The sequence below is a fragment of the Hypanus sabinus genome, chromosome 12 (genome assembly GCF_030144855.1).
Source record: "Hypanus sabinus isolate sHypSab1 chromosome 12, sHypSab1.hap1, whole genome shotgun sequence".
In the NCBI taxonomy this organism is placed as follows: domain Eukaryota; kingdom Metazoa; phylum Chordata; class Chondrichthyes; order Myliobatiformes; family Dasyatidae; genus Hypanus; species Hypanus sabinus.
The window spans coordinates 30,077,412-30,149,500 of NC_082717.1; the positions used below are offsets into that span (position 1 = coordinate 30,077,412).

The 72,089-nt window shown below is 41.4% G+C and overlaps 1 protein-coding gene across 1 annotated transcript; it reads left to right on the forward strand.

Moving 5' to 3' along the window:
• The first annotated feature begins 24,613 nt into the window (after nucleotides 1-24,613).
• On the forward strand, nucleotides 24,614-31,316 carry calm2b (calmodulin 2b, (phosphorylase kinase, delta)). The gene is made up of 6 exons (XM_059985707.1): nucleotides 24,614-24,745; nucleotides 26,301-26,331; nucleotides 26,857-27,000; nucleotides 27,086-27,192; nucleotides 27,928-28,063; nucleotides 30,669-31,316. The coding sequence occupies exons 1-6, from the start codon at nucleotides 24,743-24,745 to the stop codon at nucleotides 30,695-30,697; spliced, it is 450 nt and encodes a 149-aa protein (XP_059841690.1). The 5' UTR covers nucleotides 24,614-24,742; the 3' UTR covers nucleotides 30,698-31,316.
• The last annotated feature ends 40,773 nt before the right edge of the window (nucleotides 31,317-72,089 follow it).

The window sequence follows — 72,089 nt, forward strand, 5'->3', positions numbered from 1 at the left end:
ATTTACATAACCCCTTTTATAAACTTCAGGACATTTCAAAAAAACTTCACAGCCAGTGAAGCATTTGTGAAGTCTAACTATTGCAACTGATTTATGCACTACAAGCACCCACATTATGAAATGACCAAAATGTTTCCAGGAATAAATGTAGGCCAAGAAATCAATAATAACCCTCCTGATCTCCTTTGAAACAACAATTTTTCTAACAATTTTTAAGATGTCTGATGAGGCAAAACATTGCAAAATACTTGACAGAAATATTTTAAAATAAATATTGACTCCAAACTACATCAGGTGTTGTAAAGGATAAAAAAAGGGAAAAATGCTGGGTTTTAATGAGCTTCTTAAAGAAAGAAGAAGTAAGGGACCAGACATATTTAGGTAGCAGACACTAAAGTGTAAGGGGTGACAGTGTGGTTGCCAGTGAATGAGCAATTAAACTTGGGGATAATAAACTGTCCAGAAATTGGATAGGCATCAACACCTTGGAGATTTATAAGCATGAAAGAACTAAAGAAATATAAAGTGGTAAGGCCATGAGGTAACTTGAAAACAAAAGAGACAATGTTAAAAATCTGAGGTGTTCATGAATAGCAATCAGTGTAATTCTAAAACCACAGTTGAGAGAATGGGCCTGGTACGAGTTGAGATGTAAAGAATGGATTTTTGGACAACTACAAGTTTTTTAGGATAGTGTGTGTTAAGGCATATTCTGGATTTAGAGTATGTAGCAAATATTAATTTCAACAGCAGTTATGCTTCAGATTTGAATGTGGATTGCAGACTGAATTTAAAATTTAGCTCAGAACACTAGGCTTCCTGGAACTGCAGACTGGGGTCAATTGCAAACAAAGACACACTCCACTCAGAGCTCAGGTGCCTGCATATGCACGAATGTGACCTAGAGTCCGTGGGGATTAGTGTTCATTTTGGGTGTCTGGAATGTGGGTGTGAAGAGGGAGGTGTTTGAAAATGATATGTAATTCAAAGGAAGCATTATAGATACATTATAACTATAGAATTGTCTTACTGTTACCTTTGATCTTTAGCCTAAAAAATGTTATGTAATATTGGGTCAGGCTGGCCTCTTCTTCCGAGAGTGTCTTTAATTATGATGCCTGCAGCTCACTTTTGTTAAATAAAAACATCTATATCCATTAGCTTCAGCGCCTCTCCACTGACTTCGTTCGCAAATAAACAGTGTGAAGGAGACCTGTACTGAAATAATCAATTCAGTACACCTTCAACATGGACAGAGACTTCAACACTGAGTCAGCAATGTTTATCGAGGTGGAATCAGACAGCCTGTGATGGCACACATGTGTCATCTGAACCACAGCTTGAGGTCATGATACCAAGATTACAAATAGTCTGGTTCTGGTTTGAACAGATGTCTGAAAGTGGTTTGGAGACATCGGCTAGGGAAGGAAATTTGTAATGAGCATCAGCAACTTTTTCTGACGATAAGGTTAAGTGGGAAGCACCAGGAGAAGGATTTTGAGAGGCTTCAGGATGATTTAGACAGATTGTGAGTGACAGGTGGAATATAATGTGAAATATGTGAGGAACGTTTCATGGTGAAATGTGTTTTTTTATGGTGAGACTGTGAAACATGTTGATTTTAAGATGGACTTGGATGCCCTAGTACACAGTCGGTGAAAGTTAACAGTGAAGTCCTGATGAAGGGTCCTGGTCCAAAATGTCAACTGTTAATTTGCCTCCATAGGCGTCGCCTGATCTACTAAATTCCTCCAGCATTTTGTGTGTGTGTGTGTGTGTGTGTGTGTGTTACTCTGGATTTCCAGTATCCACAGAATCTCTTGTGTTCGTGGAGTCTAACATGCAGATGCAGCATGCTTTTAAGAACACAGAGTGCATTGGCCATTTTTGCATGAGGATCCATGTTCCAAATATCCAAGGCTCTGCTGAGAGTGCTGGTGGAATATTCTATACTTGCTTCATCACTGGTCCAAGAAGAGCAATCTAACTGGCAGCATCACCATCTCAGGATTGAAGTGAGCTGCAGAGAGTCATAAACCTAGTCAGCTCCATCACGAGTATTAACGCCCGTAGTACCCAGAACATCTTCAAGGAGCAATGCCTCAGAAAGGCGGTGTCCATCAACAGTGATCTTCATTACCCAGGTCAGGCCTTGTTCTCATCGCTAGCATCTGGAAGGAGGTACAGAACCCTAAAGGCACTCACTCAACGATTAAGGAACACCTTTATCCCTTCTGCCATCGGATTTCTGAATGGATATTGAACCCATGAATACTATCTCATGACTTTTTCTTTCTCTTTTTTTGCACCTAACTCTAACTCTATTCTAATTCAGATTTTTTCTCTATTAATTTGCGAAGTCAGCAAATTTACAACACATGCAATGATTAGAACATTAGAACACTAGAAAGATTTTGACAAGAACCAGCCATTTGACCCAACAAAGTTTGCCAAATTTCTATTCACAAAGTGTGCTGAAATAACTATTGAGTTTAGATTTGAATCTCTCAGGTACTACTCTCAAATACATAAATAGTTAATTTGTTCCATGTGTCCACAACTCGCTGTGTAAAGAAATGCTTCCTGATGTTAGTCTGAAACCAGTCTCCACCTATGGCCCCATGTCCTCACTGATGGATTAATTTTGAAGTAGCGTCTGGCATCCACCTTACTGGATGACTTTGAACACTCCTACCATGTCTCCACTCATTCTACATCGATTTAATTCTTTCAATCTTTCTTCACGGCTTCATGCAGGCCTGGCATAAGTCTCCTTGCCCTTCTCTGAACTCTCTCGGGTGCCTTTACATCTCCCACAAAATATGGAGACCAAAATTGTATAGACGACTCAAGGTGTGGCCTCACAAGCACGTCATACAGCTTATGGAAAAAGTCTCTTGACTTGAACTCCCCTGAGCGCATCATATAGCCCAAGATTCTATCCAAATTCCTAATTATTTCTGTGCATTGTCCAGATGTTGATAGTGATGAATCGACCAGGATGCCCAAATCCTTCTCATAGAGTGCACTTTCTAACTCAAGACCTCCCATTGTATGCTTATATCTAGTATTTCTACTTCTATGTAATACTTTTCATTTACTTACATTAAATTTCATCTGCCATTTATCTGCCCATGTCGGGATTTTGTTTAGATCTAACTGTATTGATTCTCCTCCCTGAAGGTGATCAGCCTATCCCCTAATTTTGTGTCAGCTGCAAACTTTACTAGTTTATTTGTTATGTACTTATCCAAATCATTAATGTAAATTAAAAACAACAGCGGCCCCAAAACTGATCCCTGTGAACCCCACATTTAGCATCATCTAGGAGTGAATATGGTCCTCTCACCATCATTCATTATTTTCTGTTTTTGAGCCAATTCTGCACCCATTCATACACTTTACCCTGAATTCCTACCTCCTGTGATTTGATTATTAACTTCTTGTGGGGTACTTTGTCAAGAGCCTTCTGGAACTACAAGTAAATTATATCAACTGCTCTATTGTTATCATAAATTTTAGTTACCTCTTCATAAAACTCTACATATTAGTAAAGCATGATTTCCCCTTTCTGAACCCATGCTGTCTTCTGCTAACATGCCTGTTCTTATCAGTTGCCTTTCCACCTCATTCTTTATCAATGTTTCCATTATCTTACCTGTGATACACGTTAAGCTTACTGGTCTATAGTTACCAGTGTCGGTGTGGTCACCCTTCCTATATACTGGAACAATTCCAGTCCTGATTCTCATTCTGATTCTGAAAGATATATTTGCAAAAGTGATGGCAGAGTGTTGGGTCACCAGACTGATTCCTGGGCTTGCTGGTTTTTACATGAGTTTAGCCTACACTTCTGAGTTTAGCAAGTGATCTTGTTGGTGAGTCCCTTTGTAGGTTGGGGTTAATAATGATTGCTGCATCCCAGCTGACAATGTGATACACAAGCTGGGGCAGGACAATACGGAGAGCAAGCTGTTGGCAATACAGCAGGCTCCCCCCTCACCGTGCAGAGATGAACCCAAAGGAACAGTTTGGCATCAGCAATGTCCCAGGAGTTGCCAATGTTGAGCTCAGCGTAGGGCTGCCTTAGGGACTCCAGCTGCAGATTTTTCCTTGGGGTTTACTCCCAGAGCTTTCCTCATTACTGAGTTTTGCAGCAAGGCAGGTTTGAGATCGAAGTTTTCCCTTCTCCTAAGTGAGCTGCCAACCACCAGCTGTCGAGCCCCATCTGCCCAAAGCAACTGGGTTTAAGGCTTCAGTAACCCACCTTTGCCCCTTCTCCTGTTAGTAGACATAGTTCTGCTGGCCTTAGTAGCTAAGCCACACATGAAGCCAGGAGCTGGACTTGATTGCAGAGCCCATTTCAGGTGCATGCAATTAGGAGCATTTAATAGGCAGTGGGAGCTTATCCCCACTACCACACCCAGCTAACAGAACCTTAAGGAAGACATTAAATGAGTTCTCATTGAAACATATAGTATTCTTACATGCTTCATAGGCAGGAAGCAAGGCTGACTTTTCCCCTGGTTGGTGTGTCTGGAATTGGGGGTCATGGTACCAGGACAGTCATAGTCTAAGAGTTCAGCATTGAACTAAAATGCCTTCACGCAGAAGAGGGTAAATAATTGGAATTCTCCACTGAAAAGGCAGTTGTGGGATGGTTGCTCAATATTCTAGATAGAGATTAATAAATGTTTAGATATTAAGGAAATCAAGGCATAAAGGTTTAATGCAAGAAACTGGAACTGATAAAAGACCAGCCATAGTCTTATTTAATGGAGCAGGTATGAGGACAAAGTGGCTTCTGTATTTTTTTAATTTCAAGACAAACACATTGGCAAACACAACAGACAATTGTCACTACGTTTTATAAAATTTCCCGTCCCCTTTCAGGACACGCTTCTGCCAGGAACAGCTGCATTCCTGCCTGCACAATCTTATCCCTTTCTCTCTTGCAGGACAACATTGTGCAGGCAGAAATGCACCAGTGGCAGGCAAATATCTAGTTCTGGTGTGAGAGAATCCTAACCATATAAACATTTATGATCATGATGACCTTGACAACTGGTGGCTAAACATTCACTGCTTTGCTCAGGGTTACAATTATGACTGAAGGTGGTATATTTCATTGCAGACATCACTGAATGCTTCTCACATCTTGTTCCTCGATGATGCTTGGAATGAGAATTGGTTACTGAAGACCTTTTGTGGACATAGTTTCCTATTTAAAGCCCCTTTCTCAACTCTCCCCTCAATATTTGTGCACACATACACACATACCCACCCTTTCTGGGCAGTTTGTTCTGCTTTTCTTTCCCTCCACTCACCTCTTAGGCATGGAGTACTCCAAAGAGAATGAAAAATATTGTACCTACTTTTGTAAACTACTAGCAGATGCAGAATTGCCAGAATCAAAAAAAGTCCTTTAACACTTGCTGTGACATTTCCTGCAGACTCCAACAGTTAAAAAAAAATTCTAGACAGTACACACGCATAGAGAACTGTAGCAGCCGTTTATTTTAATCAGTCACCAGCTGACCTTCAAATAGTTGATGAATGCTTTAATTTGTAATGATGGGGACGTATCCAACTCTGCTGGGTGAAAAGGCAGAGTTACCACAGCAATGAGCTCCAATATGACATCATTTTCAGCATTCTCCACTAATTGCATTTATTTATTTATTTGTTTGTTTGTTTTGCCGGTTATCAGCTTCTCTGAGAATTCTACCATTTATTGACAATTTCCAGTGGACCTCCAAAAGATGCGCTCCCAAAATGCCACTGAAAATGTATTTTCAATATTAAGATAATCTAAATGTAACAAGGACAGGCGAAACAATGAATCTGCTGATGGTGTTCTCCTGCTATCCTTATTGTCAGTGGTGGAAGTCATGGTTCTAGGAGAAGCTGCTAGAGGAGGTAGGCAAGTAACGCTGTGTTTTTTGCAGATGTCACACCCTGTAATAATGACTGTGCAGGGAATGAATACTAGAATAAGATATATGGTGTCAATTAAGTGGGCTACCTTGTTCTAGATTATGGTAAGCTTCTTGAGTATTCTTGAAATAGTATCCATTATTTCATCATACCTCTGATGCTGCTGACGTTTGCTTTGTAGATCATGCTACAGGATACCTTGCTTCTGACGTGCTCTAGCGCCCACCATATTAATGAGATTGCTCAGTCAAGTTTCTCTTTAATAGTGACCTCCAGGATGTTCACAGCAGAGACACAACAATAGTAGTGTCAATGAATGTTAATGGCTAGTGACCACATTCTCTCCTGTTGGACATTATTGGTGCAGGTACCTCTGTGGGGTAAATGTTAGTTATAATATGACATGCATACCAGAGTGTTGCCTAGAATGTGGATTGACCACACTTTTATTCATCTTGCTAATAAGCAGTTAAATTCAAAAGGTCCTTTATTTTTTTGAACAAGACAGTTTGGGGCAGTTTTTGTTATAATGCCAATAAGATTGTGGCATAGAAACATAGAAAACCTACAGCACAATACAGGCCCTTTGGCCCACAAAGCTGTGCCAAACATATCCCTACATCAGAACTACCCAGGCTTTACCCGTAGCCCTCTATTTTTCTAAGCTCCATGTAGCCATCCAGGAGTCTCTTAAAAGACCCTATTGTTTCTGCCTCCACCACAGCCGTTGGCAACCCATTCCATGCACTCACCGCTCTCTGAGTAAAAAACTTACCCCTGACATCTCCTCTGTACCTACTACCCAGCACTTTAAATCTGTGACCTCTTTTGGCAACCATTCCAACCCTGGGGAAGAGCCTCTGACTATCCACACGATCAACGCCTCTCATTATCTTGTACACCTCTATCAGGTCACCTCTCATCCTCTGTCACTCCAAGGAGAAAAGGCCGAGTTCACTCAACCTATTCTCATAAGGCATGCTCCCCAATCCAGGCAACATCCTTGTCGATCTTCTCTGCACCCTTTCTATGGCTTCCACACCTTCCTGTAGTGAGGCGACCAGAACTGAGCACAGTTCTCCAAGTGGAGTCTGACCCGGGCCCTAGATAGCTGTAACATTACTTCTTGGCTCTTAAACTCAATCCCACGGTTGATGAAGGCCAATACACCGTATGCTTTCTTAACCACAGAGTCAATCTGCGTAGCAGCTTTGAGTGTCCTATGAACTCGGACCCCAAGATCCCTCTGATCCTCCACACTGCCAAGAGTCTTACCATTAGTGCTATATTCTGCCATCATATTTCATCTACCAAAAGGTGTAAGAGCAAAGTAACCATTTGGCCCATTGAACTGCATCATCATTCAATCATGGCTGATTGTTTTTTCCAATCTCATTCTCCCAGCTTCTTCCTATACTCTTTACCACTCAAGAACCTAGCAACCCCTGTCTTGAATACATCCGTTGACTTGGCCACAGATAATGTGCAAAATTTAAGTATATCATTTAGGGCACTATACTAGGCCAGTGTTCTCTCAAGTTTAGAAGGATGAGGAAGGACCTCACAGGACTGCACAGAGTTACATTGTCAAGCTACAGGGCAAGGTAACCAGGACCAAAAGGAGGAGAATGCAGAATCTCCACCACCTTCTGTGGCATTCTCCACCATTGGTGGTGGTGAAAGCAAAGTGATTAAGCATATCGTAGTGGACACAGATTTCTCAACAAAAAAGCCATTGTTCCTTTATCATGTATGCCCTATCCTTGTCTGACTTCCCAAAATGCATCACCTCACAGGATAAAATTCCACCTGCCTGTATTCACCCAAGTTTCCATCAAATCTATTTCCTGCCGCAGCTTTAGACAACATCCCTCATAATCTGCAATCCCTTCAATGGTTCTGTCATGCACAGGTTTGCTAATTGTAATCCCTACCTTCATATTAACATCATATATCTCACAAGCAGTGGGATGTATGAATAGTACCTCTGGTGAAGGGGTTAGTTGTGTCTAGTCTGGGGCAGCTCACTTCCCACCGGGCACTGAGCTGTCCCCTGGAGCTCCAAGTAGCTGTTTGCATGTTACGCCAGCCCCACCCCGCTACAACACTTCAACAGGTTGGCTAAACCAGGGAAGGGTCGCTGACGGCCTCATACTCCGGTGAGATAGGGACATGCCTGTCTTAGCATGCAAACTCAGCTCTGGCAGACTGGGCAGATGAGATCTACAGTGGGAAGCAATGGCTAGAAAGGTGATCCTTCAATGGAGAGCGAAGGGCATGACAAGGCACAGAAGATGTCATGATCATTCACTGCAACCCATGAAGACCTCAATTTGTGACGCTTGTTCGTACCACTGGATCGGGACTTCTGAGGACGAGAGAGTGAAACTCTCCCACACAGGATTCCTGTCATTGTTGGACATGATGTACGACCACCATCACTAACAGCAGTATACCACTAATAGCCTTCCAATATTATAGAAACATAGAAAACCTACAGCACAATACAGGCCCTTCGGCCCACAAAGTTGTGCCGAACATCTCCCTATCTTAGAAAGTACTAGGGTTACCCATAGCCCTCTGTTTTTCTAAGCTCCATGTACCTATCCAAAAGACTCTTAAAAGACCCTATTGTATCCACCTCCACCACCGTTGCCGGCAGCCCATTCCACGCACTCACCACTCTCTGCGTAAAAACCTACCCCAACATCTCCTCTTTACCTATTCCCAAGCACCTTAAACCTGTGCCCTCTTGTGGCAGCAATTTCACACTGGGAAAAAGCCTCTGACTATCCATATGATCAATGCCTCTCATCATCCTATACACCTCTATCAGGTCACCTCTCATCCTCCATCGCTCCAAGGAGAAAAGGCCAAGTTCATTCAATCTGTTTTCATAAGATATGCTCCCCAATCCAGGCAACATCCTTGTAAATCTCCTTTGCATCCTTTCTTCTCTGCCTCCCATCTCCAAGCTACTTTTGGAACCAATTAGCCAGCTCATTTGTATCCCTTGTACACCAGCTACCACATGGGACCTTGTCAAATACGTTACTGTATATAAAATAACTACTGCCCTGCCTCCATCAATATCCTTTGTTACCTTCTCAAATAAAAGGCAACCAAATTTTCCTTGCCAATGGCTTGCTGACTGGACCTGATTAGTTTGGCTTTCCAAATGTGTATAAATCAACTCTCTTACAATTGTTTCCATTGATTTCCCAACCTCTGATGTAAGGCTCATTGGCCTACAAGTATCTGGTTTATCCCCGCTGCCTTTCTTAAATAAAGGAAAATATTATCTGGCCCCATTGGTAGTTAATGAAGATGGAACGATTTCTGTCAGGGGCCCCCAATAATTTCCTCCCTTGATTCCAATAGTATTCTCAGATAGATCTCATCCACCCCAGGGGACTTATCAATCATTACGCGTTCCAAGACATCTAACACTTTCACCTTCTTACCAACGTGCTCCAAACCATCAATGTATCCTTGTCTTAAACTCATTATTTCCATATCATTCTTCTTGGTCAATGCAGATGAGAAGTATTAATTTAGGATCTCGCCACATTCCCTGGCTCTATGCTTATGTTAGCCTTTTAGTTCCCAAGAGGACCTGCTCTTTCCCTAGTTATTCTTTTGTTCCTAATATTCTTGTATAAAATCTTACCTGCCTAGAATAATTCATGGCCTCTTTTTGCCCTTCTACTTTCTTTAATGTAAGCTCCTGCATCCTCTATATTCCTCAATTCACCTGACTATATTTGTCTATACCTGATCAACCATTTAATACCCTTGATAATCCAAGCTTGGCCCTAAACACTTGATCTTTTTTAAAAGACTCAGAATTGTTTAATGTTGTTTTACCCACAAGCATCTGCTTCAAGCCTACTTGTTCCAGTTTCTGGTTTAGCCCAAATCACAACCTTACCAATGAGAACCAATCTTATTCCTTCCCATAACAACCATGAAATTTACAGAATCATGTTCACTGCTTCCAGAGTGAAGCAGTCACCTTACCAAAATTTCCAACATGGGCCCAGATGACAAGGACAAGTACACTCTTCTCTCTGAGCAGTGTATCTAAATTTTCTCTCAATAACTATTTTGAATGCACTTAACAAATTCTGTGTCATCTAATAACATTTCACAAAACAATCCCAGACAATATTGGGAAAATTAAAATCTCCCACTCCTATAACTCTATTGCCTTTACAACTTCCTGCAAAAAAGGGTCCCTTTTTCCCTTGCACTCACTTTCGAATGGTGCATTAAATCTACGTTGTCTCTCTTCATTCCATTTGCCAAGATGCATTATCAAAATTAAATTTGCATTTTAAAAAGGCAAATCTCATCACTTCTTAGTCTCATTTTTACAGGAGTCAGGAGTGAAAGAGGGAACAATAAAAAGGCAAATCTCATTGCTTCTCAGCTTCTTTTTTACAGAGGTTGGAAGCAGGGACGGGAATCTAAAAAGACAAGTCTCATTGCTGCTTAGTTTCATTTTTACAGGAATCAGAAGCGAGTAGAGGGACATTTATAAACACATATCTCTTTGTTGGCTAATTAGAGGGTGTTTTACGCAATAAAGGGAAGGGAAGGTTAAGTGAGGCACTGATTGTGTGAGTGGGCCAGTGTAAGAGTGGGGAGATGAGGCTTTGGTTCAATGGGCACAGATCAGGTTTTATTTTTGTGTTCGTCCTTTGCACACGACTCGGTGTTGGTGGGATGACGGTGGTATGCCACTGCAAGACGTAGCAAGTCAAGCAACGTCATGGTCTCCTTGATGACTACCTACATGGGAAGTGCATCCAGCTGCAACTCCTGACAAACTGGGTCAAGGACTTGGAGCTGGATTTGGAAGTACATGGAATCATCTAGGATACTGAGAGCAACATAGGTGGGACTTTCACTGAGGTGGTCACACCCATGATGCAGGCTTCAGAAAGATGGGTGACCACTAGGAAAAGGGGAATAGGCTAACAATGCCTATAGGTTCACCTATAGCCATTCCCCTCATTGACAAGGCACTGGTGGAGGACTTTGTCAAATGGTGCAAGCTGAATCATCTGCAGCTCAGCATCAGTAAGACAAAGGAGATGGTGATGGACTTTAGGAAGACTGAGCCTGCACTACTCCCTGTTACTATTGGTGGTGAGGATGTGGATGTAGTGAGGACCTACAAGTACCTGGGGGTGCACCTGGATGACAGACTTGAGTGGAGCTCTAACTCAGAGGCCGTGAACAAGAAGGGCCAGAGTCACCTCTACTTCCTGAGGCCTCTCCTCCACACGTCCTACAGTCTGTTATTGCCAGTACAATCTTCTGTGCGGTGGTGTGCTGGGGCAATGGGATCAACATGGGTGATCCTGGCATTTCTGGGCAATGTTTCTCACCCTCTGCATGCCACCTTGACTGAACAGAGGAGCACTTTCAGTAACAGACTAAGACAACAGCACTGCTCCAGAGAGCGCTATACGAAGTCATTCTTACCCTTGGCCATTACGCTCTATAATGAGTCAACCTATAGCCAGGGAAGTGATGACCCCCCTCCTGTTAGACTGTTTGTGCTATCTTGTTTTTTTATTGTTTCTACTTCTCTTCTAGTATTTGTGTCTCTGCCTCAGCACTTGTAATGTGACTGTGACACTGTAATTTCCTTTGGGATCAGTAAAGTATCTATCTATCTCCTTCTTTGAGTACTTTTGGAGGGGGCAGTAGTCAGGTCTCTAGCACTGTGACCAACTCTGAGGTTCAGTGGAAAAGGTTAAAGTCGGATAGGACTCAGAATGAGATACCATAGGAGACTTGATAGTGAGGGAGACAGACAGGAGATTCTGTGGCTGCAGAAGAGACACCAGTATGGTGTGTTACCTCCCAGGTGCCATGGTCAAGGATGTGATCTGGTTGCAGAACTTCTAGAGGGGGAGGACAAACATCTAAAGATCATTGTCCATGTTCTATCATCAATAGAACAAGGGTAAAGGTCCTGCAGAATCAATACAAGGAGTTAGGGAAGATGATAAGAAACAGGACCAAGGTTAGTGATTGCAAGATTTCTCCCAGTGCCACATGGAAAGATAGGGCAGATGAACGTATGGCTGGGGATCTGGTGCAGGGCACAGAGGTTTAGATTATTTTACCATTTGGAACTATTCTAGGATAGAGGTAACCTGTGGAAAAGGGATGGGCTGCATTTGAACCAAAGAAAGACGGATATCCGAGTAGGGAAATTTGTTTTTGCCACCAAAAGTATTTAAACTACAAATGTATATTGGCAGGAGTTGGGAATTTGAGCTGTAGCCAGCAAGAATCAGAATCAGGTTTATTATCTCCGGCATGTGTTGTGGAATTTGTTAACTTAGCAGCAGCAGTTCAATACATGATATGCAATACATGTAATACATGATAATATAGAAAGAAGAAAATAAACAATAAATCAATTACAATAAGTATATATATGTATATTGGATAGAACAGCACAAAAACAAATATACGTTAAAAAAGGAGGTAGTGTACATGGTTTCAATGTCCATTCAGAAATCGGATAGCCAAGGGAAAGGAGCTGTTCCTGAATTGCTGAGAGTATGTCTTTGGGCCTCTGTACCTCCTCCCTGATGGTAACAGTGAGAAGAGGGCATGCCCTGGGTGATGGGGGTCCTTAATAATGGATGTCGCCTTTCTGAGGCACCGTTCCTTGAAGATGGCTTGGGTACTACGGAGACTGGTAGCCAAGATGGAGCTGTCTAGTTTTACAACTTTCTGGGGCTTCTTCTGGTCCTGTGCAGTAGCACGCCACCCCCATACCAGACAGTGATGCAGCCTGTCAGACTGCAAGAGTAAGTTTAGCAATAAGGATAGCCGGTGACACAGTAAAGGGAGGAGATACAGTAAATACTCAGTTAAATTACATTTAACTCATGGCACAAAGCTTAACAGATAAAATGGATGAACACAGAGGATGGATTAGCTCTGGGGACTGGGATGTTGTAGCCATAATAAAAAACATGTGAGAAGGGCAGGACCAGCATTTCAATATTCCAGGATAAGATGCTACAGGGGTGACAGAGTAACAGGTACGGGAGGAGGAGGATGAGCTTTTTGAAAAGGGAGGACTTAGAGTAACGTTCTCGTGGAATTGTACGGAGGACATATGGATAGAATTAGGAAGGGGTGGGTAACTCTAGCAGGATTGTGTTAAAGACACCCTCTCCCTAAGGAGACTTGTGAAGCAAGAGTTTTTAATACACAGAAAGGCGGGAGCCTGGAATGCACCATCAGGGATGGGGGTGAAGGAAAGTACAATAGAAGTGTTTAGGAGATACTTAGATGAATATGCACAGAATGGAGGGATATGGACATTGTGTGAGCAAAAGGATTAATTTAGTTAGGCATTTAATTACCAGTTTAATTAGTTCAACAGAACATTGTGGCCCTAAGAACCTGTTCCTGGGCTATATCGTTCTATGTTCTACATTCAAAGCCAGAGAACTACGTCTGGTTAGCCTGACGTCATTGATGTGGAAGTTACTGGAGGGAATTCTGAGGAACAGAAGCTAACAACATTTGGATAGCACAGTTGGATTAGGAGGAGTCAGCATGGCTTTGCACATGGAAAGTTATCTTTGATTAATCTTTTAGAGGTTTTTTTTGAATATTTAACCAAAAGAGTACACGTGGGTAGGGCACCGTGTGTTGTCTATGTAAACTTCAGCAAGGCATTTGACAAGACTCTGCATGGTAGATTCTTCTGTTTGGTTTTGTCCCATGGAACCAGGAAGAACCCACATGAGCCCCTACGTCTCTAATGACCCTAACATTTCAATCTCTGAGGCAGACATTGAACTAACCTTCAAGAGGGTGAGTCTATGAAAGGCATCTGGTTCAGATGGTTTTACCTGGCTGAGTACTAAAAATCTATGCAGACCTACTGGCTAGAGCATTTACAGGTACATTCAACCTCTTGCTTCTGCAGTCTGATTTTTCTATCAACTTCAAAAAGGTATCTATTGTATCAGTGCCCAAGAAGACCAAGTGACCTGCCTTGACTACCATCCAGAGCTGCTTTATGGCGCAAGTCAACTCCTGCCTCAGATGACCTGGATCTGCTCCAACTTATCTGGCTCTTCACTCTGCTCTGGACCATCTAGGTAATAGGAACTCATATATCAGATTGCTGTACATCGACTATAGCTTTACATTTAACACAATCATCCCATCCAAACTCATCATCAAGCTTCAGGACCTGGGCCTCTGTACCTTCCTCTGCAACTAAATACTCAACTTCATTGGCAGAACCTCAATCAGCCAGCATTGGTAACAACATCTTCTCCTTGCTGATCATTAATGCAGGTGTTCCTCAAGGCTGTGTGCATAGCCCCTGCTCTATTCTCTAAGCACACATGGCTGCGTGGCTAACCACAGCTCCAAAGCCATCTTCAAATTCACTGATGACAGTACTGTTGTTGGACAAATCACAGGTGGCTACGAGTCAGCTTACTGGGCTGAGATGGGACACCTGGTTGGGTGGTACAGCAACAACAGACTCTTACACGTCAGCAAAACCAAAGAGCTGATTGTTGCCTTCTGGAGGGGGAAGAAGTGTGAAGATGCACCATTCTACTACACTGGGAAAACAGACATTCGAGGAGTCAGTTGATTTAAATTCCTGGGCATTGATATATTAGATGACCTGTCCTGGAGCCAGTCATAAGGAAAGTGCACCAGCATCTTTACTTTCTTAGGTTAAGGGGGTTTGGCTTGTCACCAAATACTCTAACAAACCTCTGCAGATGGACTGTTGAAAGTAGCCTGACAGGTTTCGCCATAGGCTGGTATGGCAATTTGAATGCACAAGAATACAACAAGCTGCAGAGGGTAATGCACTCTTCCCAATACATGCAGGCACACTCCTTCCCACCATCAGAATGATCTACACGAGGTGCTGCCTCAAGAAAGCAGCATCTATCTTCAAGTGTTACCACCACCCAGGCAATGCCATCTTTTCTCAGCTACCTTTGGGCAGAAGATTCAGAAGCCTGAATTCACGCACCACCAGTTCCAGAACAGTTACTTCATTTCAAACACCTGATTCTTGAACCAACTGGAAAATCCCTTTGTGCTACAGGTTCACAACACTATGTACTAAAATGGACTTCATCTTGTTCTAATTGTGTTCATTCTTGTAAAAACTGTGTAATGCTCTGTGCCCGTGGAGCTGCTGCAAGTAAGGTTTTTGTTTTATCTATGCATACTGTACATTTGCTAATGTATATGACAATAACTTGACTTGATCTAGTTAGGTTAATTCAAAATTGGCTTGGAAGTAGGAAACAGAAGATGGGGTTTGAAGCTGGTTTCATGGAATAGAGGGTGGTGACTAGTGGTGTGCTGCAGTGGTGGGTGTTGGGATCTTTGTTATTTATTATTTATATAAATTATTTGGATGCAAATGCACAAAGTTTGATCAGTAAATTTGTGAATAGAATGGCATGAAATTGGGAGGTGTTGTTGTTGATACTGAAGAAGATTACAAGAAGATCTTGATCAGTGACGTAGATGACCTGAAGAGTTCAAATGAATTTCAATAGAGATAAGTACAAGCTGCTGCATTTTGGAAAGTCAAACAAACATTATACACTAGGTACCATGGTAGGACACTAGGGAGTGTACTAGAACAGAAAGAATTAAAGAGTACAGGTGCATAGTTTGTGAAGGTGGCATCTCAGGTAGATAGTGTGATGAAAAGTACGTTTGGTGTACTGGCCTTCATGAGTGAGGGCAATGAGTACAATGATTGGGCTGTTATGTTGCACTTGTACAGCTCATTGCTGAGACCACCCTCAGAGTACTGAGTACAATTGTGTTCAATTTTTTTTATAAGAAAAATGTGTTTAAACTGGAGAGAGTGCAGAAAAGATATGAAGATGTTGCTACAGCTAGAAGGTCTGACTTATTGAGAGATGTCTGTCAGACTGGATCTCAATTCCTTGCAACATAGGAGGTTGAGAGGGTATCTTATAGAAGTGTTTAAAATTATGAGAAGCATAGATAAGGTGGATGGCAACTCTTTTATCTAGGATAGGAGAGTCCAACACTAGGGGGCAAAGATTTGGGGTGAGAGGGGGAATATTTGAAGGGTAAATACAAGAGATCCTGCGGATGCTGGAAATCCAGAGCAAAGCACCCAAAATGCTGGAGGAAGTCATGGGGTCAGACAGCGTCTATGGAAATGAATAAGCAGTCGACGTCTTGAGCCCAGACATTTCATCAGGACCCTTCATCAGAGATTCCGCAGATGCTGGAAATCCAGAGCAAGACAAAACAATTTCCCCCCAAACTGACCTGAGCCCTACTCTTCCATGGGTCGCATGAGCACATTTACATGGAGCACCGTCAGCACCCATCATCACAGACCCCACCAGCCAGGCCATCTTCTCTTCTCACTACTACCATCAAGCAGGAAATATAGGAGTCCGAGATCCCACAGCAACAGGTTCAGGAAAAGTTATCATCAGGCTCCAGAACCAGCGTGGATAACTTCACTCACTGCAACTCTGAGCTGATTTCACAACCTACTGACTCACGTTCAAGGACTCTACAACTCATGTTCTCAGTGTACATTATTTCTTACTGTAATGTATAGTATATTTTATGTATTGCATTGTACTACTGCCATTAAACAACATATGTCATAACATATATCAGTGATAATAAACCCATTTCCAATTAATTTCATTCTCAAGTTATACAATTCAGTTGTGCACTTATGAGAGACGAGTTTCTGGGTTCCCAGTTTTGCTAATACAGCACTGCAATGTACACCTATTCTCAAATCCCTCACTCTGACTGTCCAACAGACTCCAGGCCTGTTCTGTTTTCTGTTGCAGATACCTTTAACCCCAAGCTTGCTGCCTACAGTGCTTTCGTACCTAGTTAACCTTTCATTGCAACAAACTTGGAACATGCTGGAATCAGTCAGTAGGACAAGGCAGCATCTGTGGAACACGAAACAAAATTAATATTACAGGAGAAAGGCACTTCCAAACTGTGAAAGAAAGAAAGTTAGCAGAAAACCAACATTGTACGGGACTGGTAAATGTGTTCATTGGGTCATTGGAGCAGTTGGGGAGGGAGAACATAGTTCTTTGCTCGGTAAAGCTCTGAAATGAGAGAAGTTGGAGAGATAACACTCAAAGAGGTATAAGCTGCATAGCCGCAGGAGAGTCCCAGTATGACTGGTTTTGCTAATGGAGAGCGAGCCAGCTTCACAGATGGTTGGCAACAGAATGCAAATGCTGGAATCTGGAGTACTCAGTAGGTCAAATAGCATTTGTGAAGACAAAGGATGGTTAATATTTAAGGCTACCACCCTGCATCAGGACTAGGTGTAGACAGTAGCCAGAATATACATGTGAATGGGAGAGGTGAGACAGTGGCTGGGAAGTGATTGATGGAAACAGAGAAAGTGAATTACCCAAAATTGTAGAATTCGGTATTGGATCTGGAAATGATACCCTGACAGAAGATAAGGTGCTGTTTCTCATTAGAATTGAGGAGACCATAGATAGTCATTTGAGGGGATGGAGAATTAAAGTGGCAGGCAACAGTAAATGCAGTTTTTCTTTTCACAGTTGCTGCCTTCGCTGCTATGTGTTTTCAGCATTGCTTTATTTATTTCCGATTTTCTGCTGTTGCAGTTTCTTCATTTTCAGTATTTATTTATCTGTTTTTCTATTTTTATAAAGATTCCATATATTTCTGCTAGTGCTGCGTTTGTGGTCTTGTTTCTTTCGTTTGCCTTTTTAAATTCGCCTTGTCAAGTTCGGCGCTTTCTTTTTCGTTTTACTGTTTATTCAGTGTTCCTATTTCAGTTTTACGGGGAAAGAGTGGCTACCTTTTCAAATCCTGGTGCCTTTGTCTGTGACACTATTATGGTGCCTTACTTTTAAAATGTCATCTTATCTAGAACTTTAGCCCTTGATCTTCTCCCTGGCGCACATCGACATCTTCAGCCCGATCTCCTTAAAACAGATAAAACCAGTATACTACATCGGGAGTTATATATAGTTCAGGGGCAAGAGGTTTCAATTCGGTTTTCAACCTCCCAAATTTGCGACGGTGCTCTCTCTACTTCCCTCCCGCTCTTAATCTTCATCCACGGAACTCTTCAACTGTTTTCACAGCAGACACTTTCCACTGTCTTTACGCATGCGTAATGTTTCCACCCTGGTTACTGCATTGCACCACTGACTCACGGTAACAAACATCACCCAGCAACTGAACGCAGATGTGAGAAGTTCGTCTCCAGTTCAATAACATATCATAAAACAAGCAGATAAATAATAAATAACTTAGCAACATATTTTGCCATCGTAGTTAACCTTTGGTACCTCTTGCTGGGAAAAATCGGCAAGAAAATACCAGAATTTACAAAGTCATGAGCACACCATTAAACAGGCTCTTCGTTTAACCATTTAAATCATTCTTATAATCAAGGATGTTGAAAGTTATGTAAAATCAACAAGATCCATCGGCCAACGTATGGCATGCGAAAACCAACCATTCTTGTATGCACTCAATTATTAAATCAACATAGTCTAAGAGATAAAACAATTTATAAACATCACATAACCATGAATACTCGATACTTTTTAAAGTGTTTCATATTATTTTTTGCTAGAATGATTCTCGAATTTGTAAACAGTCTAATTATCAGACAATATTGGTGAACCAGAAAGACACACATAATGTCAGAAATTAGGTTTAAGTTAATTTGACATTTGCCTGCATGCATTGTAATCCAATATCGTCATTTCAGCAAATCTATTTGATTGAAGCATTGTGGTTCAGGACTTTGAATAAATCAATGCCTTTTCAGAAAAGGGGAGAAATTTCCTTGATTAGAATGATGGTACAAGATGAATCAGTGAAAAGTGAACTGAATGGTCTATACCTGTTCAAGCATTTATGACATGCTGTATAAATTTGTTTGAGATATAAAATACACTAAAGGAATAAAACATTTGATTATATAACCCTGTGCATTTCATTGAAGATTATTAGGGATAATTACACCCATTAATATGTCTAAGAGTTGCTAAACTATAAACACTTCACGTAAATTGAGCTTCCTTGATATGAAATGCTTATGTACATATCAAATTGAATGTACCCAAATCCAGAAAATGTTAGTACAAACTGGCATCAGACAAGAGATGGGCTCTACCAAATATATTGCTCATACCTAACTGAATAAAATTCGTTAACCTATCAGCTTTGTGTATCCAGTTAAACATCTTGCACAATTTTGTCTCCTTTTTCTTGGCTCCTGGTCAACAATGAAGTTACTACCATTTTGTCCAAAACGATTGGAATCATTGTAAAGCAACTCAGATTCTCCTATTTGGAGGTGATTTGCAAGGTGGATTTTAGAACAAACAGTGATTTTCATGATTAGTTACTGAGTCTCAAACTGGCAGATTTTTTCATACTTAATTTCAGAATTTACCATAAACTTTGACTCCAGTTTGGCTCAGTCATTAAAAGTAACCACAAGGTACTGAGTTGATCTAGATCAGCAGAAGCAACAACTTTTAAGTGACAGATTCACTTCAGATTTTGTCAAAAACTCACAATTATCAGCAAGTCCTGAAGATCTGCTTGAGGTACTAGGCTATCAAGTGTCAATTCACTTAGCTTTATGAGATGCTTACTTCGAAAAAAATTGTTCCTTACTCAAGAAGAGGGTATGACCTTGTGGGTCATTAGACAACTGATAAGCTTAGTCCATTACGAAGAAGCAGTGAGAATAAAGCACCTTTCAAACAGTATAATGATCAAGAACAGCTAAATCAAAATGTGCAAGTGTACTGCCTGTGATATTCGAACAGCAGCAAATGAAAGAGAGCTTTTTGTAAACAGCTACTTCAGCAACTGTTTATCACCACATAACACAGCTTACAAACTAATCAAGGCAGAAACTAATTTCCAAATTCAACTCTTTAAGTAATTCATTCTGAGTTCTTTTATCTAGGTCATAGACAGAAACAGGCCCATCTAGTCGGTGTTGAACCATTTAAGCTGCCTACCCCCAATGGCCTACAGCAGGACCATAGCCCTCTGTAACCCTACCATCCATGTACCTATCCAAACTTCTCTTAGACATGGAAACTGAGCTCGCATTCACCACTTGTGCTGGCAGTAACTTCCACACTCTCATGACTCTGAGTGAAGAAGTTTCCCCTCATGTTCCCCTTAAACTTTTTACTTTTCACCCTTAAACCATGTCCTCTAGTTGTAGTCCTACCCAACCTAAATGGAAAAAGCCTGCTTGAAATTACCCCTCATAATTTTGTATACCCCTATCAAATCTCCTCTCAATCTTCTACATTCCGAGGAACAAAGTCCTGACCTATTCAACCTGTCCCTGTAACTCAGCTCCTCAAGTCCCAGCAACATCCTTGTAAATTTTCTCTATCCTCTTTCAACCTTGTTTACATCGTCCTTCTAGGCAGAGGACCAAAACTGCACACAATTCTCCAAATTAGGCCTCACCAATGTTTTATACAACTTCAACATAACATCCCACCTCCTGTATTCAACACTTAGACAATGTGCCGAAAGCTTTCTATACAACCCTAACAACCCGCGATGACACTTCCAATGAATTATGGACCTGTATTCCCAGATTCCTTTGTTCTACAGCACTCCTCAGCTCCCTAACACTCACAGTGTAAGATCTACCCAGGTTGGTCTTACTGAAGTGCAAGACCTCACACTTGCTGGCATTGAATTCCATTTGCCATTTTTCAGCCCATTTTGCCACTTGGTCTTGCTGACAGAAAGCCATGATAATCTTTCTCACTGTCCACTGCACCCCCAATTTTGGTGTTCTGCAAATTGGCTGATCTAGTTAACCATATTATCATCCAGATCATTGATATAGATGTCAAACAAAGGTTTGCCTTTAGTGAGGACCACTTGTGAAATGTCGCGTTTTCTAGTTGCAGATATTTAAGTCACTTCAAAATGCCATTTCATACAATTAACCTTTTGGACTTTGTTAAAAACTGATCTATAAATAGTAGCCTACTTAGCTTAGTGACCAGACTTGCAAGTACACTAAACCAAATATCTAGAAATAAATTGCAGTGTTGCATCTTCAATGTTATGTTGATGATGTGCAACGGCTTCATCCTGATATAAATGTTCATATTGAGAATTCTATCTATTAGACCTTTCTGCCACTGGTAACATTCAAGCATCACTCATGGTTTTGTTGGTAGTCACTGTGGCGGATTCCACTTTTGGAGACTTGAGCACAAAAATCTAAGCCAACACTTGTAAAATTAAATGAGTAAGAAGTATGTGGCAATAATCCTAAAAATGAGGGGTTTCAGTTATGATGGTAAATTCTGTGCTCGTTCTCCTTTGAACATAGAGGACCTGAAGATCTGACAAAAGTCATGACAGGTTGTGGGAAGGTAAAATGAGGAAAAAATTCAAGAGCCAAAGGTCACATATTTCAAGTGACTTCCAAAAGATCCACAGGTGATATGAGGAAAAATTAAACTCAAAGTAAAATTTAATGTCAGTATTACCATATTCTATCTTAAGATCTGTTTTGTTGCAGGCATTACAGAAAAATAAAAGAAATACAAAAGAATTTACAAAAAAACTATACATAAACAGACTGACAACCAATGTGCAAAAGATGTATTGTGCAAATAAAAAGGTTGTAGAGTCCTTGAAAGCTGTAGGTCTGTAGGTTGTTGAATCTGTTCAGAGTACAATGTTATTACGCAGAAGGTACTTATGATGTAGATCCAAAATCCTGAAAGTGTGGATGGTACAGATTCAATTGTAACTTCAGAACATAAAGTTACATGGTACAACAGGCTCAGTAGCTTAGTGGTTAGCATAATGCTATTTCAGCAGCAGCGATCTGGGTTCAATTCCTGCTGCTATCTGTAGATTTTGTACATTCTTGCTGTGACCACGTGGGTTTCCTCTGGGTGTTTCCTCCCATGTTCCAAAGATGTAAGGGCTACTAAGGGTAAATTGTGGGCATGCTATATTAGCGTTGGAAGTATGGCAACAGTTGCACCCAGCACATATTTGGACTGCTTTGGTCATTGACAAAAACAACACATTTTACTGTATGCTTTAATGTACAGTATGTGACAAATAAATCTAATTATTAAGAACAGTACAGCACAACATCAGCATTTCAGCCCACAATGTCATGCCAAACTAATACTCGAAAAGGAAAATGGATAAATATTACAATGGTGAAAAAATACAGATCTGTGAGCAATTAGTAAAAAATGGGATGAGCTGATTTGGAATTCATGAACCCTTTTTCTCTGTTGTCAAATTTTCTAGTTCTGGGAATCACTATCAATCTTATTTGCTCCTTCCCGTGGAAATGAAAGAAAGTACACTACTACTTCAAAGAACAAGTTTTAACCAAAATGTATCCCTCAAATTAATTTTTAAATATATTGATTCATTATCACAGCACTGTTTGTATGTATAAAAGTGGCTGCCATGTTTCCTACATTGATTTCATACTTCTTTGAGAGATCATGAGTGTTTCTATGTAAATACAAGTCCTTCTTTCTAAGAAGTGTCTACCAAACAAAAAGCTTTAGTCACGTGTTCAGGAATGGTTGAGCACAGCTCCTTTATTACTGAATAGTAAGTTGTTGTCAGTATAACTTGGATCTGTCAATTGCTAAATGACTTGCTATTTCTGGTATTGTCCTGCTTCATAACTCAGATTTGTCAGTTGTGAATACTGCACTTTAACCTCTGTGAACTTTAACACCATGACATACCTTAAAATTTGATACTTTAATAACATTTAATATCAAGAATGTAAAGTTTCATACAACAATGCATATATGCTCCGTTAAAAAAACTCAGGTTTCAGGTAATTCTAATATTCTGTTGCCTGTGAGAAAGTACAACCCAATTCATGGTCAGGAATGGAAGTTATTTTGAAATATACAAGACTAGCAGTTGCTTGCAAAACCATTATTGGCATTAATGGGAGGAAGCTGATTAATGAAAAATCAGACTTTTAATCAGTACTATTATATTAAGTACCTTTTTGTGCACTTTCGAGTATCAACAACTAATCAGGCAACAACTTGGTTACAGAAAGCAAGATGATCTAATCCCTTCCTCTTAAATAATTTGGCATTTTTGTACACTGGGTAAGTGAACAAAAATAGTGGATGGCGAAAGGAAATAATGATGTTAGTGGTAGTCCAAATGATTACCTACCTAAATGTATTTGATTACTAAATATCCACCCAAAATTAATTTTATACATCACTTACTAAGGCCTCAAAATTGAAATGGTTTGCTTTGGCACATTATTAAAAAGGCACCTTATCTGTGACAAACCATTTTTACAAACAGGCCTACAACCTGTAGTAAAGTACATCATAAAAGATGATGAAAAATGTACAGTGCAGAGCTGTTAGACTGAATGGTCCCCTAAATTTTATAAATGTTAATTTTGGAAGTTGAGGTTAGTAAGTATTTCACATTTAACTATTATTTTAGAAATTGAAAACTGAAAACTACTCAGAAACTTGCATCTACAATTTTGCTCGAAGCCAAATAGCAAAAATTTAGAACAACTCGATCCTTTAAAAAAGATTTATATCTGTAAGGAAATGACAAAAGTAATTGCAGTTGTGCAATATTGGAATGTCGCAGAAGTAGAATAACTCAGTTACTACATTCAATACACAAACATTAAAACAGCCCGAAATTACAATCCAATACAGAAATATAAAAGATTTTTACAAAATGTAGCTGTCAAAAACTATTCATAATATAAAAATTTCGTCTGGTGAATATCCATAGCAACAAGAAAGATATACACGTGTTATCTATTACAGGAACCGCGAACATATTATCCCCAAACTCCAGGAAACAATTCAAAACTTTGTTACAAGAATAAAATGAAACCCACAGCAAGTTTCTGCGTTCAATATTCATAATTTGATGTGGATTAAAAACACATCTCGTTCATTATGGAATTAAACGGATGTGTTTTTTTAAAAAAAACACTTGAGAAACAACAAGCTGGTACCAGGAAGATGCAAGGGAACAAGTTGAGTTAATGTGTTAAAACTGCAACGTGCATGTTAAATCAGCATCTGTCCCATCCGTGTTGCTCCTTTTTTATCGCTGTACTACACCAAGCCCTGCACTGCGCCGAACCAGCCCATAGCACGGCACGGCACAGCACCCCGTACTGCGCCAGGCAACCACCCCCTTGGTGCGAACACCAACTGAAAGGCTCCGAATAACGGAGCGCTCCGAAGCCAGCGGACGCCAGGCAGCGACGCTGCCCTGCACTGACGCATTGCAGGTACGGTCCAGCCAATCAGCGGCCGCACTCGAGCCGAAGCTTCGACCGCGCCAGCGTCATGCGGGCTTCGTCTCCTTCCGCGGGCATCAAATAATCCCCAGCCGGGCCCTATGGCCGGCTACGAAACTGGCACAACGGGAATGGAGATTTAGCCGGGGGTTTCACTTGCGGTCCCGCAATGGCGAACCTTTGAGTTGCCCCTGCGGTAGTGTCGGTGGCGGTCGGGAAGGGGTGGGGGGGGTTGACGGGAGATGATCCGCGGAGTGCGTGGTAGGCGGGGCTAGGCGGAAGGATACGGGAGCGGCGAGGAGTTAAGCAGCCGCGGTGAGCGGGGTGTTTATAGTCAGTGGTGGTGAACGTCTGAGGAGTTAAGGCGTTACTGAGCAGCCGGTGGTAGCTTAACGTAGTAAAATGGTGAGTTCCACTTTACATCGGAATTTCTAATTCATTTCCCTCAAAGTCTGCAGCACAGCAGGAAAGCCGGCCGCTCCCAAAGCAGCCGCACGTATTTTGACCGTTTTCTGCTCTCGGCGTCGGGAGCGTGGGCTGGGTGTGTGTGGAGGGGATGCGCCCGCCGCAGAGCCTGCTGCGGCCCGTTTCCATTCGCGTGGACGCCTCGCCGGCGACCGTCCGAGGGCAGACGATGAGCGAGCGGGGAGTAGTTACACATCCGGGATGTGTTTTATTCCCCCCTCCCTCCCTCCCGCCCGCGACCTGTGGCTGCCCGGGGCGTGTCACATTGGGTCGCCGCTTTGTGACCTTACCGAGATTTCCACGCTCTTCTCTGCGGGCAGTGGCGGCTCCGACCGCGGCGCTGCCCCGTCCGCCCTCGCCGCTTCGAACTGCGGCAGCGGTTCGGACCGTTAGCCGAGGGCGAGACAAAGATCAACGGCCGCGGGCGACCCCGGCTCCCGACGTGAAAGCCAGCGCAGCCCACGGTGCGTGCTTTTATTTTCTGCAGACGTGCCGGGGTGTAGGGTTAGGGTCGGGAAGTTATTTAACGTTTTGGATGGCGAAGGCGGGCAGGGTCGCTGGTCTCCGATGACGGGTGATTTTAAATTATCAGCACTTCCGGCTGCAGACGCGCAATGCAGAAATGACGGCAGAGACAACTGCAGAGCATGTGTCTCCATCGTCCGTAGCACCACTGCACGATTCTGGCGAATTACCTTTGACAAAAGAAAAGCAACTTGACGTCTGTGCGCTATTTTTAATGTACAAAGATCTCGACGTTTTTCGAAAAATCCTGAATAGGTTGTACCCTTTTCCACCACGTGGGGTCTGGTGTTCTGTCACTTCGCTCCCCACATCGTTTTCCCATATTTCATGTTTTGGGGTCGGGGAAGGATGCGTGCATTGGTTACTAAGATCGCATTGAAATCTATGATAGTTTGGAATGTGACCATAGGTTTTCCATTGTTTACCTCCCTTGGCATCATATGTACGTCTCTGGGTTTTTGACTTGGTTAAATGTTCGACTTTCTAAACCTTTACTGTTGATGGTATATCTGTAACAATTGGTTTTAAGGAATGTTCCGTTACAGGCTTAATTAGGATACCATTTGCAATCTTGTAGTCATCACTTCTATAGAGAAGCATAGCTTTTAGCTGGACTTTATTTTGATTGGGGGGGGGGTTAATATATTGAAGAAAAGTTTTCTGGAAGCCTGCATCTTCCCAGCGTTCCAGTTGTTGAGTTAATGCCAAATGACCACAACTTCCTCCTCTAATGCCAGGAGGTATAACTGTTGAAATGGGCATTTTTCTCACAAACAGCATGTTTTATCTTGATATTTTAGTGTCTTTAATGCAGTGCAAAATCCAAGATTCCAAGGTTCTTTATCATGAGGTACTGATTGGAGATGTACATCTATCTTGGGATTAAATTACCCTAATTGTGAATTTCTACACATCCAATGCTGTAATCTTGTGTAAGAAAAGTGCATAATTTGCTAATGTCTCTTTTCAGGCTGATCAACTAACAGAAGAGCAGATTGCTGGTAAGTCTGCATAAATTTCCCTATCTGGGGAAAAATAAATGCCTCTGCTTGAGCAAGAAATAAATTTGCTCTTGAATGGCCCAGTACTTGAGTAACCAGGGTGTGGTTTTATGCTCTTGCTGATTTATGGGCCCTGTAGATTATCTCAAAGCATCAGTACTTTATTTGAAATTTATAACATGTAGTTGAGCTTACTGGTATTGCCATTACTAACTTCCAATTCTTAAAAGGGATGTGCCAACTCCATTGAAATGGAGTTCAACTCCATTGAAATTAGTTGAATTACCTTGTGCCTGGTCTTTGCTCTTATCACTGGCTGAGCTAAATAATGGACAATTTCTGTGGCTGTATCTGGTCTAGTCTTGTGGAAGGCTTTTGCATTTGATCAGGTGCTGGCTTGCCAATGATATTTCTGTAATGCACTTTTTCATGAAAGTAAAGGCATCATGAAGTATTGATTAAGCTCTTAATTGAAATCTTGTACCATTATGTCTCTGTACATAGACCTTTTCTGCTTTATTATAGAATTCAAAGAGGCCTTTTCACTCTTTGACAAAGATGGGGATGGTACCATAACAACAAAGGAGCTTGGTACAGTTATGCGATCACTAGGTCAGAACCCAACTGAAGCAGAACTGCAGGATATGATAAATGAAGTGGATGCTGATGGTAAGCAAGAAGAGCAAGAGCATTGAAATTAATCTTGAATTCCATATTTGGTTTTATTAATTTTCTTTTCTTTTGTGATGGGCAGGAAATGGAACAATTGATTTTCCAGAATTTCTGACAATGATGGCAAGAAAAATGAAAGATACAGATAGCGAGGAAGAAATCAGAGAAGCATTCAGAGTGTTTGATAAGGTATTGATCAAATGTTAAAATTATATGCTTAAATCTACATTTGAATTTGTCTGATTTAATACTGTCGAACTGAGCCTAGTTCATCTGTTCTTTGGATTCAAGTTGGACTTGGAGCATGTGTTTTGGGTTGAGCCCTATTTCCTTTTAAAGGAGATTTTTCAATATAGACAAGGCTTTAATTTGGGCCTTTGGGTAGTTTTAGTCTTTCACAGCCTTGACTATCGAAGTACTTGTAAACTAGTTATTTTGTGGTTCCTGTCGGAATGGAATGTGGTAATTGTTCACTATAATGAGATGATAAAATTCAGGTTGAGCTGGGCATCTGGCTGAGCAACCTTGTTCTGAAACAATGACGAAATATTCTGCATCTTTGAGCAGATAGGATCTCAATTTTAAATGCAGTAGACAATTTGTATAAAGCCAATAAAGCCATTGTACTGTTTCCTCCAATGCTCAATTAACATTCAAGTTGTCAGACTGAAGAGGAGTGGGGATTGACTAAATTTTAAAGCGTTCTTTTTTAAAAAAAAAAGTTCCTTGCCATCAATACTCAATATTTTGGAGTAATCATCCATGATATTACAATCAAGAATGCCTTTGGGGTTATTGGCATATAACTGCTTGGTTTTGAACTCTTAACAGTAGGGTATTTAATATGTATCTACCTTGTGCTTGTTGGAAACCTTTCCCCGAAACAAGGTTGGTGAGTAATCTCTATGTAACTTTTGTATCCAGGATGGTAATGGGTATATCAGTGCTGCAGAACTTCGTCATGTAATGACAAACCTTGGAGAAAAATTAACAGATGAAGAAGTTGATGAAATGATCAGAGAAGCAGATATTGATGGTGATGGTCAAGTGAACTATGAAGGTGGGTTTTCAGCTGCTTATTGTATGCAGTGGTGTGTTTCAGGTGTTAACGGCCTCTGACAGAATGCATTTCCAAATTTAGTTTTCCTGAAGCAGGAGAAAGCAATCATAAGAATTGCTAGCAGTGCAAGATGCTGGTGGAACTCAGGCCAAGCAGCATCTATTGGGGGGAGGGGGGCGGTGGGCGGGGAGAAGTATAGTTGATGTTTTGGGCTGAGACGCTTCATCTTGGATTTCCAGCATCTGCAGATTTTCTCTTGTTTGTGATGAGAATTGCAACCTGATATGTTCCTCGAGCACTTTGTGTTGCATATAAGAAAGTTGTCTTTAATTGTCCCAGCAAATCATTGACACTCAGGAAGTCTTTGTAGATAATTTATGCAAATCCACTTTTGTCTGCTCCTTGTGTACATGAAATATTTTCATCAGTGTAGGCAGTTCATTTGGGTTTCTCTAGCAATGGTGTGGAATGCTGATAATTCTAAACATGTATTCCAGCATAGAATTGGGCTATTTGACTCATAGATGTACAGTACATTGGCACATTTCACTGCTTTGTACATGTGACAAATTTAATCTTTAGAATTTGTGCTGATTATCAACTACCCATTAATACTAATCCCACATTCGCCCTTTAATGGTGAGGAAAAAAGTTTTTAATCTCTGAAACAGATTACTAGATTTAAATCATAATGGTTGCTGTAGTATTCCTAGTTGAGCTAGTATGAGGTTATCTGCATTAATCCCCAGAAGTCCCTCAAATCAGAAAATAGTTCGTTCATTGCTCTTTATAATTGTAGTTTCCCACCAGTGCATCATCAAACATTGGGTCATCAATTTAAGTATGCAAGTAGTCTAAGAAATTGACTTTAGGATTTTTGTTTCTAACTAAAAATAAAAAAAATAAGTTTATGTATTGGGGTTTTAAATGAACACTTTTCTAGTGTCAATTCATTGAATTCTGATTAATTTGACCAAGTTAGAAATTAATGTAAGCATTATTACCATGACCATAAGACATGGGAGCAGAAATGGGCCACTCAGCCCACTGAGTCTGTTCCACCATTCCATCATGGTTGATTTAATACCCCTCTCAATCCCATTCTCATGCTTTCTCTTTGTAACTTTTGACACCCTAACTAACCAAGAAGCTATCAACCCCTGCTTTAAATATACTCAGTGACTGGGTCTCCATTGCCATCAGTGGCAATGAATTCCACAGATTCACCATCCTTTGGCTCAAAATTCTTGTCTGTTCTAAATGGGTGTCCCTGTATTCTGAGGCTGTGCCCTCCGGTCCTGGACTCGTACATTATTAGAAACATCTCCACATCCACTCTATCTAGGCTTTTCAATATTCAATGGGTTCCAATACAATCCCCACTTCTAAAGTCCAGCAAATATAGGCCCAGAGCTATCAAGTGCACTTCATACTGTATGTTAACTTATTCCAAGAATGATTCTCAAACCTCTGTGCCCTCTAATGTCAACACACCCTTTCTTGGATAAGGGCCCAAAACTGTTCAATAATCTTTGCAGTCTGACCAATGCCTTACTGAATTTCAGTAACCCATGTTCTTTACTCTAGTCTTGAAATGAATGCTAATATTGCATTTGCTTTCCTTACCATTGACTCAATCTACAAGTTAACCTGTAGGGAATCCTGCACAAGTGTCTGACTTTTTGAATTATTTCCCATTTAGAAAATAGTTTATGCCTTTTATTCCTTCTATCAGAGCATGATCATGTGCTTCCCTATACTGTTCCATATGCCACTTGGCTATTCTCCTTATCCAAGTCCTTCTGCAGACTCTGCTTCATCAACCTGCCCCATCACTCCCACCTTTGTATTGCCTGCAAACAGTCAGAAAGCCACCAATTCTGTCATCCAAATCAACACAGAATGTGAAAAGTGGTCCCGTACCAATTCCTGTGGAACACCACTTGTCTCCAACAGCCAGCTAGGAATTCAATGCTTAGAATGTTTCTTAGAATAGGATGGAAGCCCTTCATGCCATGATGTGGGTTATAGAATGGTCAATTGAGTATTTGACACTTGCATAACACTTGAGCTCTTGTAAAATGAATAAATTAATTGTTATATTTCAGGATTATTAATTGAATCCTTTAACTTATCTGGCTCAACAGTAATGTATCATTAAATAGCTATCTAGTAAAATTGATCATAATGTAGTGAAGCTACATTGCTTTAATGCTTGGACATTTGCTTTTTATTTTATGCAAGTTATTGGACTGTTTTTCTTGGATTTATTCAGCTGTTCAACACCTACATGCCAATACAATTGTATTGCTTTATGTAAAAACTAAGGATGGCACTGCTTGAATGTCTTGCAATTTAATTTCAATCTGAGTTTAAATTTCCAGCAATTTAATTTTGGTTCAGAGAATAAAGCTTGCAAACTGCTCTGAAAGCACTGGTACTAAAACAGTTGACTTGCTGTTTTTTTTTAATCACAAGTCCTGCCCAATCTTTTTCCGATGGCTTTGAGGTGGCAGCAAACAGTTTGAAAGTTGAGTAAGGTGATGATTAAATCAGTTACAATTGCTGTTTTAGAATCTCAAAATATTTCCTCCTTTCTTTACAGAGTTCGTACAAATGATGACTGCGAAGTGAAGATCTTGTACAGACAATTGTTTTAATTTTCTTGTAAAAAAAACATTGTTTATTTGCCTTCCTTTGTTTGTAATTTCTGTAATGTTTCTTCCCTGCCCTAACTGTAAAACATTTGCATGTATAGTGGATAGTTAGTCTGTTACTTTCCTTTATCTTGTCATTGTTTTCCTTTGCAATTGAGAAGACTATTGGTGTAACAAAAGATGCATGTGGCTTTATCTTGAAGTGCATCTAAGCTCTTCTACACATTCAGAGCTACAATAAGGACTTGTGGTTTAATGAGGGATCATCTGGATACGTTGCTATGAGGAAATGGCTGACATGTAATGCATTGCTGTTAATATGCAGAGTTATCACTCTGCATGGAATGAGGGCAACGCTTAAATTTTCTCAGCATTGCACTATAGCAAAACGGGTGTATCATCCAGGTACTCGTACACTAAAACCTTTTTTGTATTTGCTGTTCCATACAATGAAGCATTCATGTTTTCTTACTGTGCTTTCATAATTTTGTTTAGCTATTGAGTTCTCTCTGAAATCTGCTTTGGCACAAAACATGCCTGAAATCCATTCCAAGTTGTATATTTTTTTCCAATAAAACTACAATTTACCCAAAATATCACTTTTGTGATTGACATTTATTCCCAAAACTTAGTGGTACGGTAAATATAGGAATTTGTTACATTGATTAGTGTTGGCTTTCTGTAAATTACTTGCTGCTAAGGACAGGATTGCTTGTTTTAGTCTTGAGTATATTGAAATTAACTGTCAATGTTGAACAATTTGAAGTCTACTTTGGGGAAGATGGATGATTTAAAAATTCAGTTAAGGAACTGAAAAGCCTGATGCCAGTGTTTAACATCAATTTCCATGCAACAAGTTGTTCTGGATGTTAACCACATGCTTTCTGTAAAAATTGGTCTGATTTAATGTTAATGGTAATTGGGAAAGACTGTCTTAAGGAAATGATGCTGTAGTCTTTCATAATGGTGATGCCAAAATTAAATGCTAATATTAATTTGCCTGCAGTTTATTCTGTAGTTAAAGTTTTCACAATTTGGAGTGGTTCTTTAATGAGTGGCATAGGAATAACCTATGATTCTGTAGATTTTTAGTTTAGCATTAACAATAGTGGATAGTTTGATTAAAGAATATTTAACTTGCCCCATGAAATGATCTTAATGTTTTAAAAATTAGTTTAGTGGTCTTGTGGTCCTGAATTTGGCATCTGTATTTATCTGAACAAGCAATAACTTAAATGTGCCATTGTTTTTATTTTTAAATATAATTTTCAAGTTTTAAAATTCTGGACTTGATTTTGTGTGAAGGATTGTGCTTGGGTATAAATGAATATTTATAGTGCTGCAATACATTGGTGATTGTGAATGTTTGGGTTAAACAGGTTTTCTGTTGTCAAGCTTGGTGTTTGAAAGTGTTCTTAAATAGATCACACTTCAAGTTGGAAATGATGTTAATGTGTCACTTTCTGCAAATACCCAGATTACAACAACCAATTGCAGTATTTACATGGTGATCTGGCTAAGTCTGGGTTGAGGATTCCTTGCCCCCCCCCCCTCCCCCCCCCAACCCTGGATATTCAGGATTGGGATTTCAGAAAAATGATGCAACTATTAAAGAATAGTTAAACTGAAAATGAGTGCCATAGGGGCACATTACTGTTGAATTTGAATGACTTGTATTTGATCATGACAAGAGCTGTATTCTGGTTTCTTCCATCCCAAAGACTCTTTAGGGGTAAATTACAGTAGCCTGTTACAGACAGGTTACAGAAGAACTGAGAATTGAGCAGAAATAAGTTGGCAGCAAGTGGAGTAGAGGGAAACTGATGCAATTGCACAGCTAGCATAGTCCATGGATTGAATGTCCTTGTGCACTGAGGGAGAATGAGTTGCTTTATTTTAAATGACAAGTCACACTTGGGCTGCACATTGGGTCTTGTTGCATTAAGATACTGGTTGCAAATTAATTTCTCATTGACCTATGGAAGGAAACTAAATCGCAGGGCCTAGGATATTGCCCTGAACAATCTTCCATGGGAATGTTTTGTTACTGGAATGACTTGCCTCTAACTTCTACTTTGTACTTGTGCAAGTTATTTCAGTGTTTTGCATAGTGTCTTGATATCATACTTCAAATAATTCCTTTATCAGGAGCCTCAGATTAGATGCTTTGTTTAGCATGGAAAGCCTTTAATTGTCTTCTAGCTTTTTTCCCCGGTTTAAAAAAAATTGAGCATCCAAAAATTTTGCTAAGTTCTATTTGCTAAGTTTGTTGAAGACAGTAGGTATAAGCTCCTACTACCTATTAAGTACTCCAATGGTGTGTGTCTCATAGACTCTAATGACCAAATCTAGCTCTTGGCTTTCAAGTGTGGCTTAGCTACTAAGCCCAACAAAATCATCTCTACTGACAGAAAGGGCTCATCAGCTGGGGTAAGCAGCTCACCTTGGTCAGGGAAAGCTTACCTCAAGCCTCTGCTGTCTTGCAGCTATACCCACTCATGGCTTCAGGAGTAAACCCCAGGGAGAAAATCTGGAACTAAAGTCCCTAAGGCAATCTTTCATTGAGTTCAACTCCAGCAGCTCCTGCGATGCTTCTGGTGACAAACTATCAGTCTCTGCTGTTCCTTCAGATTAATCTGCATGGAGAGTGGGAGTCTACTTCATGGCCAACAGCTTGCTCTCTATTGTACTGTTCTGCTTGCCTATCGTTGCTAGCTGGGATGCAATGTCCATGATTGATTCTGACCAAATGGAGGGCCTAAAATTTGATAACTTCAGTTTTTCATGTAGTATGTACTTCATACCCATGATTCCATTTTAATGTTCAAGGTAAGTAATCAGTTTATTTACTTGGGATTGACATGATTACATGGGGTCTGGAGCCAAGGGTTTCAAAGCCTTCTGTCCCTGCCTAGAGCATTGGCCATTCTGGTGGGAATATGGAGCATTCTGACAGAAGGTATATTGGGCATGATGTGTTTTACTGATTTTTTTTATTCCCAATCATATTTTTGTGGAGCAGAATTGCAATTTTCAGCATTTCATTTCATTAGCATAAACTGTTGATATTGAATTGTCATCACCCTTTCTAAGACACTAGTTCTCAGCTATTTGAGGGTTGTGAAGACTTGGGTAAGCAACTTTGCATGTCTGAATGCTATGTAGCTTGATGCAGACTCCCAAGCTGTAACTAGTGTGCTAGGCTGTTTAGAGCATTTAAGATTCATAATTGTCCATATAAAGTTGCATAAAACTCATCAGGAAATGACTGCATTTTTCTTTCCATGAAATGGTTGAGAAGTATCCTTAAGTTATCTTAAGATAGTGAAGTCAATTTTTTTAAAATTCAAACCATGGGATTTAAATTTGGATTTTGTTAGCCTTTATTTGTCTGGAACTAAACGCTGCCACTATTCCCAGGCTAATTATTTCCATTGAAGTTTTAAACTAAATTCAAAATAGAGTGTTTTCAATAGTTTTAAGTTGCACCATGCAACCGATTTCCAATAAATCTTGCACCTTTTCCAGAATGCCAATTACTCAAGGCTCTCCCTTTTTTTACTAACATTCTTTCAGTTCTGCATAAAGATTTTTCTATATCTGTTAAGATATATTGCATTTTCTTTGCAAACTTCTACCACTTCCTTAGACATTTCAGTCTTATTTTCTGCTATTTATTGATATTTTGCTGTATTTGTAAAAGTCAGGTTTACCTATCACAAAGAATTTTAAGAAACCATGAGTCTCTATCCACTGCACTTGGTTTATCAGTGCATGGGACAGCCTCACCTAGAAATTACACAATGCAAAAACAAGGTTTTCTCTAACAATTTGGGTATCAAACTTAAAAGGCTCACTTTAAGTAGTATTTGCTGTGTAATGTACAATTTAACAACATGACAATGTTCCAGCTTGATTCTTAGATGTTCAATAGTACTTAAATTGTACATCGAGGAAGAATTTCCCAGCTGATTAAAATTTTAAGCTAGTCTGACTATTTAACTACTTCCTTTACCACATTCTTTTCTCATGACTTGAAAATTAGTATGGTGTCATTGACTGTGTCAAGTAAGGAAAACAACTTGCTTCTAATGAAGATGACTCAGTTTGTGGTTTGCATCACTGGTATTCTGCTACCACAAGGAATTGTGCAACTGAATTGAATAGTTTTAAATTTTGATGATCTTTTAATTTGGAGTGAAAGGAATGATAAAGCTCCTCAAAATTTCATTGAACAATTGATACTCTTAATTTTGTAAGAAATGAAAAATGGGCACGACGTAACACAATCCTACCTTCCCCAAAACTGATAGTAATCTTTGTGTTGCAATCCTTAACTGCTGCATAGTGATGCTGTATTCTGGGTTGTTGGTGGAGTAAAGCATTATGCTAACTGCTACCCTTCCATCATTAAATACCATTATAGTAAGAATCACAATGTCTTTGAACCATCAATGATTTCTTAGAATATGCTGGAGAAAGTGAGTAATTCAGGCAGTGCCCATGAAGCCGGAAACAATGGTTTGATTATAAACATGAGAAAATCTGCAGATGCTGGAAATCCAAGGCAACATGCACACAATGCAGGAGGAACTCAGCAAACCAAGCAGAATCTATGAAAATGTAAAAATATCAATGTTTCTGCCAGTGCAAGAAGGTGGGATGAGAGGAAGTACAGTGATAGGAGAAACTGGGAAAGGGTGGAGGGTGAAGTAAAGAGCTGGGGTTAACTGGTGAAAGATAAAGGGCTGCAGTAAGGGGAATCTGATGGGAGAGGGTAGAAAACCATGGAAGAAAGTGGAGTACCAGATGGAGATTGAGCAGGTAAGGGAAGGTGAGAAAGGGAAACAAGAATGGTGAAAGGGGAGACATCTACTAGAATTTTGAGAAATTCATGTGATCAGGTGGAAGCTACCCATAGACAGTTACTCCTCCAACCTGAGTGACATCATTGTAACAGTAGAGAAGGCTGTGGACTGACTTCAGAATGGGAAATGGCATTAAAATGGGTTGTACTTGGAGATGCAACTTTTTCTGGCAGATGGAGCATAGGTGCTTTGTGGCAGGTCTCATCGATATACAGGAGCCCACACTAGGAGCACCAGATACAGTAGATGACTCCAACAGACTTGCTGATTGTTTGGGGATCTGAATGGTAGTGAAGGAGGTGGTGTAGGGACAGGTATGGCACTCATTTGGCTTGCAAAGATGAGTGCCGGGAGGGATGATTGGCCAAAGGAGTTGTGTATGGACTGATCCCTGTGCAAAGCAGAAAGTTTGGAGAGTGAGGTGGGATCCTGTTGAGGATGGCGGAAGCTATGGAGAATTATGAGCTCGACATGGAGGCTAGGAAGGTGGTAGTGCAGTGGGAGGATGGGGTTAGGGTATACATGCACAAAATGGAAGAGATGCAGGTGAGGGCAGCATTGATAATGGAGGAAGGAAAGCACCCCCCCCCCCACCTTTTTAAAAATAGTTCTGGAATGAAAAGCCTCATCCTGAGAATAGATGTGGAGACAGAGGAATTGAGAGAGGCGGTGACATTTTTAAAGAAACAGTGGGAAGAGGTATAGTCCAGGTAGAGAATCAGTTACTTACCTTCAATCATTTGACTTTTAAAACAACTGGGAAAACCCTAATCACAATTGTTTAGCAACACCATCGACACTGCACCAAAATGAACTTAAAAATGGTTTCTGTAAAAAAAAATTTTAATGTTTTGCTTTTGAATACTGCTTTTTGATGTGCCTGTGTGATGCTGCCAGTGGGTTTCTCATTGCACTTGTGCTTAAATATGTGTACATGATGAACAACTTCAGTAATGGCTGTCAATTTGTATGGAATCACACGGCTGATTTATTATCCCCCTCAATCCCATTCTCCTGCCTTCTCCCTGTAACCTTTGATGCACTGATTGATCAGGAATCTATCAATCTCTGCTTTAAATATACTCAGTGACTTCACCTCCACAGCTGTCTGTGGCCATGAATTACACAGATACACTAACCTTTGGTTAAAGAAATTTCTCCTCATCTCTTTTTTTAAATAGATGTCACTCTATTCTTATGTTGTGCCCTCTAGTTCAAGAAACCTTTCTACAGGTGATTGATAAGTTTGTGGCCTAAGGTAGTCAATTTTGGAGAACCTGGCACATTTATTTTTCAACATAGTCCCCTTCATGTACGTACTTAGTCCAGCGGTTGTGGAGCATATGGATCCCTTTGGCCCATATCTGGGGTGATTGATAAGTTCGTGGCCTAAGGTGGAAGGAGATAAGTTATTAACTTAAAACTTTCTGCATTATCACTCAGAGTTGAACTGCACGTGCATGTGACAAGAGCATCTTGGACCTCCAGCCGGTCCACAGCAGGGGTGATTGACAAGTTTGTGGCCTAAGGTAGGAGATGAGTTATACAGCTCTCATTATATGCACTCTGTTCAACTCTGAGTGAAAATGCAGAAAATTTGAAGTTAACAACTCATCTCCTTCTACCTCAGGCCACAAACTTATCAATCACCCCATGTTGTGGAACACTTCTGGAGATCCAAGATGCTGACTTCTACAAAGAAGGGATCCGTATGCTCCACAACTGTTGGACTAAGTGTGTAAATGTAGGAAAAATGTGCTAGGTTTTCTAAAATTGACTCCTACCATAGGCCACAAACTTATCAATCATCCCTCGTATTGTCCAAATCCACTCTATCTAGGCCTTCCAGTATTCATTAGGTTTCAATGAGATGCCCCCTCATGGTTCCAAACTCTAGAGAGTACAGACCATCAAAAACTCCTTATTAACCCTTCCACTCCTGGAATCATTCTTGTGAGCCTCCTCTGGACCCTCTGCAATACAAGTATATCTTTGAAATGGGGGCAAACTGCTCATGATCTCCCAATGGCTAACATTGCATTTGCCTTCCTTACCTCTGACTCAAACTGCAAGTTAACCTTTTGGAATCCTGCACAAGGATTCCCAAGTCCCTTTGCACTTCTGACTTTTGAATTTTTTTTCTCTGTTTAGAAAATAGTCTACGCCTTAATTCCTTCCACTGAAGTACATAACCATACAGTTCCTGCACTATATTCCATCTGCTACCCCTTTGCCCATTCTCTCAGTCGGTTTAGTCCTTTTGTGGACTCCCTGCTTCCTCGGCACTATCTGCCCCTCCACCTATCTTCATATCATACGCAACCTTGGCCACAAAGCTATCAATTCTGTCATCCAAACCATTCTCATTCAACATGAAAATAAGATATCAGAACACCAACTCCCTGCAGAACACTGCTGGTCACTGGCAGCCAACTAGAAAAGGCCCTTTATTTCCAATCGTTGCCTCCTGTCAGCCAGCCATTCTTCTATCCATTCTAGTTGTTGTTCCTCTTTGCGGCAACCTTGCCATTTCTTTAGTGTTTGTCTGTTTTTCACATGGCCGAATTGCTAGCTCAAAGCTCAATCCAGCACAGATGAAAAGAGTGCAAGGAGCCTGCCAGATTCGAACCTGGGACTACTCACCTCAAAGTCCGGTGCGGGTGCCACTACAACAACGGCTGGCAGATCCATTTCAGTACCTTTCCTGTAATACCATGAACTGCTATCTTGTTAAGCAGCCTCACGTGGGACAATATACTGAACTTGAACTTGTTGCCCAAGGCTACCTTTCACATAGCAACAACTCCACCAATCTCCACAGCACCTGCAAATTTACTGATCGTGCCCGCATCCAAATCATTTGTGACGCACGGACTGTTTGAACTGCTTCCGTCTGGTAGGTGCTTTAGATCCCTCCAGACTAAGACAAATAGGCACTGGAGAAGTTTTTTCCCTACTGCGGTCACTTTGCTGAACAGTTAACTGCCGGTTAACTGTCGGCTAACTATTACTTGGATTGCACTACTTGTATGTATAATCTATATTTTCATTTATATTTATCATTATTATTGTTATGAGCAGAGAGACAACATCTGCCGGAAGTAAATTCCTTGTATGTGCACAGGTACTTGGTGATTAAAGTCTGATTCTGATTCTATTACACAACAAGAGCCCCAGCACTAGTGGCTGTGGAATACTATTAGTCAGAGACATCCACTCACAAAAATCTTCCACCTTCTGTCACTTCTTGTCAAGATAATTTTCAGTCCAATTTGCCCTGGATTCTATGGACCCTAACCCTTTGGACTAGTTGGCAAAGGCCTAACTGAGGCCCATGTAAACTACTCTGCACTGCACTGCTCTAATCAATAAACTGATAGCTCTTCAAACATTTCCATCAGATTGGTTATACAGGATTCCTATGGAGACAGTGTGCATGATTGAGGTATTGATTAACTACATCTTCCTTCAAGGCAGACTGGCAGCAAAAGAACATGTAGCTGAGACGTTAGATTTATAAAAATTGATGGAGTCTAGCTCTATTTAGTGAATTTGTGAGTCAATGAGAGAAAAGTGGCTAATGTGGGATATATGGACTTCTTAAAAATAACATTTGGTCAAGGTGTTATAAGCTTATCAGCAAATCTGATGGAATAAAAGTCTGCAGCAGCAGAGGCAGAAAATTGGTCAAAATAATACAATAGCAGCGAAAGTTCTTTTTCCCAAACTGAAAGGAAATGTACAATGGCGTTCTCTGAATCAACGGGATTACTAATTCTCTTAATATTTCACCTTGGATGCAGAGAAACACCGACAAAATGCTGGAGGAACTCAGCAGGCCAGGCAGCATCTATGGAAAGAAAAGCACTGTGGACGTTTTGGGTGAGACCCTTCAGCAGGAGCAGGACTGGAGAAAAAAAGATGAGACGTCGGTGTTAGAAGGTGGGGGGCGGGCGGGGGTAAGGGGAGAGAGAAGCACAGGGTGACACCAGGAGGGGGACGAGCTGGGTGGGAAGTTGTTTGGTGAGAGAGATACAGGGCTGGAGAAGGGGAGTCTGATAGGAGAGGACAGAAAGCCACGGAAGAAAGAAAAGGGGGAGGAGCACCAAAGGCGAAGGGCCGGCGAGATCATCGGATGCAGAGCGCTCAGTTTCCAAATTATACAGAATTTGGAAAAGTTGTAAACTATGATTCCTTCCGCGTTTGTGATTATTCAGATAAATGAACTGACCCCAGCACATTCCATTCTTTCCTTCTGATAGCTTTCAACAGTGAGCCAGATCACTTGATGTCAGCTACCAGATCTGTTAACGTAACCGATCATTTTCCAGGTCTTATCCGTGCTTCGAGCCATTTACTGATTTCATAGCGATGAGGAAGTCGGCGTTTTAGTTCCACAGACCGGAAATCCTTTACAACTTTATTGGCGCCAAGTTATTCGTGGAGGTCGTGAAAGGGATTCCTACAAGGGGAGTCTATTAAGACAGCAAAAATCGTTTCTTAAGCATTCATATTTCAATGCTCACATCTAACCAGATTCCTAACGTGCTAGGTAGCCGCTTGTAGTTAACTCATTAAAGAAAACAAATTGCAAATCCGACAAGCGACAGAGATCTAGTTTGCTTTGCGGGATAGTGGGGGAAGACCACCAGCAGAAGTAAAAGCGCGTCATAATGGGTTCATCGCTGACCTGGGGGTTTTCTCAGCCGTATTAAAAGCAGCTCGTAATTAAATTATTTTGAACCGGTGATTGTGTTCATTCATTGTTACGTTTGATTTTAATCTGAATAATTTTGCGATTATTTTGGGCAGTGGCCAGTAATCCAAATGCAATGCTGCCAAACTGGCAGTGAGGTCTGAGGGTAAGAGAAGCTCAACCAGTCACACTGTGCTGGTAAATACGGTCGCGGTAATGTTATGGACACAACGTCTTCCAGCCCTCCTGAAAAAACATCGAAGAGGAAAAGCGGGCCAAGCAGCAAATTGAAAATAAAACCCAGAACCAATGATGTTAAAATCAATCGTAATTACAAGGTAGTAAAAGGGAAGTTCTGACTTTTCTAACATTTCTGGTAATGCCACATTCATTTGGGAAATTCAATAATTGTCAAATTATTTTCACTGATCATTCCAGCAAAGAAGTTATTCGGGAACGGAAGCCCAAGAATCATCTAAGGGAGGATGGTGGCAAAAAAATGCCAGTGTAAGTGTAGAAATCTAACTACATCACTAGATCGTAATCACACCTGCATGGTAGAAAAATAAGCACTTATTTAGCTCGAATGGCATTTAATATAATTTTTGGCACAAAAATTGAACCTAATCTCTCCCCGTGGTTTATGCAGCAGATGAGGTCTTCACATCTTTTACATTTTACATCTTTCACATTTGTCAACAGGACCCCTTTTGTCTAATAAGTCAGTCTCCCCTTAAATACATCTGTGCAGTTTATTTCGACCATTTCTGGTAGCAAATTCCACATTTTCGCTTTTCCTTAGGTGAGAAAATTCCTTCTGAATTCCTGGTTGGTTTCTTGGCGATTTTTTTTTCAGCTTTGCTGTTCTCCATAAATGGAAACGTTCTCTCAGAATCCACTTCATCTAAACCTTTAATAATTTCAAAGGCAACTGTGTGTTCAGCTTTCTTTTCAGGAAAGTCTGTTCATTCTTTTCAGATACGTACACCACATAGAAATGATACTGTTTATGTACATTCTCCCTGCCCTGTCTCCAATGCCCTTTTATTATTAAGGTAGCCACATCTCTTAAGAGTGTTTTAACCAAGTTTTGTTGCAGATTTAGCATAAGTATATATTTCATTTATATATCCCTCTGGAAATGAATCCCAGTGCTTGATTTTCTTATATGTCTGGCTTTGCAACTGCAGAACATTTAATGGTTGGAATATCCCATTAACATATAACATATAACAATCACAGCACGGAAACAGGCCATCTCGGCCCTCCCAGTCCGTGCCGAACTCTTAATCTCACCTAGTCCCACCTACCCGCACTCAGCCCATAACCCTCCACTCCTTTCCTGTCCATATACCTATCCAATTTTACCTTAAATGACACAACTGAACTGGCCTCTACTATGTCTACAGGAAGCTCATTCCACACAGCTATCACTCTCTGAGTAAAGAAATACCCCCTCGTGTTTCCCTTAAACTTCTGCCCCCTAACTCTCAAATCATGTCCTCTCATTTGAATCTCCCCTACTCTCAATGGAAACGGCCTATTCACGTCAACTCTATCTATCCCTCTCAAAATCTTAAATACCTCGATCAAATTCCCCCTCAACCTTCTACGCTCCAATGAACAGAGACCTAACTTGTTCAACCTTTCTCTGTAACTTAAGTGCTGAAACCCAGGTAACATCCTAGTAAATCGTCTCTGCACTCTCTCTAATTTATTGATATCTTTCCTATAATTCGGTGACCAGAACTGTACACAATATTCCAAATTTGGCCTTACCAATGCCTTGTACAATTTTAACATTACATCCCAACTTATGTACTCAATGCTTTGATTTATAAAGGCCAGCATTCCAAAAGCCTTCTTCACCACCCTATCTACATGAGACTCCACCTTCAGGGAACTATGCACTGTTATTCCTAGATCTCTCTGTTCCACTGCATTCCTCAATGCCCTACCATTTACCCTGTATGTTCTATTTGGATTATTCCTGCCAAAATGTAGAACCTCACACTTCTCAGCATTAAACTCCATCTACCAACGTTCAGCCCATTCTTCTAACCGGCATAAATTTCCCTGCAAGCTTTGAAAACCCACCTCATTATCCACAACACCTCCTACCTTAGTATCATCGGCATACTTACAAATCCAATTTACCACCCCATCATCCAGATCATTTATGTATATTACAAACAACATTGGGCCCAAAACAGATCCCTGAGGCACCTCGCTAGTCACAGGCCTCCATCCCGATAAACAATTATCCACCACTACTCTCTGGCATCTCCAATCTACTCACTGTTGAATCCATTTTATTACTCCAGCATTAATACCTAATGACTGAACCTTCTTAACTAACCTTCCATGTGGAACTTTGTCAAAGGCTTCATCACTTCTTCAGTAAATGCAATCAAATTTGTTGGACGTATTTGCTAATCCAGAAGTGAGTATTTTGTATTACCTTCAACCTATTTCTAAAATCTAAAATATAGTGAGTTTTAGAGGCAATGGTTGAAGGATAGAGCATTGTAAACTTTGCAAATCAGAGGTAATAACAGCATTGAACATATTCATTGAGTCTGATAGCATGTATATTGTAAGTAATGTTTCAAGTCACTGATCACTGGGGCAGATTGGGGTCACTATAACTAATGTGAATAGCAATAATTAATGCCTAAAGACTGTATTAAAGTAAATAATATCTTCTGAATTTGTATATTCAAACACGCATCTAGTCAGAGAGTAAATGTTTGGAGAATAAAAGGTTTCAGTTTCAAAGGACCCGAGGGAGAAGAATTTAGATTTTTGAAAAGTAGGATTACTAATCTGATCACACAAAGCAGGTAAAATTTTTAAACTAATGGTGATTAAAATAAATTAAACATTAATTATTAATTTAGGTATACATATTATACCAACAAGCAACATCTGCCTTGTAAGATTTAGTTCTGATGTAAGCTAAAATATGAATTGCTTTTCTCTGAATAGCAACACAAGCTGCTTCAATGTCAAATTTCCTACACGGAGTTTTAAAAATCTAGTTTAGATCGTTATCACATATTCCTGTCTTGATAACTACAATACACCTCATGCTTTTTATGCTTGCAGGAGATGCCATTCCCTGGAAGACTTTTCACAAAACTTTATACTCAAGGGGGACTACTAAATCCAGTGAAACAAACACTTAACTTTGAAAGAAAGGGCAAAGGGAGCTCCAGTACATCAGAATCACAGTTAAGGGCACAGGTGACCCACGCTAGTCAAAATCCACTAACCTTAGCTCATGCGGAGAGGAATATATCTTCTTTGAAAGCTCTAAAAAGCATCATCAAAAAGAAAACCTTACCACCTATATCTCAAAAGGTGATGTGCTTTATTGATATGTGTGTTTAATAATTTTTTGTTTAATTGGCTTAATGTTGCTCTTAGAAATAACATAAGAAGCAAAAGTTGCAGGCCATTTGGCCTTTTGAGTGTCTTCAAGAGTAAGTGAGAGGCTACGAATCCTGTGGCAAGTAATCCACTTCCTAACTTCCCAAAACCTGTCCATCTGCAAGGCCCTAGTCAGGAGTGTATTGGTATACTCTCCACTTGCCTGGATGACAACAGACATCGTACAGGATATCGCTTGATACCCACTCCTATCCATAAACATTCTCTCACTCCACTCCTAACTGCAGAATAGACTCTCCTAACCATAAACGTTCACTCACTCCACTCCAAACAGTGGGATAGACACTCCTATCCATAAACGTTCACTCACTCCACTCCAAACTGTGGGATAGGCACTCCTATCCATAAACATTCACTCACCCCACTCCTAACTGCAGAATAGACTCTCCTAACCATAAACGTTCACTCACTCCACTCCTAACAGCTGGATAGAAACTCCTATCCATAAACATTCACTCACTCCACTCCTAAATGCGGGATAGTCACTACTGTCCTTAAAAGTTCACTCACTCCACTCATAACTGCAGGATAGACACTCCTATCCATAAGCATTCACTCACTCCACTCCTAACTGCAGGATAGTCGCTCCTATCCATAAACTTCCACTCACTCCACTCCTAACTGCGGGATAGACACTCCGATCCATAAAGAGTCACTCACTCCACTCATAACTTCGAGATAGACACTCCTAACCATGAACATTCACTCACTCCACTACTAACTGCAGGATAGATACTCCTATCCATAAAGATTTACACACTCCAGTCCAAACTGCAGGATAGACACTCCAATCCATAAACATTCACTCACTCCACTCCTAACTGCGGGATAGACACTCCTATCCATAAACATTCACTCATTCCACCCCTAACTGCGGGATAGACACTCCTATACATAAAATTTCACTCACTCCACTCATAACTTCGAGATAGACACTCCTAACCATGAACATTCAATCACTCCACTCCTAACTGCGGGTTAGACTCTCCTATCCATAAACAGTCACTCACTCCACTCATAACCGAGATAGACACTCCTATCCATAAACAATCTCTCACTCCACTCCTAACTGCAAAATAGACTCTCCTAACCATAAACATTCACTCACTCCACTCCAAACTGCGGGATAGACACTCGTATCCATAAACATTCACTCACTCCAATTCCAAATGCGAGATAGACACTCCTATCCATAAACATTCTCTCACTCCACTCCGAAATGTGGGATAGACTCTCCAATCCATAAAGATTCTCTCACTCAACTCCTAGCTGCGGGATAGACACTCCAATCCATAAACATTCTCTCACTCAACTCCTAGCTGCGGGATAGACACTCCTATCCATAAACATTCACTCACTCCACTCCTAATTGCAGGATAGACACTCGTATCCATAAGCATTCTCTCACGGCATTCCAAACTGTGGGATAGACTCTCCTATCCATAAACATTCTCCCACTCAACTCCTAACTGCGGGATGGACACTCGTATCCATAAGCGTTCTTTAACTGCACTCCTAACTGTGGGATACACTCTCGTATCCATAAACATTCACTCACTCTACTCCTAACAGCGGGATAGTCACTCAGATCCATAAACATTCACTCACTCCACTCCAAAATGTGGGATAGACACTCCTATCCATAAAGATTCACTCACTCCTCTCCTAACAGTGGGATAGTCACTCTGATGCTTAACCATTCACTCACTCCACTCCTAACTGCAGGATAGACACTCCTATTCATAAACATTCACTCTCTCCACTCCTAACTACGGGATAGACACACCTATCCATAGACATTTACTCACTCCACTCCAAACTGCGATATAGACCCACCTGTCCTTAAACATTCACTCACTCCACTCCTAACAGGGGGATAGACACTCCTATCCATTAACATTCTCTCACTCCACTCCTAACTGCAGGATAGACAGTCTTATCCATAAACGTTCACTCACTCCACTCATAACTTCGAGATAGACACTCCTATCCATAAACATTCACTCACTCCACTACTAACTGCAGAATAGATACACCTATCCATAAACATTTACTCACTCCAGTCCAAACTGCAGGATAGACACTCCTATCCATGAACATTCACTCACTCCACGCCTAACTGCGGGATTGACACTCCTATCCATAAACATTCACGGACTCCACTCCTAAAAGCGGCAAAGACACTCCTAGCCATAAAAATTCAGTCATTCCACTCCTAACTGCGGGATAGACTCCCCGATCCATAAACATTCACTCACTCCACTCATAACTTCGAGATAGACACTCTTATCCATAAACATTCAATCACTCCACTACTAACTGCAGGATAGATACTCCTATCCATAAACATTTCCTCGCTCCAGTCCAAACGGCAGGATAGACATTCCTATCCTTAAGCATTCTCGTACTCCACTCCTAACTGCGAGATAGACACTCGTATCCATAAACATTCTCTCGCTCCACTCCTAACTGTGGGATAGACTCTCCTATCCATAAACATTCACTCACACCACTCCTAAATGTGGGATAGACTCTCCTATCCATAAACATTCACTAACTCCACTCCTAATTGCAGGATAGACACTCCTATCCATAAACATTCACTCACTCCACTCCTAACTGCCGAATAGACTCTCCTATACATAAACATTCACTCACTCCACTCCTAAATGTGGGATAGACTCTCCTATCCATAAGCATTCACTCACTCCACTCCTAATTGCAGGATAGACACCCATATCCATAAACATTCACTCACTCTACTCCTAACAGCGGGATAGTCACTCCTATCCATAAAGATTCACTCACTCCTCTCCTAAATGTGGCACAGACACTCCTATCCATAAACATTCAATCACTCCACTCCAAACTGCGGGATAGACCCTCCTGTCCATAAACATTCACTCACACCACTCCTAACAGCGGAATAGACACTCCTATCCATAAGCATTCACTCACTCCACTCCTAATTGCAGGATAGACACCCATATCCATAAACATTCACTCACTCTACTCCTAACAGCGGGATAGTCACTCCTATCCATAAAGATTCACTCACTCCTCTCCTAAATGTGGGACAGACACTCCTATCCATAAACATTCAATCACTCCACTCCAAACTGCGGGATAGACCCTCCTGTCCATAAACATTCACTCACACCACTCCTAACAGCGGAATAGACACTCCTATCCATAAACATTCACTGAATCCTCTCCTAACAGTGGGATAGACACTACTATCCATTAACATTTTCTCACTCCACTCCTAACTGTGGGATAGACACTCCTATCCATAAAAATTCAGTCACTCCACTCGTAACTGCAGGATAGACACTCCTATCCATAAACATTCACACACTCCACTCCTAACTGTGGGATACACTCTCGTATCCATAAACATTCACTCACTCTACTCCTTTTTTTTTCTTTTTCAATCTTTTTATTGATTTTCATATATACACAAAAAAAATAACATAATAATAAGTAAATTATGAATACAATAGACTTGAAATCACATTGATAATAAGATAACAATATCCTACTAAACATCAACAGAAGAAAATACCTTAATCAATCATGTCCATATGATTATATGAAAAAAAAACAAAAATAACCATTAAGAAAGAAAAAAAAATTGAAAATATGTGAAAAAAAGTATATATTAAAAAAAATAAAACACTAAACTAAACTAACATGGGCAATAATAACAGTTTAAAAGTATATGATAGTGTCAAAGAACTCCGGAACTCCATACCTGAACATGAATAAGCAGAAAGAAGGTCTGGAAAAGGCCAAATTAATTCATATGAAAATGTCGAATAAACGGTCTCCAAGTTTCTTCAAATTTAATTGATGAGTCAAAAATAGTGCTCCTAATTTTTTCCAAACTCAGATAAGAAATAGTTTGAGAAAGCCATTGAAATGTGGTAGGAGGATTTACTTCTTTCCAATTTTGTAATATAGACCTTCTGGCCATTAATGTTACAAAAGCAATCATTCGTCTGATTGAAGGGGAAAACTGATTACCATCTTCATTTGGTATGCCAAAAATTGCAGTAATAAAATGAGGTTGTAAATCTATATTCCAAATTGAGGAAATAGTAGTAAATATGTCCTTCCAATAATTATGTAAAGTGGGACATGACCAGAACATATGGGTCAATGAGGCCACTTCTGAATGACATCTGTCACATTGAGGGTTAATATGAGAATAGAATCGAGCAAGTTTATCTTTAGACATATGAGCTCTATGTACAATTTTAAATTGTATTAAAGCATGTTTAGCACATATAGAAGAAGAATTAACCATTTGCAAAATTTTTTCCCATTTATCTATTGATATGTTATATCGAAGTTCTTTTTCCCATTCTTGTTTAATTCTAACTGATATTTCTGGTTGTATCTTCATAATCATATTATAAATAAAAGCTACTAATCCCTTCTGACAAGGATTTAAGGTAAAAATCAAATCTGTAATGTCCTCCAAAGTTGAATTAGGAAAAGATGGTAAAACTTTATGTAAGAAATTTCTAATTTGTAAATATCTGAAAAAATTAGATTTAGGTAATTCAAATTTGTTGGAAAGTTGATCAAATGACATCAAAGTATCTTCAAAAAAGAGATCACGAAAACATTTTATACCTTTCCTTTTCCATAAGTTAAAAGCTTGATCTGTCCAAGAGGGTTTGAAAAAGAAATTAAGTAAGATAGGGCTATCAAGAACAAAGTTTTTCAAAGTAAAAAACTTACGAAATTGAAACCAAATTCGTAATGTATGTTTAACAACAGGATTAGATATTTGTTTATTAAATTTAACTAAATCCACAGGAAGACAAGAACCAAGAACAGAGAATAGAGAATATCCCTTTACCTCATTACATTCCAAATTTACCCACTGTGGGCACAGTGGTGAATCCAAATCTAGTTTCCAATACAATAAATTACGAATATTATTTGCCCAATAATAAAATCTAAAATTGGGTAAAGCTAAACCACCATCTTTTTTTGATTTTTGTAATTGCTTTTTACTTAACCTAGGGTTTTTATTTTGCCACACAAATGAGGAAATTTTTGAATCAATATTATCAAAAAAAGATTTAGGAATAAAAACTGGTAGGGCTTGAAATAAGTATAAAAATTTCGGTAAAATCATCATTTTAATAGCATTAATACGACCAATTAATGATAAAAACAAAGGAGACCATCTTGTAGTAAGTTGATGAATTTGATGAAGCATAGGTAAAAAATTCAGTCTAAATAAATCTTTATATTTCTTGGTAATTTTTATACCTAAATAGGTAAAGTTATCAGTAACAACTTTAAATGGTATCCTATCACTCAATAAAGTTTGTGCGTTTAAAGGAAATAATTCACTCTTATCTAAATTTAGTTTATAACCAGAAAAAGTACCAAATTGAACCAACAAGGATAAAATAGCAGGAATAGACCTATCAGGGTCAGAAATATATAACAGCAAATCATCAGCATAAAGAGATAATTTGTATAACTTCTCATTACGGGTAATACCAAAAATATTAGGAGATTCACGAATAGCAATAGCTAAAGGTTCTAATGCAATATTAAATAATAAAGGACTTAAGGGACAGCCTTGTCTCGTACCACGAGATAATTGAAAAAAAGAGGATCTATAGTTATTTGTAAAAACATTCACTCACTCCACTCCTAACAGGGGGATAGACACTCCTATCCATAAACGTTCACTCACTCCACTCCTAACTGCAGAATAGACACTCGTATCAATAAACGTTCACTCACTCCACTCATAACTTCGAGATAGACACTCCTAACCATGAACATTCAATCACTCCACTACTAACTGCAGGATAGATACCCCTATCCATAAACATTTACTCACTCCAGTCCAAACTGCAGGATAGACACTCCTATCCATAAACATTTACTCAATCCACTCCTCACTGCGGGATAGACAGGACTATCCATTAACATTCTCTCACTCCACTCCTAAGTGTGGGATAGACACTCCTATCCATAAACATTCACTCACTCCACTCGTAAATGCAGAAGAGACTCTCCTATCCATAAACATTCTCTCACTGCACTCCTAACTGTGGGATAGACTCTCCTATCCATAAACATTCACTCACTCCACTCCTAACTGCAGAATAGACACTCCTATCCATAAACATTCACTCACTCCACTCCTAACTGCGGGATAGACACTCCTATCCATAAACATTCACTCACTCCACTCCTAACTGCGGGATAGTCACTCCGTTCCATAAACATTCACTCACTCCACTCCTAAATGTGGGATAGACACTCCTATCCATAAACATTTACTCACTCCACTCCTAACTACCGGATTGACACTCGTATCCATATGCATTCACTCACTCCACTCGTAACTGCAGAAGAGACACTCGTATCAATAAACGTTCACTCACTCCACTCATAACTTCGAGATAGACACTCCTAACCATGAACATTCAATCACTCCACTACTAACTGCAGGATAGATACCCCTATCCATAAACATTTACTCACTCCAGTCCAAACTGCAGGATAGACACTCCTATCCATAAACATTTACTCAATCCACTCCTCACTGCGGGATAGACAGGACTATCCATTAACATTCTCTCACTCCACTCCTAAGTGTGGGATAGACACTCCTATCCATAAACATTCACTCACTCCACTCGTAAATGCAGAAGAGACTCTCCTATCCATAAACATTCACTCACTCCACTCCTAACTGTGGGATAGACTCTCGTATCCGAAAACATTCACTCACTCTACTCCTAACAGCGGGGTAGTCACTCCGATGAATAAACATTCACTCACTCCACTCCTAAATGTGGGATAGACACTCCTATCCATATGCATTCACTCACTCAACTTCTAACTGTGGGATAGACACTCCTATCCATAAACGTTCATTCATTCCACTCCAAAATGCAGGATAGTCCCTCCTGTCCATAAACATTCACACACTCCACTCCTACCTGCGGGAGAGACAGTACTATCCATTAACATTCTCTCACTCCACTCCTAACTGCGGGATAGACACTCCGATCCATAAACATTCACTCACTCCACTCCTAACTGCGGCATAGACACTCCGATCCATAAACATTCACTCACTCCACTCCTAAATGTGGGATAGACACTCCTATCCATATGCATTCACTCACTCCACTCGTAACTGCAGAAGAGACACTCCTTTCCATAATCATTCTGTTACTCCACTCCTAACTACGGGATAGACACTCCTATCCATATGTATTCACACACTCCAATCCTAAATGTGGAATAGACACTCCTATCCATAAACATTCACTCAGTCCACTCCTAACTGCAGAATAGACACTCCTATCCATAAACATACACTCACTCCACTCCTAAAAGCTGGAAAGACACTCCTCGCCATAAAAATTCAGTCATTCCACTACTTACTGTGGGATAGTCATTCCGATCCATAAACCTTCTCTCGCTCCACTCCTAACTGCGGGATAGACACTCGTATCCATAAGAATTCTCTCACTGCACTCCTAACTGTGGGATAGACTCTCCAATCCATAAACATTCTCTCACTCAACTCCTAACTGCGGGATAGACACTCGTATCCATAAGAATTCTCTCACTCCACTCCTAGCTGCCCGATAGACACTCCTATCCATAAACCTCCACTCACTCCACTCCTAACTGCGGGATAGACTCTCCTATCCATAAACATACACTCACTCCACTCCTAACTACGGGATAGTCACACCTATCCATAGACATTTACTCACTCCACTCCAAACTGCGGGATATACCCTCCTATCCATGAACATTCAATCACTCCACTACTAACTGCAGGATAGATACTCATATCCATAAACATACTCTCACTCCACTCCTAAATGTGGGATAGACACTCCTATCCATAAACATTCTCTCACTCGACTCCTAACTGCGGGATAGGCACTCTTATCCATAAGCATTCCCTCACTCCACTCCTAACTGTGGGATAGACACTCCTATCCATAAACATTCACTCACTCCACTCCTAACTGCAGGATAGACACTCCTATCCATAAACATTCACTCACTCCACTCCTAAATGCGGGACATACCCTCCTATCCATAAACATTCTCTCACTCAACTTATAACTGCGGAATAGACTCTCCTATACGTTAACATTCACTCAGTCCACTCATAACTTCGAGATAGACACTCATAACCATGAACATTCTCTCACTCCACTCCTAAATGCGGGATAGACACTCGTATCCATAAGCATTCTCTCACTGCACCCCTAACTGTGGGATAGACTCTCGTATCCATAAACATTCACTCAATCTACTCCTAACAGCAGGGTAGTCACTCCGATGCATAAACATTCACTCACTCCACTCCTAAATGTGGGATAGACACTTCTATCCATAAACGTTCACTCACTGCACTCCAAAATGCGGGATAGTCCCTCCTGTCCATAAACATTCACTCACTCCACTCCTAACTGTGGGATAGACACTCCGATCCATAAACATTCACTCACTCCACTCCTAAATGTGGGATAGACACTCCGATCCATAAACATTCAGTCACTCCACTCCTAACTACGGGATTGACACTCCTATCCATAAGCATTCTCTCACTCCACTCCTAACTGCATAATAGACACTCCTATCCATATGCATTCACTCACTCCACTCGTAACTGCAGAAGAGACACTCCTTTCCATAATAATTCTGTCACTACACTCCTAACTACGGGATAGACACTCCTATCCAAACGTATTCAGTCCCTCCAATCCTAAATGCGAGATAGACACTCCTATCCATAAAAATTCACTCACTCCACTCCTAACTGCGGGATAGACACTCCTATCCATAAACAGTCACTCACTCCACTCCTAGCTGCGGGATAGACACTCCTATCCATAAACAGTCACTCACTCCACTCGTAACTGCGGGATAGACACTCCTATCCATAAACATTCACTCACTCCACTCCTAAATGTGGGATAGACACTCCTATCCATAAACATTCACTCACTCCACTCCTAACTGCAGGATAGACACTCCTATCCATAAACATTCACTCACTCAACTCCTAACTGCAGGATAGACACTCGTATCCATAAGAATTCTCTCACTGCACTCCTAACTGTGGGATAGACTCTCCAATTCATAAACATTCTCTCAGTCAACTCCTAACTGCGGTATAGACACTCCTATCCATAAACATTCACAGACTCCACTCCTAACAGCGGGATAGACACTCCGATCCATAAACATTCACTCACTCCACTCCTAACTGCGGGATAGACACTCGTATCCATAAGAATTCTCTCACTCCACTCCTAGCTGTGCGATAGACACTCCTACCCATAAACCTCCACTCACTCCACTCCTAACTGCGGGATAGACTCTCCTATCCATAGACATTTACTCACTCCACTCCAAACTGCGGGATATACCCTCCTATCCATGAACATTCAATCACTCCACTACTAACTGCAGGATAGATACTCATATCCATAAACATACTCTCACTCCACTCCTAAATGTGGGATAGACACTCCTATCCATAAACATTCTCTCACTCGACTCCTAACTGCGGGATAGGCACTCTTATCCATAAGCATTCCCTCACTCCACTCCTAACTGTGGGATAGACACTCCTATCCATAAACATTCTCTCACTCGACTCCTAACTGCGGGATAGACACTCGTATCCATAAGAATTCTCTCACTGCACTCCTAACTGTGGGATAGACTCTCCAATTCATAAACATTCTCTCAGTCAACTCCTAACTGCGGTATAGACACTCCTATCCATAAACATTCACAGACTCCACTCCTAACAGCGGGATAGACACTCCGATCCATAAACATTCACTCACTCCACTCCTAACTGCGGGATAGACACTCGTATCCATAAGAATTCTCTCACTCCACTCCTAGCTGTGCGATAGACACTCCTACCCATAAACCTCCACTCACTCCACTCCTAACTGCGGGATAGACTCTCCTATCCATAGACATTTACTCACTCCACTCCAAACTGCGGGATATACCCTCCTATCCATGAACATTCAATCACTCCACTACTAACTGCAGGATAGATACTCATATCCATAAACATACTCTCACTCCACTCCTAAATGTGGGATAGACACTCCTATCCATAAACATTCTCTCACTCGACTCCTAACTGCGGGATAGGCACTCTTATCCATAAGCATTCCCTCACTCCACTCCTAACTGTGGGATAGACACTCCTATCCATAAACATTCTCTCACTCGACTCCTAACTGCGGGATAGACACTCGTATCCATAAGAATTCTCTCACTCCACTCCTAACTGTGGAATAGACTCTCCTATCCATAAACATTCACTCACTCTACTCCTAAATGTGGGTTAGACACTCCTATCCATAAAGATTCACTCACTCCTCTCCTAACTACGGGATAGTCACACCTATCCATAGACATTTACTCACTCCACTCCAAACTGTGGGATAGACCCTCCTGTCTATAAACATTCACACACTCCACTCCAAACAGGGGAATAGACACGCCTATCCATAAACATTCACTCAATCCACTCCTAACTGTGGGATAGACACTCCTATCCATAAACATTCTCTCACTCGACTCCTAACTGCGGGATAGGCACTCTTATCCATAAGCATTCCCTCACTCCACTCCTAACTGTGGGATAGACACTCCTATCCATAAACATTCTCTCACTCGACTCCTAACTGCGGGAGAGACACTCTTATCCATAAGCATTCCCTCACTCCACTCCTAACTGTGGGATAGACACTCCTATCCATAAACATTCTCTCACTCGACTCCTAACTGCGGGATAGGCACTCTTATCCATAAGCATTCCCTCACTCCACTCCTAACTGTGGGAAAGACACTCCTATCCATAAACATTCTCTCACTCCACTCCTAAATGTGGGATAGACACTCCTATCCATAAACATTCACTCACTCCACTCCTAACTGCAGGATAGACACTCGTATCCATAAGAATTCTCTCACTGCACTCCTAACTGTGGGATAGACTCTCCAATTCATAAACATTCTCTCAGTCAACTCCTAACTGCGGTATAGACACTCCTATCCATAAACATTCACAGACTCCACTCCTAACAGCGGGATAGACACTCCGATCCATAAACATTCACTCACTCCACTCCTAACTGCGGGATAGACACTCGTATCCATAAGAATTCTCTCACTCCACTCCTAGCTGTGCGATAGACACTCCTACCCATAAACCTCCACTCACTCCACTCCTAACTGCGGGATAGACTCTCCTATCCATAGACATTTACTCACTCCACTCCAAACTGCGGGATATACCCTCCTATCCATGAACATTCAATCACTCCACTACTAACTGCAGGATAGATACTCATATCCATAAACATACTCTCACTCCACTCCTAAATGTGGGATAGACACTCCTATCCATAAACATTCTCTCACTCGACTCCTAACTGCGGGATAGGCACTCTTATCCATAAGCATTCCCTCACTCCACTCCTAACTGTGGGATAGACACTCCTATCCATAAACATTCTCTCACTCGACTCCTAACTGCGGGATAGACACTCGTATCCATAAGAATTCTCTCACTCCACTCCTAACTGTGGAATAGACTCTCCTATCCATAAACATTCACTCACTCTACTCCTAAATGTGGGTTAGACACTCCTATCCATAAAGATTCACTCACTCCTTTCCTAACTACGGGATAGTCACACCTATCCATAGACATTTACTCACTCCACTCCAAACTGTGGGATAGACCCTCCTGTCTATAAACATTCACACACTCCACTCCAAACAGGGGAATAGACACGCCTATCCATAAACATTCACTCAATCCACTCCTAACTGTGGGATAGACACTCCTATCCATAAACATTCTCTCACTCGACTCCTAACTGCGGGATAGGCACTCTTATCCATAAGCATTCCCTCACTCCACTCCTAACTGTGGGATAGACACTCCTATCCATAAACATTCTCTCACTCGACTCCTAACTGCGGGAGAGACACTCTTATCCATAAGCATTCCCTCACTCCACTCCTAACTGTGGGATAGACACTCCTATCCATAAACATTCTCTCACTCGACTCCTAACTGCGGGATAGGCACTCTTATCCATAAGCATTCCCTCACTCCACTCCTAACTGTGGGAAAGACACTCCTATCCATAAACATTCTCTCACTCCACTCCTAAATGTGGGATAGACACTCCTATCCATAAACATTCACTCACTCCACTCCTAACTGCAGGATAGACACTCGTATCCATAAGAATTCTCTCACTGCACTCCTAACTGTGGGATAGACTCTCCAATTCATAAACATTCTCTCAGTCAACTCCTAACTGCGGTATAGACACTCCTATCCATAAACATTCACAGACTCCACTCCTAACAGCGGGATAGACACTCCGATCCATAAACATTCACTCACTCCACTCCTAACTGCGGGATAGACACTCGTATCCATAAGAATTCTCTCACTCCACTCCTAGCTGTGCGATAGACACTCCTACCCATAAACCTCCACTCACTCCACTCCTAACTGCGGGATAGACTCTCCTATCCATAGACATTTACTCACTCCACTCCAAACTGCGGGATATACCCTCCTATCCATGAACATTCAATCACTCCACTACTAACTGCAGGATAGATACTCATATCCATAAACATACTCTCACTCCACTCCTAAATGTGGGATAGACACTCCTATCCATAAACATTCTCTCACTCGACTCCTAACTGCGGGATAGGCACTCTTATCCATAAGCATTCCCTCACTCCACTCCTAACTGTGGGATAGACACTCCTATCCATAAACATTCTCTCACTCGACTCCTAACTGCGGGATAGACACTCGTATCCATAAGAATTCTCTCACTCCACTCCTAACTGTGGAATAGACTCTCCTATCCATAAACATTCACTCACTCTACTCCTAAATGTGGGTTAGACACTCCTATCCATAAAGATTCACTCACTCCTTTCCTAACTACGGGATAGTCACACCTATCCATAGACATTTACTCACTCCACTCCAAACTGTGGGATAGACCCTCCTGTCTATAAACATTCACACACTCCACTCCAAACAGGGGAATAGACACGCCTATCCATAAACATTCACTCAATCCACTCCTAACTGTGGGATAGACACTCCTATCCATAAACATTCTCTCACTCGACTCCTAACTGCGGGAGAGACACTCCTATCCATAAACATTCACTCACTCCACTCGTAACTGCAGAAGAGACACTCCTTTCCATAATCATTCTGTCACTCCACTCCTAACTACGGGATAGACACTCCTATCCAAACGTATTCAGTCACTCCAATCCTAAATGCGAGATAGACACTCCTATCCATAAACATTCACTCACTCCACTCCTAACTTCAGGAGGGACTCTCCTAATCATGAACATTCACTCAGTCCACTCCTAACTGCAGGATAGACACTCCTATCTATAAAAATTCCGTCACTCCACTCCTAACTGCAGGATAGACACTCCTATCCATAAACGTTCACTGACTCAACTACTAAATGCGGTAGAGTCACTACTGTCCTTAAACATTCACTCACTCCACTCATAACTGCAGGATGGATACTCCTATCCATAAACATTCACTCACTCCACTCCTACCTGCAGAATAGACACTCGTATCCATAAACATTCACTCACTCCACTGTGAACTTCGAGATAGACACTCCTAACCATGAATATTCACTCACTCCACTACTAACTGCAGGATAGATACTCCTATCGATAAACATTCACACACTCCACTCATAACTTCGAGATAGACACTCCTATCCATAAGCATTCACTGACTCCACTCCTAAAAGCAGGAAAGACACTCCTAGCCATAAAAATTCAGTCATTCCACTACTAACTGTGGGATAGACACTCCGATCCATAAACCTTCTCTTGCTCCACTCCTAACTGCGGGATAGACACTCGTATCCATAAGAATTCTCTCACTGCACTCCTAACTGTGGGATAGACACTCCAATCCATAAACATTCACTAACTCAACTCCTAACTGCGGTATTGACTCCTCTAACCAAAAACATTCACTCACTCCACTCCTAACTGTGGTATAGACCCTCCAATCCATAAACATTCTCTAACTCCACTTCTATGTGCGTGATACCCACTCCTATCCATAAACATTCATTCAGTCCACTCCTATGTGCGGGACAGACACTCCTGTCCAGAAACATTCACTCACTGCACTCCTAACTGCAGGATTGACACCCCTATCCATAAACATTCGCTAACTCCACTCTTGACTGCGGGATATGCACTCCTATTCATAAACCATCACTCACTCCACTCCTAACTGCAGAATAGACACTCTTATCCCTAAACATTCACTCACTCCACTCCTAACTGCGGGATAGACACTCCTATCCATAAACATTCACTCACTCCACTTCTAACTGCGGGATAGAATGTCCTATCCAGAAACATTCACTCACTCCACTTCTAACTGCGGGATAGAATGTCCTATCCAGAAACATTCACTCACTCCACTCCTAACTGCTGGATAGACACTCCTATCCATAAACATTCACTCACTCCACTTCTAACTGCGGGATAGAATGTCCTATCCATAAACATTCACTCACTCCAATCCTAACTGCAGAATAGACACTCATATTGATAAACATTCACTCATTCCACTCCTAACTGCGGGATAGACACTCGTATCCATAAGAATTCTCTCACTGCACTCCTAACTGTGGGATAGACACTCCAATCCATAAACATTCACTAACTCAACTCCTAACTGCGGTATTGACTCCTCTAACCAAAAACATTCACTCACTCCACTCCTAACTGTGGTATAGACCCTCCAATCCATAAACATTCTCTAACTCCACTTCTATGTGCGTGATACCCACTCCTATCCATAAACATTCATTCAGTCCACTCCTATGTGCGGGACAGACACTCCTGTCCAGAAACATTCACTCACTGCACTCCTAACTGCAGGATTGACACCCCTATCCATAAACATTCGCTAACTCCACTCTTGACTGCGGGATATGCACTCCTATTCATAAACCATCACTCACTCCACTCCTAACTGCAGAATAGACACTCTTATCCATAAACATTCACTCACTCCACTCCTAACTGCGGGATAGACACTCCTATCCATAAACATTCACTCACTCCACTTCTAACTGCGGGATAGAATGTCCTATCCAGAAACATTCACTCACTCCACTTCTAACTGCGGGATAGAATGTCCTATCCAGAAACATTCACTCACTCCACTCCTAACTGCTGGATAGACACTCCTATCCATAAACATTCACTCACTCCACTTCTAACTGCGGGATAGAATGTCCTATCCATAAACATTCACTCACTCCACTCCTAACTGCAGAATAGACACTCTTATTGATAAACATTCACTCATTCCACTCCTAACTGCAGGATAGGCACTCCTGTCCATAAACATTCACTCACTCCACTCCTAACTCTGGGATAGACACTCCTATCCATAAACATTCACCACTGCACTCCTAACTGCAGATTAGACACTCCTATCCATAAACTTTCATTCAGTCCACTCCTATGTGCGGGTCAGACACTGCTGTCCAGAAACATTCACTCACTGCACTCCTAACTGTGGTATAGACACTCCAATCCATAAACATTCACTCACTCCACTCCTAAATGCGGGACATACACTCCTATCCATAAACATTCACTTACTCCACTCCTAACTATGGGATAGACTCCCTTTTCCATAAACATTCACTCACTCCACTCCTAACTGCAGGATAGACACTCCTATCCATAACCATTCACTCACTCCACTCCTAAATGCAGGATATACACTCCTATCCATAAACATTCACTTACTGCACTCCTAACTGCGGGATAGACTCTCCTATCCATAAACATTCACCACTCCACTCCGAACGGCAGGATAGACACTCCAATCCATAAACATTCACTAACTCAACTCCTAACTGCGGTATAGACTCCTCTAACCAAAAACATTCACTCACTCCACTCCTAACTGTGGTATAGACCCTCCAATCCATAAACATTCTCTAACTCCACTTCTATGTGCGTGATACCCACTCCTATCCATAAACATTCATTCAGTCCACTCCTATGTGCGGGACAGACACTCCTGTCCAGAAACATTCACTCACTGCACTCCTAACTGCAGGATTGACACCCCTATCCATAAACATTCGCTAACTCCACTCTTGACTGCGGGATATGCACTCCTATTCATAAACCATCACTCACTCCACTCCTAACTGCAGAATAGACACTCTTATCCATAAACATTCACTCACTCCACTCCTAACTGCGGGATAGACACTCCTATCCATAAACATTCACCACTGCACTCCTAACTGCAGATTAGACACTCCTATCCATTAACGTTCATTCAGTCCACTCCTATGAGCGGGACAGACACTCCTGTCCAGAAACATTCACTCACTGCACTCCTAACTGAAGGATAGTCATTCCTATCTATAAACATTCTCTCACTCCACTCTTAACTGCGGGATAGACTCTCCAATCCATAAACATTCTCTAACTCCACTTCTATGTGCGTGATACCCTCCCCTATCCATAAACATTCATTCAGTCCACTCCTAACTGTGGTATAGACACTCCAATCCATAAAAATTCACTCACTCCTCTTCTAAATGCGGGATAGACACTCCTATCCATAAACATTCACTCACTCCACTCCTATGTGCGGGACAGACACTGCTGTCCAGAAACATTCACTCACTGCACTCCTAACTGCAGGATAGACTCTCCTATCCAAAAACATTCACTCACTACACTCCTAACTGTGGTATAGACACTCCAATCGATAAACATTCTCTAACTCCACTTCTATGTGCGTGATACCCACTCCTATCCATAAACATTCACTCACTCCACTCCTAAATGCGGGACATACACTCCTATCCATAAACATTCACTTACTCCACTCCTAACTGTGGGATAGACTCCCTTTTCCATAAACATTCACTCACTCCACTCCTAACTGCAGGATAGACACTCCAATCCATAAACATTCACTAACTCAACTCCTAACTGCGGTATAGACTCCTCTAACCAAAAACATTCACTCACTCCACTCCTAACTGTGGTATAGACTCTCCAATCCATAAACATTCTCTAACTCCACTTCTATGTGCGTGATACCCACTCCTATCCATAAACATTCATTCAGTACACTCCTATGTGCGGGACAGACACTCCTGTCCAGAAACATTCACTCACTGCACTCCTAACTGCAGGATTGACTCTCCTATCCAAAAACATTCACTCACTACACTCCTAACTACGGTAAAGACTGTGCTAACCAAAAACATTCACTCACTTCACTCCTAACTGTGGTATAGACACTCCAATCCATAAACATTCTCTAACTCCACTTCTATGTGCGTGATACCCACTCCTATCCATAAACATTCACTCACTCCACTTCTAACTGCGGGATAGAATGTCCTATCCATAAACATTCACTCACTCCACTCCTAAATGCGGGACATACACTCCTATCCATAAACATTCACTTACTCCACTCCTAACTGTGGGATAGACTCCCTTTTCCAGAAACATTCACTCACTCCACTCCTAACTGCAGGATAGACACTCCTATCCATAACCATTCGCTCACTCCACTCCTAAATGCAGGATGTACACTCCTATCCATAAACATTCACTTACTGCACTCCTAACTGCGGGATAGACTCTCCTATCCATAAACATTCACCACTCCACTCCGAACGGCAGGATAGACACTCCAATCCATAAACATTCACTAACTCAACTCCTAACTGCGGTATAGACTCCTCTAACCAAAACATTCACTCACTCCACTCCTAACTGTGGTATAGACCCTCCAATCCATAAACATTCTCTAACTCCACTTCTATGTGCGTGATACCCACTCCTATCCATAAACATTCATTCAGTCCACTCCTATGTGTGGGACAGACACTCCTGTCCAGAAACATTCACTCACTGCACTCCTAACTGCAGGATTGACACCCCTATCCATAAACATTCGCTAACTCCACTCTTGACTGCGGGATATGCACTCCTATTCATAAACCATCACTCACTCCACTCCTAACTGCAGAATAGGCACTCTTATCCATAAACATTCACTCACTCCACTCTTAACTGCGGGATAGACACTCCTATCCATAAACATTCACCACTGCACTTCTAACTGCAGATTAGACACTCCTATCCATAAACGTTCATTCAGTCCACTGCTATGTGCGGGACAGACACTCCTGTCCAGAAACATTCACTCACTGCACTCCTAACTGAAGGATAGTCACTCCTATCTATAAACATTCTCTCACTCCACTCTTAACTGTGGGATAGACTCTCCTATCCATAAACGTTCACTCCTAACTGCTGGATAGACACTCCTATCCATAAACATTCACTCACTCCACTTCTAACTGCGGGATAGAATGTCCTATCCAGAAACATTCACTCACTCCACTCCTAACTGCAGAATAGACACTCTTATTGATAAACATTCACTCATTCCACTCCTAACTGCGGGATAGACACTCCTATCCATAAACATTCACTCACTCCACTTCTAACTGCGGGATAGAATGTCCTATCCAGAAACATTCACTCACTCCACTTATAACTGCGGGATAGAATGTCCTATACAGAAACATTCTCTCACTCCACTCCTAACTGTGGTATAGACACTCCAATCGATAAACATTCTCTAACTCCACTTCTATGTGCGTGATACCCACTCCTATCCATAAACATTCACTCACTCCACTCCTAACTGTGGTATAGACACTCCAATCGATAAACATTCTCTAACTCCACTTCTATGTGCGTGATACCCACTCCTATCCATAAACATTCACTCACTCCACTCCTAACTGTGGGATAGACTCCCTTTTCCATAAACATTCACTCACTCCACTCCTAACTGCAGGATAGACACTCCAATCCATAAACATTCACTAACTCAACTCCTAACTGCGGTATAGACTCTCCAATCCATAAACATTCTCTAACTCCACTTCTATGTGCGTGATACCCACTCCTATCCATAAACATTCATTCAGTCCACTCCTATGTGCGGGACAGACACTCCTGTCCAGAAACATTCACTCACTGCACTCCTAACTGCAGGATTGACACCCCTATCCATAAACATTCGCTAACTCCACTCTTGACTGCGGGATATGCACTCCTATTCATAAAACATCACTCACTCCACTCCTAACTGCAGAATAGACACTCTTATCCATAAACTTTCACTCACTCCACTCCTAACTGCGGGATAGACACTCCTATCCATAAACATTCACCACTGCACTCCTAACTGCAGATTGGACACTCCTATCCATAAACTTTCATTCAGTCCACTCCTATGTGCGGGACAGACACTCCTGTCCAGAAACATTCACTCACTGCACTCCTAACTGAAGGATAGTCACTCCTATCCATAAACATTCACTCACTCCTCTTCTAAATGTGGGATAGACACTGCTATCCATAAACATTCACTCACTCCACTCCTAACTGCAGGATAGACACTCCAATCCATAAACATTCACTCACTCCTCTTCTAAATGCGGGATGGACACTCCTATCCATAAACATTCACTCACTCCACTTCGAACTGCGGGATAGACACTCCTATCCATATACATTCACTCACTCCACTTCTAACTGCGGGATAGAATGTCCTATCCATAAACATTCACTCACTCCACTCCTAACTGCAGAATAGACACTCTTATTGATAAACATTCACTCATTCCACTCCTAACTGCGGGATAGACACTCTTATCCATAAACATTCACTCACTCCACTTCTAACTGCGGGATAGAATGTCCTATCCAGAAACATTCACTCACTCCACTCCTAACTGCAGAATAGACACTCTTATTGATAAACATTCACTCATTCCACTCCTAACTGCAGGATAGGCACTCCTGTCCATAAACGTTCACTCACTCCACTCCTAACTGCGGGTTAGACACTCCTATCCATAGACATTCACCACTGCACTCCTAACTGCAGATTAGACACTCCTATCCATAAACTTTCATTCAGTCCACTCCTATGTGCGGGACAGACACTGCTGTCCAGAAACATTCACTCACTGCACTCCTAACTGCAGGATAGACTCTCCTATCCAAAAACATTCACTCACTACACTCCTAACTACGGTATAGACTCTGCTAACCAAAAACATTCACTCACTTCACTCCTAACTGTGGTATAGACACTCCAATCCATAAACATTCTCTAACTCCACTTCTATGTGTGTGATACCCACTCCTATCCATAAACATTCACTCACTCCACTCCTAAATGCGGGACATACACTCCTATCCATAAACATTCACTTACTCCACTCCTAACTGTGGGATAGACTCCCTTTTCCATAAACATTCACCACTCCACTCCGAACGGCAGGATAGACACTCCAATCCATAAACATTCACCACTGCACTCCTAACTGCAGATTAGACACTCCTATCCATAAACTTTCATTCAGTCCACTCCTATGTGCGGGACAGACACTCCTGTCCAGAAACATTCACTCACTGCACTCCTAACTGCAGGATAGACTCTCCTATCCAAAAACATTCACTCACTACACTCCTAACTACGGTATAGACTCTGCTAACCAAAAACATTCACTCACTTCACTCCTAACTGTGGTATAGACACTCCAATCCATAAACATTCTCTAACTCCACTTCTATGTGCGTGATACCCACTCCTATCCATAAACATTCACTCACTCCACTCCTAACTGCAGGATTGACACTCCTATCCATAAACATTCACTTACTGCACTCCTAACTGCGGGATAGTCTCTCCTATCCATAAACATTCACCACTCCACTCCGAACGGCAGGATAGACACTCCAATCCATAAACATTCACTAACTCAACTCCTAACTGCGGTATAGACCCTCCAATCCATAAACATTCTCTAACTCCACTTCTATGTGCGTGATACCCACTCCTATCCATAAACATTCATTCAGTCCACTCCTATGTGCGGGACAGACACTCCTGTCCAGAAACATTCACTCACTGCACTCCTAACTGCAGGATTGACACCCCTATCCATAAACATTCGCTAACTCCACTCTTGACTGCGGGATATGCACTCCTATTCATAAACCATCACTCACTCCACTCCTAACTGCAGAATAGACACTCTTATCCATAAACATTCACTCACTCCACTCCTAACTGCGGGATAGACACTCCTATCCATAAACATTCACCACTGCACTCCTAACTGCAGATTAGACACTCCTATCCATAAACTTTCATTCAGTCCACTCCTATGTGCGGGTCAGACACTGCTGTCCAGAAACATTCACTCACTGCACTCCTAACTGCAGGATAGACTCTCCTATCCAAAAACATTCACTCACTCCACTCCTAACTGTGGTATAGACACTCCAATCCATAAACATTCTCTAACTCCACTTCTATGTGCGTGATACCCACTCCTATCCATAAACATTCACTCACTCCACTCCTAAATGCGGGACATACACTCCTATCCATAAACATTCACTTACTCCACTCCTAACTGTGGGATAGACTCCCTTTTCCATAAACATTCACTCACTCCACTCCTAACTGCAGGATAGACACTCCTATCCATAACCATTCACTCACTCCACTCCTAAATGCAGGATATACACTCCTATCCATAAACATTCACTTACTGCACTCCTAACTGCGGGATAGACTCTCCTATCCATAAACATTCACCACTCCACTCCGAACGGCAGGATAGACACTCCAATCCATAAACATTCACTAACTCAACTCCTAACTGCGGTATAGACTCCTCTAACCAAAAACATTCACTCACTCCACTCCTAACTGTGGTATAGACCCTCCAATCCATAAACATTCTCTAACTCCACTTCTATGTACGTGATACCCACTCCTATCCATAAACATTCATTCAGTCCACTCCTATGTGCGGGACAGACACTCCTGTCCAGAAACATTCACTCACTGCACTCTTGACTGCGGGATATGCACTCCTATTCATAAACCATCACTCACTCCACTCCTAACTGCAGAATAGACACTCTTATCCATAAACATTCACTCACTCCACTCCTAACTCTGGGATAGACACTCCTATCCATAAACATTCACCACTGCACTCCTAACTGCACATTAGACACTCCTATCCATAAACGTTCATTCAGTCCACTCCTATGTGCGGGACAGACACTCCTGTCCAGAAACATTCACTCACTGCACTCCTAACTGAAGGATAGTCACTCCTATCTATAAACATTCTCTCACTCCACTCTTAACTGCGGGATAGACTCTCCAATCCATAAACATTCTCTAACTCCACTTCTATGTGCGTGATACCCTCCCCTATCCATAAACATTCATTCAGTCCACTCCTAACTGTGGTATAGACACTCCAATCCATAAAAATTCACTCACTCCTCTTCTAAATGCGGGATAGACACTCCTATCCATAAACATTCACTCACTCCACTCCTAACTGCAGGATAGACACTCCTATCCATAAACTTTCACTCACTCCACTCCTAACTGTGGTATAGACACTCCAATCCATAAAAATTCACTCACTCCTCTTCTAAATGCGGGATAGACACTCCTATCCATAAACATTCACTCACTCCACTCCTAACTGCAGGATAGACACTCCTATCCATAAACATTCACTCACTCCACTCCTAACTGTGGGATAGACTCTCCTATCCATAAACGTTCACTCCTAACTGCTGGATAGACACTCCTATCCATAAACATTCACTCACTCCACTTCTAACTGCGGGATAGAATGTCCTATCCAGAAACATTCACTCACTCCACTCCTAACTGCAGAATAGACACTCATATTGATAAACATTCACTCATTCCACTCCTAACTGCGGGATAGACACTCCTATCCATAAACATTCACTCACTCCACTTCTAACTGCGGGATAGAATGTCCTATCCAGAAACATTCACTCACTCCACTTCTAACTGCGGGATAGAATGTCCTATCCAGAAACATTCACTCACTCCACTCCTAACTGCAGGATAGGCACTCCTGTCCATAAACATTCACTCACTCCACTCCTAACTCTGGGATAGACACTCCTATCCATAAACATTCACCACTGCACTCCTAACTGCAGATTAGACACTCCTATCCATAAACTTTCATTCAGTCCACTCCTATGTGCGGGACACTGCTGTCCAGAAACATTCACTCACTGCACTCCTAACTGCAGGATAGACTCTCCTATCCAAAAACATTCACTCACTACACTCCTAACTGTGGTATAGACACTCCAATCGATAAACATTCTCTAACTCCACTTCTATGTGCGTGATACCCACTCCTATCCATAAACATTCACTCACTCCACTCCTAAATGCGTGACATACACTCCTATCCATAAACATTCACTTACTCCACTCCTAACTGTGGGATAGACTCCCTTTTCCATAAACATTCACTCACTCCACTCCTAACTGCAGGATAAACACTCCAATCCATAAACATTCACTAACTCAACTCCTAACTGCGGTATAGACTCCTCTAACCAAAAACATTCACTCACTCCACTCCTAACTGTGGTATAGACTCTCCAATCCATAAACATTCTCTAACTCCACTTCTATGTGCGTGATACCCACTCCTATCCATAAAGATTCATTCAGTCCACTCCTATGTGCGGGACAGACACTCCTGTCCAGAAACATTCACTCACTGCACTCCTAACTGCAGGATTGACACCCCTATCCATAAACATTCGCTAACTCCACTCTTGACTGCGGGATATGCACTCCTATTCATAAACCATCACTCACTCCACTCCTAACTGCAGAATAGACACTCTTATCCATAAACATTCACTCACTCCACTCCTAACTGCGGGATAGACACTCCTATCCATAAACATTCACCACTGCACTCCTAACTGAAGATTAGACACTCCTATCCATAAACTTTCATTCAGTCCACTCCTATGTGCGGGTCAGACACTGCTGTCCAGAAACATTCACTCACTGCACTCCTAACTGCAGGATAGACTCTCCTATCCAAAATATTCACTCACTCCACTCGTAACTGTGGTATAGACACTCCAATCCATAAACATTCTCTAACTCCACTTCTATGTGCGTGATACCCACTCCTATCCATAAACATTCACTCACTCCACTCCTAAATGCGGGACATACACTCCTATCCATAAACATTCACTTACTCCACTCCTAACTGTGGGATAGACTCCCTTTTCCATAAACATTCACTCCCTCCACTCCTAACTGCAGGATAGACACTCCTATCCATAACCATTCACTCACTCCACTCCTAAATGCAGGATATACACTCCTATCCATAAACATTCACTTACTGCACTCCTAACTGCGGGATAGACTCTCCTATCCATAAACATTCACCACTCCACTCCGAACGGCAGGATAGACACTCCAATCCATAAACATTCACTAACTCAACTCCTAACTGTGGTATAGACCCTCCAATCCATAAACATTCTCTAACTCCACTTCTATGTGCGTGATACCCACTCCTATCCATAAACATTCATTCAGTCCACTCCTATGTGCGGGACAGACACTCCTGTCCAGAAACATTCACTCACTGCACTCCTAACTGCAGGATTGACACCCCTATCCATAAACATTCGCTAACTCCACTCTTGACTGCGGGATATGCACTCCTATTCATAAACCATCACTCACTCCACTCCTAACTGCAGAATAGACACTCTTATCCATAAACATTCACTCACTCCACTCCTAACTGCGGGATAGACACTCCTATCCATAAACATTCACCACTGCACTCCTAACTGCAGATTAGACACTCCTATCCATAAACGTTCATTCAGTCCACTCCTATGTGCGGGACAGACACTCCTGTCCAGAAACATTCACTCACTGCACTCCTAACTGAAGGATAGTCACTCCTATCTATAAACATTCTCTCACTCCACTCTTAACTGCGGGATAGACTCTCCAATCCATAAACATTCTCTAACTCCACTTCTATGTGCGTGATACCCTCCCCTATCCATAAACATTCATTCAGTCCACTCCTAACTGTGGTATAGACACTCCAATCCATAAAAATTCACTCACTCCTCTTCTAAATGCGGGATAGACACTCCTATCCATAAACATTCACTCACTCCACTCCTAACTGCAGGATAGACACTCCTATCCATAAACTTTCACTCACTCCACTCCTAACTGTGGTATAGACACTCCAATCCATAAACATTCACTCACTCCTCTTCTAAATGCGGGATGGACACTCCTATCCATAAACATTCACTCACTCCACTTCGAACTGCGGGATAGACTCACCTATCAATAAACATTCACTCACTCCACTCCTAACTGTGGGATAGACTCTCCTATCCATAAACGTTCATTCAGTCCACTCCTATGTGCGGGACAGACACTCCTGTCCAGAAACATTCACTCACTGCACTCCTAACTGAAGGATAGTCACTCCTATCTATAAACATTCTCTCACTCCACTCTTAACTGCGGGATAGACTCTCCAATCCATAAACATTCTCTAACTCCACTTCTATGTGCGTGATACCCTCCCCTATCCATAAACATTCATTCAGTCCACTCCTAACTGTGGTATAGACACTCCAATCCATAAAAATTCACTCACTCCTCTTCTAAATGCGGGATAGACACTCCTATCCATAAACATTCACTCACTCCACTCCTAACTGCAGGATAGACTCACCTATCAATAAACATTCACTCACTCCACTCCTAACTGTGGGATAGACTCTCCTATCCATAAACGTTCACTCCTAACTGCTGGATAGACACTCCTATCCATAAACATTCACTCACTCCACTTCTAACTGCGGGATAGAATGTCCTATCCAGAAACATTCACTCACTCCACTCCTAACTGCAGAATAGACACTCATATTGATAAACATTCACTCATTCCACTCCTAACTGCGGGATTGACACTCCTATCCATAAACATTCACTCACTCCACTTCTAACTGTGGGATAGAATGTCCTATCCAGAAACATTCACTCACTCCACTTCTAACTGCGGGATAGAATGTCCTATCCAGAAACATTCACTCACTCCACTCCTAACTGCAGGATAGGCACTCCTGTCCATAAACATTCACTCACTCCACTCCTAACTCTGGGATAGACACTCCTATCCATAAACATTCACCACTGCACTCCTAACTGCAGATTAGACACTCCTATCCATAAACTTTCATTCAGTCCACTCCTATGTGCGGGTCAGACACTGCTGTCCAGAAACATTCACTCACTGCACTCCTAACTGTGGTATAGACACTCCAATCGATAAACATTCTCTAACTCCACTTCTATGTGCGTGATACCCACTCCTATCCATAAACATTCACTCACTCCACTCCTAAATGTGGGATAGACTCCCTTTTCCATAAACATTCACTCACTCCACACCTAACTGCAGGATAGACACACCTATCCATAAACATTCACTCACTCCACTCCTAACTGCAGGATAGACTCTCCTATCCATAAACATTCACTCACTCCACTCCTAATTGCAGAATAGACACTACTATCGATAAACTTACACTCACTCCATTCCTAACTGAAGGATAGTCACTCCAATCCATAAACATTCTCTAACTCCACTTCTATGCGCGTGATACCCACCCCTATCCATAAACATGCATTCAGTCCACTCCTACCTGCGGGATTGACACTCCTATCAATAAACATTCACTCACTCCACTCCTAACTGCGGGATAGACACTCCTATGCATAAAAATTGACTCACTCCACTCCTAACTGCGGGATAGACACACCTATCCATAAACATTCACTCACTCCACTTCTAACTGCGGGATAGACAGTCCTATCCATAAACATTCACTCACTCCACTCCTAACTGCTGAAATAGACACTCCTATGCATAAAAATTGACTCACTCCACTCCTACCTGCGGGATAGACTCTCCTATCCATAAACATTCACACACTCCACTCCTAACTGCAGAATAGACACTCCTATGCATAAAAATTGACTCACTCCACTCCTAACTGCGGGATAGACTCTCTTATTGATAAACATTCACTCACTCCACTCCTCACTGTGGGATAGACACTCCTATTGATAAACATTCACTCACTCCACTCCTAACTGCAGGATAGACTCTCCTATCCATAAACATTCACTCACTCCACTCCGAACTACAGGATAGACACTCCTATCCATAAACATTCACTCACTCCACTCCGAACTGTGGGATAGACTCCCTTTTCCATAAACATTCACTCACTCCACTCCTAAATGCAGGATAGACACTCCTATCCATAAACATTCACTCACTCCACTCCTAACTGTGGGATAGTCTCTCCTATCCATAAACATTCACTCACTGCATTCCTAAATGCAGGATATACCCTCCTATCCATAAACATTCACTCACTCCACTCCTAAATGCAGGATAGTCACTCCTATCCATAAACATTCACTCACTCCCCTCCTAAATGCGGGACATTCCCTCCCGTCCATAAACATTCACTCACTCCACTCCTAAATGCAGGATAGACACTCCTATCCATAAACATACACTCAGTCCACTCCTAACTGCAGCATAGGCTCTCCTATCCATAAACATTCGCTATCTCCACTCCTAACTGCGGGATATGCACTCCTATCCATAAACCGTCACTTACTCCCCTCCTAACTGCAGAATAGAATCTCCGATCCATAAAAATTGACTCACTCCACTCCGAACTGCAGGATAGACACTCCTATCCATAAACATTCACTCACTCCACTCCGAACAACAGGATAGACACTCCTATCCATAAACATTCACTCACTCCACTCCGAACTACAGGATAGACACTCCTATCCATAAACATTCACTCACTCCACTCCGAACTACAGGATAGACACTCCTATCCATAAACATTCACTCACTCCATTCCTAATTGCAGAATAGACACTCCTATCCATAAACATTCACTCACTCCACTCCTAACTGCAGGATAGACTCTCCTGTCCATAAACATTCACCACTCCACTCCTAACTGCAGGATAGGCACTCCTATCCATAAACTTTCACTCACTCCACTTCTAACTGAAGGATAGTCACTCCTATCCATAAACATTCACTCACTCCACTACTGACTGCGGGATAGACTCTCCTATCCATAAACATTCACTCACTCCACTCCTAAATGCAGGATAGACACTC

What these genes read in the sequence shown, in the direction of transcription:
- calm2b (XM_059985707.1), top strand. An exon ending in AACAGAAGAGCAGATTGCTG is followed by an intron (nt 26,332 to 26,856) that starts GTAAGTCTGCAT and finishes GCTTTATTATAG; the next exon opens with AATTCAAAGAGGCCTTTTCA. An exon ending in TGGTCAAGTGAACTATGAAG is followed by an intron (nt 28,064 to 30,668) that starts GTGGGTTTTCAG and finishes CTTTCTTTACAG; the next exon opens with AGTTCGTACAAATGATGACT.